Below are 64,219 nucleotides of genomic sequence, written 5' to 3' on the forward strand. Positions count from 1 at the left end.
CCAGTAAAGGGACAAGAGCCAACTCAATATGGATTTTACCACTAATTAAATTTATGCTTTCATGACTGATATAAATTGGATAGGTAAAGTTTTCCACGACTTCATAAATCATCTTAATTAGTCACAATGATAGAAGTTAGGAAAGGTGCTCAACCGCACGCCCTTGGTGCGATGGTCACTCTGCAAGTATAAGTGCTTGTGGTGCTTGTGGAGTGTGGGGGGCAAGGGTTAGGGTTCAAGTCTCTAGAAGAGAGTTTCACACACATATACACTTAGATTATGATAGAGTAGAATTCTATCTTACATAAAAAAAAAAAAAAAGGTTAGGAAAGGTGAAAGACATTAATAGGAATATTTGAAGCCACTAGTAGTAAAATTGTGTAAAATTTGGTGTCGTCAAGGGAATTTATAGAACCACAGTTATGACTTATGCTACTTTTTATCTCACATTATGCAAATAATATATTATTGAGCTAGATGGTACGTATGGGGAACATGGGGACCTGTTTTGAGTCCTGGGAAAGAGGAGGGCATTTGTGTGGTATTTATGACAAATTAAAAAAAAAAAATGTATTTATGTATGAGAGGATCTACATAATATATAGAATGTTGATAGTTACGTGTACGGGACATAGTTGAAAACAGTATTTCACAATTGTAACCGAAATTGTATTTTCAATTATTGTGTATAGTCAGTATCTGCAACAGTAATTAGCGTAAAAATTTTCCATTAACTAGAGCATGAGAGAGAATAGAATAAACAATGGTACAAGTAGTACAACCAAGGGGTGTGATTCAGTGAATAGGTCAGCAATGAATAGGTCAGCAAGTTGATCATGAGAGAGAACAGAATAAACGAAAGGGTAGGTTTGGAGTTTCATGTTTCTATTTTGATAATTTTAAAGTGGAGTTTCACATTCCATTCCATGGTCCCTTCCCTTCCATGTATCTTTTTTTAAGTGGCAGAACTTCTTGTTTCATGCCACTCTTCTGATCTCATATCTAAAAAAAAAAGCATCAGAGTTCAGAACTATACAGAAACTTTGAAACTGGCACATCTAGATTCTCTTTATAAAGGACTTGTTTTAGCGGATTATTAAGGCCTTTAATAATAATGAATAATTGTATTGTCATTGTTAATAAGTTATTTCATTTTATTTTTTAGTCATCTCATCTCTCTTTTTTTTTTTTTTTTTTGGAGAAACATATCATCTCATGTTGTGCTAGTAAGCAACAATACTAATACAAGCTAGTTAACTTAATAATAATAATAAATCTAAAGTCACAACTTTCTTTACAATTTTTAGAACTATTGAGTGGTGGGTCCCAATAAAAATCAATAACAACATGACTCTATAATTGTGAAATATATTGTGTTAATACAGTCTTACTCTACTAGATTAGGTGTGGTTTATGTTTGAATTTGTTCTAGTTTCAAAATATAAGAAAAGGTAGTGTAAAATGTAAGATTACATTGATAATATTCCAGGAATGATACATTATTCTTATGTTTGCACATTATTTGTGTTAATAGTACATCGTCTTTACCACTGACATTGAAAATAGAAAATAAATGTGACATATAATTTTTTAATGGGTAAAATATAGTTTTGAATCCATGAATTCACTTTTATCTTAGAATTTATTAGGGAACGAGATTCAACTTAATATTGACATTATTTGTAATATATATATATACACACACACTAGCCTCATCACACACACTTTGTGTGTACAATGAGCCTTTTTTATTTTTATTTATTTTTATATATTTTAAATTTTGGGTTCAATGAAATAATGTTTAAAAGTGAGATAGAGATAGTATCTTCATTTTTAGGATTTTCCTCTATGTGAGAGTTGATAAAAGTTTGGAAGCCTAAGACTTAGGAACTTTAAAAAAAATTATAAATTACTCTTTTAACCAATTTGTGTTTTTAAATTTAAAATTATCAAACTAAAAGATAGGAGTATTTTAGAGAGTTTAAGAATTTGTGTGAGGATATTTTAAGACGCAAAATGATGAAACCCAAACAAATAATTCTCTTATTTGTAGTGTGTGTGTATATATGTATATACTACGCTCCTGTTGAGCCATATCAGTTAGCATTTCAGTCCATTTGATTGACTTTGGTCCATCTACTCTAATTTGGTCCATTTGGTCTACTTCGGTTGACTTCGATCCATTTTGGTGCACTTAAGAATGGAAAAAGACATGTTTGAGTTGAGACTTGAGGGTATCTATTCTAAATCCAAATTTATTAAAAAACAAATATTTCTCTCAAACTTGTTGGTAGAAAAAGAAAGAAAGGTGAACATAGAATTATCAATTATACATAAATGTAAGAAATCGTGCTCTTAATTAATTTTGAAGGGGTTGATAGCTAGACAAAATGAATGATGAGGGCTAGAATATAATTCCCCATATTGTTTCCTGAAGATGTATTTTATATGCATTATGTCCAAACGAATTGAGATTAACATTAGATTCTGATTCTAGAACGTGATGAAAAAAGAGAACAAAATGCTAGCTAGCTGTGAAACAATAGCAAAAAGGGAAAGCAAGCCCTCCAGAGTGAAATTCCTTCACCCACTTGAATGCATATATATATTTTATACACTCCGAGTGTCAAGAAGAAACTCAGTTGTGTGGAAATACATCTTTGACAAGCTTTAGTATTGCTTTTGCTTTAAAATGGAGCAGCAGAAAGAGCAGCAAGATGCAAGTGACAAGCACCAACCAGAGTCATCAGGTCTTGTCCATCCTTGTCTCTCTCTCTCTCTCTCTCTCTCACAGACACACACACACACACCTTCACATTTTCATGTAGTACTAAGTTGAATATATTGTGTTCTAGACGTGATTTCCTGGTATTCTTGTACTAAATTATGCCCCCAAAATACACCCAACAGAAAGTAAAGTTACAGAAAATAAAGGGGAGCCGAAGCAGGGTGATAACCTTGTCCACGAACATGAGAGAACTTTAACTGAGAAATGGTAAGATTATTATTTATTGAACTATATCATCATCATCTCAATTTTATATTCACCAAAAAAGGTTACTCTTTTTTTTTTTACATCAACACAAAATTTTCTAATAAAACCAATAGTTCAAGACACTACAAACAAGTAAAATAAATAATGAAATAAATCAGTAATACAATTTTTTCTTCTTCTTAATTTGTCCACTTCACTATTACTTCAAAAAAATTTTTTTGTTTACTTTGCAGCCTCGAATTTTTATGCTGTTGCTGTTTCCGTAAAGAATCTTTCATTCCAAAATAAGAAGTCGCAAAAGATGGATCAATGCTGATTACTTCAGGGTTGCAAAAACTGGCTACTTTAGACTGAAAAGTTCACAAGGCATGGATGACCACAATATCTAGTGAGAATTTTTATGCTGTTGCTGTTTCCGTAAAGAATCTTTCATTCCAAAATAAGAAGTCGCAAAAGATGGATCAATGCTGATTACTTCAGGGTTGCAAAAACTGGCTACTTTAGACTGAAAAGTTCACAAGGCATGGATGACCACAATATCTAGTGTGCTATACTAGTATTTTATTGTTTCAGATTTTTTACTATGCAAGAGTGGATCTATAATTTAGTAAGTAATTTCGTGAGACATTTATCTGTTTCTCTGGATCTCAAAATTCTGTTCCTGATGCTCATCATTCATCAAGATTATAATCCTCAAGAAAATAACATAATGTAACAAAAATGTATATTTTCATATCTACGCTAAGGCTAGTGTTTTTACATTTTTATTGTTGCTAGAAAGTGTTGTAGTTGATGTCTCTAGCCATAATGGGTCCATTTTCAGAGACTGGATTTGTTGTGTACTTGTATGTCATTCCGATGAAATTCTGTTTTTTATTATGATTTTTTCTTTTTAAGAACAGGCATATTGACCTTCCCTGATAATAGTAAAAAGTTTGGTGTGTTACGTGTGTACATTGGGGTGAACGTATATACTTGAGAATATGAATGGAATTTGCCACTACGTTGATGCTTTCATTATCAAACCATTAATAGACAAGTGTCAACTAAATATGGAGTTTACCACCATATTCACGCTTTCATGACTGATGAAAATGGACAACTCAGGTTTTCCATGACCTTAGAGATGCCTTAAGTCGATTTCAAGAAATATAAAAGGTAAAAAGACATTAGTAGAAATCCCTCAAAATCGGTAACAAATCACATGAAAATTGGTATTCTCAAAAGAATCGGCGTAAGGATATTTAACATTCAAAGTCATGGTAATGACCTTTACCACGTTTCAACAAAAGTCCTTTGTTTAGGCCTCTATTTATTGAATTTACTATTTATAGTAATTTTTTTTCATATTATAACTTTTGATTTAAAAGTTAGAATAAACATCCCTACTCATTTTCGGGATGATTCCTAGAGTATGTAGGTAGTGTTTGGATTGCGTTTCTGGGTAGCGTTTTAGCGTTAGCGTTTTCCTTTTTTATTTTTTAATTTTTTAATTGAGAACAGTATTTTTACGTGGGATGTTGTCTGTTAGTGGGTCCCCTGCACTGTGCATGGGACCCACTACCTCTTTGACCAGCAAATTTTGTACTGAAATGTGTCTGTCAGTGGGTCCTGTGCACTGTTCATGGGACCCACAAACCTCTTTTTTCACACAAACTTTCATTAAAAATGGGTCCTATGGTACTATTCACACATTTAAAAATTATTTTACTACAATGTTTTCAGTTTTCAGTAAAATAAGCGATATCCAAACAGACTCGTAGAAGGCGTTTGGATTCAGCGTCTATGTCCTATGTTTCGCATTTTTGACCCTTTTTTTTTGAACCAGCGCCTATTGCACTGCAAATAGGCAAATGAACAGTGTTTTTGGCGTGAACAGTAATCCATAAAATATTTTTTTTATTGTTTTCAGTTTTCAGTTTTCAGCAAAATAAGTGGTATATAAACACACCCATAGTATCATTTTATATAATTTTTCCAATTTTTAAAAGCATATTTTCATACTTAACATGAAGTATACGTCAGGCTTTTTTGGTCATCTAAGATTTCTATTACAAGGAAAATATATTATGGGTGTGACCACCTTGGATTTGATGTAGGAGAGGGTGGCAGGTGTAAAGAAAGCAAATCAAGATCAGTTGCAGAGTGTCAAGATGCTACAAAGAAGAATAGAAAGGATAATCGACAGTGAGCAGAGTTTGTAGGTTTGTTTTGTTCTATACGACATGTAGCTTTGTACTATTGTATATAGTTTTAATACTTGGCATGTAATCAACACGTGACAGGTTGTTAGTTCTGTTAGTTAGTTTTGGAGGGTAATTAGTTAGTTCTTTTAGTTCCCTCTTTTCCCTTTACCCGTGTATATATATATATATATATAGAGCACTGTAACTATTATTTGATTCAATTCAATATACAGAAATTCATCAATTTCATATTCTTCTTTCTCTGTTTTCTAATAGCAGTTTCCGACTAGGTGAGGGACCTCTTGGTGGCACAATTTAGGTGACTAGTTTAATTAACTAAATTTCGTTTGGTATCACGAATAATTTGATACTTATTATATGTATGGTATGGGTCGGGTTTGTGTTGGTATATATGCCGAATGCCATAGATGAGACCAAGTTTTTACCCAGAAGGGCTTTCATTTGATGAGAGCAACAGCATCTTTTCAAACTCCAAGCCCAAATTACTCAGCTATGGCACTTGAATGGAAGGTGCCCAGAAGGAAACATTCCCATAAGAAGAACTAAAGAAGAAGATTTATTAAGGGCAATTTTTGCAGCAAATTATGGAAGGAAAAAACACCATACCACCCCTAATGATATTGTTCAAAGTATCAATGAGGTAAAAATTAACTTTTAACCAATATAATTAATAGATTTGAGCTCAATGGTATCTACTATAATGAAGAAATCGACATTCACAACCTTTATTTTTCTGGTTGAGTTTCTAGTATGCAATACTTAGTGAGGAAGGAGATAGGTATTATGGAATGAATGCAAAAATAAACGTGGGGAAACCCCAAACCCAGGCACCAAACAAGTCCAGCTTGCCTCAATTCTGGATCAGAGGTTTTAATAGTAATGGTGCAAACCTAGATAACATTGAAGCTGGCATGATGGTTTATGTAATTTCAACATCACCTCTTTTAGGTGCATGCAAAACATTGAATTACTAATAATTTCCATTTTTTAAAAAAAAAATATTTGTTTGCAGAAATAAGTCTACTATGGTCTTTATGGAAATTACGACACTAGGCCCTTCACGTTCTGGACTGTATGTGTTTCAGTGGCGGCTCTAGGAATTTTGTCCAAAGTATTCCTATTCCACTTTGAAAAAATTTCAGGTCATTTCGGTTTATTTTGAGTGTTTTGGGATGTTTCGGTAAATACCGGCCGAAATTCAAGATTTGGCCAGCATGAAGTTTGTGCTTAAAAAAAAAAAAAAAATTCTTAAAACCAAAACAAATTTGCATTTTGTACACCGAAAAACCTCAAAAGGAAAATAAATGAAAAGAAAAGAAATGAACAAAGGTACCTAAACTGCTAAACAATAAACTATAAGTTCATTTGAAATATTAATAAAATTATTAATTATTGTTGTTTAGTTGTTTCATAAATTTTTTTGTCTTTTATAAACTATAATTTGTTGTATTGTTGTTTCATTAATTATTAAATTATTAATTGTTGTTTAGCCTAACATAATTTAATTTGTTTGTCTTTTATAATGTATTAGTTAATTAAATTATTAATTATTGGTGTTTAGTTGTTTCATTAATTTTTTTTTACTAACTACTAGCAGTCTAAAAAAAAAATTCTATATAAATTAATATATCTAATTACATTTCAAAATTTTACCTCTTTTATTCAAATTATTTTAAGCTAATTTCACAACTCAATAAAAAAAAATTAAAAAGCATAATAAGCCTTCTACATAGGAGTGGTCAAAAAGAAAAAGAATAGAATACTGTAGGGTCGGTTTTCGTAGCCCAAGCCCAAAAGGTATGGGTTAAAGGCCCAACAAACCCAGGACAATGAATTTGTAGAGAGTGGGCGAAAGAGCTGGGCAGATTATGAATTAAACAATGGTTGGCTAAGGTACTTAAGATGGTGATAACATGAAATAATGCTTGAACAACTCCATGAGTGAATGTCCGAAGAGATGTTTTATTGAGTGAACAGTAATTACAACGTTCAGAGCTACAGTAAAGCTTTTCTTTCTTCTCTCTTGTCCCCCCTCTTTATCAGGGACCCTTCTTCTTTATATAGCACCCTTTCTCATCATCTCCACCGTCCACCTGTTCTTCATCAGTGTATCTACTTAAGCACATGTCACGTCATGTGTCTACTTTAGCTCTTTGTGAGTGGCGGTAGCTGAGGTTACACTGTTCAAGGGTCTTCTCCACATAAATGCAGCCAGAAAAGTTGTTGCAGTGCATTAAATACGGTGGTAGCAGCTTTGCCTTTAGATATTTCTTCGTTCTGATCATCTCCAGACCTACCCAGAACTTATCATTATCATTGGGATTGCTAGGAAGATCATTCGGACCTTCCATATGTCTGATTAATCAAGGCTATTTGTAATTGAGGAGTAAGACATCTTCGGACCAGTAGTGAGCTCTTCGAACGGTACTCCCCCTCTACTTTTGGGCTTCCTGCCTTCAGATGGACTGTCCCAACCAATTATTGCTCTTCGGAAATATAATACTCCTTAACATGGTGCCCAAGGACCATTAAGTAGCTCTGGGTTTTTACCCCCCACAATAGCCCCTAAAAATCTTAATTTTTCCCTCGCATCTGAAGAGAAAAAAAAATGAGATTTTGACTTGTCATGGAGTAAAAGCTTGAAAACAGACAAAAATTCGACCTGGCACGTGCGTAGGTATAGATGCGCGTGTTCCATCATTGCTGCCGTTGTTTTCCGTATTCCCAAAGCGTTATATTAATTATTCCAGGTGGCGTCTTGTCCTTTGCATCCAACGGTGGGCTATTGATCCAATGGACGGGGTTCTTCCTCGGGATTTAGGTGAAGTAACTTCTGCCCCTTCGTTTGACCTCGTATAAAATCTTAGAGGTAGACATTTCTTCCTTACTTTGCAACTCTTAGACCATCCCACAAGAACAAGCACACAAACGCTTCGAGCTCTTCCAATCGCTGATTTCAATCCTTCCCAGAGTTTTGAAGAATCCTTCTGCGAGTTTAGAGATCGGTCTCTAGTTCAGTTCCTGTAAGTTTTCATCATCTCAATCCTTCAGTTTTCTCTTCGGCTGTCCTTTTTTCCCTTTGAGTGACCACTTCCTCACTGCTACATCGTACTTCTATTTTTCCGTTAAAGAGTGATGGGTAAACTCCAGTATTTGGTAGACAGTCCTCCCCAGTTAGAGAAGTTTAGGGCTACATATCGCATACCTCCAAACGTGAGTGTGAGGTATTGGCCTCAAAAGAAAATATTAACTGATCGAAAAATGGGAGAAGTCGTGATTCTTGTCATCGCCTTCCTAGAAAGGGGAATGACAATTCCTATGAGCCCTATCACCACTAGCTACCTTCGAAACCATAAGATTACCCCTTGGCAGTGCGCGCCTAATATGTTTAGGATCTTAGGAGCAATTGAGGACCTTAACTGTCATCTAGGATTGAGACTCACTTGGCTTGACGTGGTGCACATGTACGAGTTCCACAGCCAGCAAGGGGCGGGATATTATTTAAAATCCCAGTCCGACATTGTTAAGCTCATTTCCTGCCTCCCCAAATCCAATAAAGGGATGAAGGACGACTATGTGATCGTCTCGGGCGCGTGGTATGACGGCCCTCACTGTCCGACCAAGCCAGGTGAGCCAAGTGGGACACATTAGACTTAGGCACACTAACCATAGGCTCAGGATCTTCGTCTTTTAACAGTTTTTGATTCTTCTTGTGTTGCTGTTTTCGAGTTTCTAACAAAGCTCTGCTGTGACTTGTAACAAATAAAAGCCACATTTCTCCTCGACTCAGCCTCACCAACGTCGCTGCGCTTAACTTTTTATTACGGTCAGAGATCTTTGTAAGCGAGGACGGACAACTCCGATCGGCTCCCCTCATCCTAGGGTACACAGTGAAGCCAAAAGACTTCCAACCGGTCGGCAACACGATAACTCAGGGAGATCGCCGCCTCAACCGTATTGATGTCGCGTGGAAGGGTTTTTTGGCACCGTACGAGCTTCCACCCGTACCACACCCAAAACCCCCAGGGTATACCCCTTCTTGTCCAGCCACTCCAGCAAGTTCCTCTCGGACCAGAGGTTGAGGGTGAAAAGGTTGGTTCTTCCACCTCCTCGCTAGAGGAGCAAATAGACAAGTTCCACTTCGGGGGGGAAGTTTCAGGGGCAAATCAAGTAGTAGAGGTCTCGGACGCTGAGGAAGAGATCGACAGGCATTCAAGCATTCATCCTGTTCTGATCGTTGTTAATCCTGAAGATTCCTCGGACGAAGACATGGACTTGAAAAGTCTAATGAGGAATAGGGGCCAAAAGGCCGAGTAGAAAGGCACTGGGGCTTCTCAACTAGTAGTGACCCTGCCTCCAGTGCCTCCCCAGGTTCCTGACCTCGGCTTGAAGCCCGTGCCAAACCTACAGAAGAAGAGACCCCTCGAGCCTGAAGAGAGGGAGGAGGTGGTGCGACTAAAAACAAATAAGCAATAGAAGATGGTGAGAGACCATCGAGGCAAAAGGGCCTCTTCCACTGAAAGCCGTGACGAGGTCGTCGGGGCTGAGGTCCGCCGAGGAGGAGGCATCTGGTCCCCAAGGCTGGAGCTGGATAGCGCTTCCATTCCTTGGGATACATCCCTCAGGAATTATGATGGGGGAAGGGCAGGATATGTTGCCGAGGCCCTGCAGCAGCCACTTCTTCTCCCGCATGATATGGAATCCTACAGGCGCTTTAACCAGCAGGAGCTCTTCTTATCCCTTAAGAGGGATATAGCCATGGTAAATGAACTCACTCTCTTAATTCAGGTTCTATTTTTAATTTGCTTTGCTTCCTTTCTTCACCCTATGTTGAAAATGTTGTCATGCAGATTACTCAGCAAATCTACGTGGCCGAGGAATGGAATAAGAAGTCCTACTTTGAGGCCCAAGTAGCAGCCTAATCTCAATCCGAGGCGGAGAAAGCTCTAGGCCAGCTAAAGGAGGAGTATGCTCGCACGTCAGAGCAACTTAAAGACATGACCAACCAGAGGAACAGCCTCAAAGCCGGCCTTAAAATCGCCGAGACTCAGGCTGAGGAGCAGCGCAAACAGCTGCATATGTCAGAGATCAACCTGGCGACTGAAAGGGAGCTAGTGAAGGGTCTCAAGGCTGAACTCTAAAAGGCCAGAGAGAGTGCCCGAGCAGCCGAGCAGAAGGCTCAACTGGCCAAGGAGTCAGTTGAAGCCGAGAGAAAGGCGGCATATCAGCTGGGAGTGGATGAGACCGAGAACCGGCTTACGGAGCAATTTGCTTCGGTTAGTCGTGAATACTGCGACATAACCTGGCAAAAGGCACTGGACACTGCTTGGGTCCCCTCGGACTCTTACCTGAGGTTACCTGGGAGCACATACTATGATCTAGACATCCAAGAGCTCCCAGGGACTGACCCCCCTCTTGCTCCACAACTTCCAGAGGCTTCGAAGCAAAACTTAGTCAGTCAAGCTCCCCCATCCACCCTTGATGCACCCAAAGAGGCTGGTCAGCCAGGTGATAAGGGTAAGCCAGTTGAACCAGCCAAAGACAAAGGCCAAGGGTTGGACAAAGAGAAGACTCCTGCTGAGCCCAAGGGTCAAGCCCCAGAAGCTGCTGCTCAGATAGGCCAGGCTGTTAACCCTGTGGTCCCTCCAGCTCAAGAATAGACACATAGGGCCTTTTCTCATCCTCATTTTTTTTTTTTTTTTGGTAAGAGATTGTAAGCTACTCTTTTTAATCAATGAAGTAGTTTCTCCTTCGCATTTATTTCCTTTGTTATGTGTGATACCACTTACTATTGTTATTAAGTCCTGTACTTTAACTTTATGGGAATGTGGGTGATCGTGATCCTAATATCATGTTAACAACGCGCATGACTAAGATTGGTATTAATAAGGGGTAGAATGTATGAGAACTATTACTAAACAACAAAAACTACAGGGGTTATAGTAAAAAGCTTCAAAAGCCTTTCCAAATGTGCACAAAAGAATAAGAGGCAACATAGTTTAGGGTTAATTTAAACACATTCAGGAATTTCAATCATAGCTCATCAGAGAGTGATACTTCAATAATAACCATTACATTGGATTTAGATTCAAACATTCAGAGAGCTGTGATAGATTGTTAACTAACTCAAGTCATCTGGTTCGAGGACTACGGGCATGAATGGATTTAAGTTTAAACACTTAAAGAAATCGTAACAGAGTGCTAACTAACCCATATCATCTGGTCCGAGGACTACAGGCATGAATAGATTTAAGTTTAAACACTTTAAGAAATCGTAACAGAGTGCTAACTAACCCATATCATCTGGTCCGAGGACTATAGACATGAATGGATTTAAGTTTAAACATTTAAAGAAATCGTAATAGGTTGATATGCTGATTAAAAGAAAAATTTGATTAATAATAATACCTTTTGAGGTTATTTACATTCCATGGGCGTGGTATCACATGACTATCTAGGTCTTCAAGGAAATACGCCCCAATGCTAGCTCCTGAAGTAATACGATATGGCCCTTCCTAATTAGGCCCTAATTTTCCCCAAGCTGGGTTCTTTGCAGTGCCAACCACCTTTCTTAATACCAAATCACCAGGTTCTAGAGGTCTGAGCCTTACATTGGCGTCATAGCCCTGTCTAAGCTTTTTTTGGTAATGTGCTAATCGGACCATTGCATTTTCCCTCCTTTCATCAATTAGGTCCAAACTCTTCTCTAGCTGCTCATTGTTACCTGTCGGACTAAACGAACTAGTTCTCAACGTCAGGAATCCAGTTTCCAAAGGTATGACAGCTTCAGCCCCGTAGGTTATTGAGAAGGGGGTCTCTCCAGTAGACCTGCGTGGAGTAGTTCTGTAAGCCCAAAGCACATGTGGCAATTCTTCTACCCATTTGCCCTTCGCATCATCTAATCTCTTTTTCAGTCCATTCACAATGACCTTGTTGACAGTTTCTACTTGGCCATTACCCTGGGGATAAGTTGGGGTGGAGTATCTATTCATGATCCATAGTTCGCTACAATAACTCTTAAATGCTTTGCTATCAAACTACAGGCCATTGTTCGAGATGAGAATACATGGGACTCCAAATTGAGTAACTATACTCTTCCACACAAACCTTTGCATATCTACGTCTCGGATGTTGGCAAGAGGTTCTGCTTCGACCCACTTGGTGAAGTAGTCAGTGTCGACCAACAGATATTTCTTGTTTCCTGCAGCCTTAGGGAATGGTCCCACAATATCCAAGCCCCATTGGGCAAAAGGCCATGGGTTGGATAGTGGGTTGAGAGTCCCCCCTGGTTGATGAATGTGTGGGGCAAATCGCTGACACTGATCACATTTTTTAACATAATCCAGGGCTTCTTTTTGCATGTTTGGCCACCAATAACCTTGAGTGATGGCTCAGTGAGTCAAGGATCTACCTCCAGTGTGGCTTCCACAGATTCCTTCATGCAGTTCCTCTAATAACAGCTTAGCCTTTTCAGGATGCATGCACAACAAATACGGTCCTGAATAGGAACGTTTGTATAGTTTCTGATCTTCAGATAACCAGAACCTGGCTGCTTTCCTCCGAATTTTATCGGCTTCTCCCTTCTCTTCAGGCAAGATATCTTCCTTTAGAAACTTAACTAAAGGGTCCATCCAACGGAGTCCAGCCCTGACTTGATGTACTTGAACTACTTCTTTTCTTGCTTCGGTAGGCTGATGCAAGTCCTCGATAAGGATAACTCTCAGGAAATCTTGTGCCGAAGAGGTGGCTAGAGTGGCCAAGGAGTCAGCGTGTGTGTTATCATTCCTAGGAATATGCAGCAAGCTGAAAGATTCGAACCCTGACTGCAGATGTTTAAATTGGCTCAAGTATCCGTGCATTCTTTCATCCTTTGCCTCAAACTCCCCCTGTACTTGACCCACAATCAACCTTGAATCCGAGAATAACTTTACTGCCTTTCCCCCCATCTTTTGGACCATACTCATCCCCATCAATGGGCTTCGTAGTCCGCCTCATTATTTGTTGCCGAGAAGCCCAGCCTTAATGCTTTTTCAATGATGATTCCCTCGGGGGATATCAGCACTAGCCCCACTCCAGAGCCTTTCTGGTTTGCAGCACCATCCATGTACGCCTTCCAATGGGAAGTGCCTTGTTGAGAAATCATACCAACCGATTTTTCATCCATGTCCGATGTCGGCTTTAACCTCTTCTAATTGGGGCTCCATGAACTTGGCTACCAAATCAACAAGCACCTCGCCCTTGACCGAGGTGCGTGGCATGTGCTTGATATCAAAAGCCCCTAGGATCGTCCCCCATTTTGCAATTCTTCCAGTGTAGTCTGCACTTCGGAGTATAGCCCTGAGTGGAAGCTGGGTGAGAACAATGACTGTATGGGCTTGGAAATAATGTGGGAGTTTTCGTGTACCAAGCACCACTGCTAGAATAGCCTTTTCCAATGGTAAATAACGGATCTCGGCTTCATGCAGCGACTTGCTTACACAATAAACGGGTCTCTGCACACCGCCATCTGCTCAGATCAGTACCAAGCTTACAGCATGGGGAGTTACAGCGATATACGCAAACAAGACCTCGTCGGGCTCAGGGCTGGACATGATTAGTGGTCAAGCTAGATAATCTTTTAATTGTTGGAAGGCCACAGCACACTCTTCTGTCCACTCGAACCCTTTTCACTTGTTAATCAAGGAAAAGAAATGCTGACACCTATCCGCTGATCGAGAGATAAATTGATTTAGGGCTGCCGTCATCCCCGTTAGTTTCTGAACCTCCTTGGGATTTCGAGGAGCTTGTAACTCATTGATGGCCTTTATCTGATCAGGGTTGACCTCAATTCCTCTGTGAGTCACCATATATCCTAGAAACTTGCCTGATCCCACACCAAACGAGCACTTAGAAGCGTTCAAGCGCAGCTTGTATTTCCTGAGAACTTCAAAGGTACTTTCTAGGTCCTTCACATGCTCGGCCACCATTTTACTCTTCACCACCATGTCATCTATGTAAATCTCAATATTTCTGCCCAGCTGTGGTTCAAATATCCTCGTCATCATCCTTTGGTAAGTAGAACCCGCATTTTTCAAGCCGAATGGCATCACCTTATAGTGGTAGTTACTCATGAGAGTTACAAAAGCAGTCTTCTCCTGGTCATCCAGGGCTAAGGGTATCTGATGATAGCCTTGGAATGCGTCCAAGAAACTCATTCGAGGGTGTCCGACAGTGGCATCTACTAGCTAATCGATTTTTGGCATAAGAAATGGATCTTTAGGGCATGCCTTATTTAAGTCAGTGAAGTCCACACATACTCGTCATTTCCTGCTCTTCTTCTTCACCACCACAGTATTTGCCAACCACTCTGGGTAGAAAACTTCTTTAATAGCTCCAGCTTGTTTGAGCTTTGCTACTTCTTCTCTGACTGCTTCAGCGTGTTCCCTAGATGGACCCCGAGGAGGCTGCTTCTTAGGGGTGATCATGGGGTTTACTTTCAAATGGTGGCATATAAATTCCGGATCCACCCCAGGGGTTTCATAAGCGTTCCAGGTGAATATGTCGAGGTTTTCCTTAAGAAGTTGCACTAACTCCTCTTTTTCCTGCAAAGGTAACTGGGATTCGACTTGAAAGAACTTTTCGGAATTATCCCCAATGATGACTTTTGTCAAATCTTCGCACCCTGCGCCCTTGTCCGGATCTTCAGTGGGCGATAACCGATGCTTTGGCTGCTATAAGCCCCTTTCAGCTTTGGTTGATGACTCGGCTTCTGGCTCATGTTGAATGGCAGCCACCAAACATTGTCTAGCTACGGATTGATCCCCCCGAATTTCGCAAACCTGGCCTTCGGATAGGTATTTGATTTTCTGATGTAAGGTGGAAGAAACCGCCCCCAGCACATGAAGCCAAGGTCTGGCTACAATTGCCGTATAGGGTGAAAAAACGTCCACAACTATGAAATCCACCTCCACCACCTCTGAGCTAGTCTGCACAGGTAGTCATTTTTTGCCCTTCGGGGTAACAATTCTTCCTTCGAAACTGATCAGCGAAGAACTATATGGTGCTAAGTCACTAAGTTTGAGGTTCAGCCCTCTGTAGAGATCAGGGTACATTATTTCTGCAGCACTACCTTGGTCAACCATCACCCGTTTCACATCATACCCCCCAATTCTGAGGGTGACGACCAACGCATCATCATGAGGTTGGACAGTGCCCACCTTGTCCGCGTCCGAGAAACCTAAAACTAATTGATCATCTAGTTTACACCTCTTCGGACCCTGGCCAGATTCCCTTGCAGATAACCGATCTACCGACATGACCTTGGATGGCCAAGATCCTGTTCTCCCTGGGGCTGCAAAGATAACATTGATAGTTTCCAGAGGGGGTTTTGAAGGATCATCCCTCCGGGACTCTGCACTCGTCGGACCTCATCGGCCACTGGTATGATGTAAGAGATGTCGCAATTTCCCTTCACCGACTAGTTGGTCCAAATAATCCCACAAACTCTTACAATCCTCAGTCGTGTGTCCATGATCCTGGTGGTATTGGCAGTAGAGATTGTGATTACGTCTATCAGGATTCCCTACCATCTTATTCGGCCGCTTGAAGAACGGCTCGTTCCTGACCTTTTCTAAAACTTGATGGACTGGATCTCTGAATACGGTGTTAACAGTCTAGGGATTGGCTGCTCTTGACTGCGCAGGAAAATCTCTCCTCGGTTTGTTGTTGGTGTATCGATCCGACCTGAAATCCCTCATCTCCTGGGGAATAACCTTCTCCTTGCCTTTTCCTTGTTGTTGGTCTTCTTCAACTCTCTTATACTTCTCAATGCGGTCCATTAGCTGACGCATGCTAGTAACGGGTTTACCAGACAAGGATGTCCTTAAACCATGATCAGTAGGGAGACTGAGCTTAAACGTTTCTAGGGCCATTACATTAAAATTGCCCTTCATGTCATTAAACATCTCCCAATATCTATCCGAATACACCTTCAGGGTTTCTCCTTCCTGCATGCTCAAAGATAGCAGAGAAGACAAAGGTCGGGCCACTCTTCGGCAGGTGACAAAACGTGAACCAAAAACTTGGGTGAGCTCTTTGAAAGAGCTAATGGAATTTGGGTTCAGTCCATCGAACCACCTCATGGCAACTGGCCCAAGACTGGAAGGGAAACCCTTACACATCAGAGGTTCATCCCTGGAGTAAACAGCCATCCTCTGGTTAAAATAACTCACGTGTTCCACGGGGTCTGTTTTACCGTTGTAGATGGTGAACGTTGGTTGGTTAAAGCGCCGAGGAAGCCTCGCCTCTTCGATCCTGTGCGTGAAGGGTGACCTAGAAATCTGATTTAGAGCCCTGCTCATGGCGTTGTTTCCCACGTCTCCACGTGATGGACTTCTACGTTGCCCCTTGCGATGAGATTCCTCTTCATAGGTATAGGACTCGCTGGTTGGTGTCCTGGATTTATGTTGATAAGTGATGTCTGGCTCGTCATCAGGGTCCTCATCAGAATATGAGGAAGCCCGTTTCCTCTTTGCATGGCGCAACTCCCTTTTTAGCTTTTCAACCTCCCGCTGCAAATCTTGGTTCTTCTCTGTATGGGACATGCGACTCCCGCCATGTGATTGGTTCTAACCAGGGGGCACGGTGTGTACGCTACCCTCACGGTCTTGTCTTCGCTCTAGGTTAAGAAAAGGGTCCACATGCTGAGATGCCCTAGACTCCGCTTCTTGTTGACCGTGTCTAGCCATCACCTACTGTTTTCTTCGCCCCTGCACAAGCTCTTCCCACAGACGGCGCCAATTGTAGGGTCAATTTTCGTAGCCCAAGCCCAAAAGGTATGGGTTAAAGGCCCAACGAACCCAGGACAATGAATTTGTAGAGAGTGGGCGAAAGAGTTGGGCAGGTTATGAATTAAACAATGGTTGGCTAAGATATTTAAGATGGTGATAATATGAAATAATGCTTGAACAACTCCATGAGTGAATGTCCGAAGAGATGTTTTATTGAGTGAACAGTAATTACAACTTTCAGAGCTACAGTAAAGCTTTTCTTTCTTCTCTCTTGTCCCCCCTCTTTATCAGGGACCCTTCTTCTTTATATAGCACCCTTTCCCATCGTCTCCATCGTCCACCTGTTCTTCATCTGTGTATCTACTTAAGCACATGTCACGTCATGTGTCTACTTTAACTCTTTGTGAGTGGCGGTAGCTGAGGTTACACTGTTCAGGGGTCTTCTCCACATAAATGCGGCCAGAAAAGCTGTTGCAGTGCATTAAATACGGTGGTAGCAGCTTTTCCTTTAGATATTTCTTCGTTCTGATCATCTCCAGACCTACCCAGAACTTATCATTATCATTGGGATTGCTAGGAAGATCATTCAGACCTTCCATACGTCTGATTAATCAAGGCTATTTGTAACCGAGGAGTAAGACATCTTCGGACCAGTAGTGACCTCTTCGGACGGTACTCCCCCTCTACTTCTGGGCTTCCTGCCTTCAGATGGACTGTCCCAACCAATTATTTCTCTTCGGAAATATAATACTCCTCAACATAGTGCCCCAAGCCCATTAAGTAGCTCTGGGTTTTTACCCCCCACAAATACTATAAACGATTTTCTAAGAAATTAAAAAAAAAAAAAAAGTAAAAGAGGGGCGGGCAGATAAACCACGTTGGTTTGTCTGCCCATTAGTAACTTTTGTATATAAAAAAAAAAGCATTTAATAAGAAGTAGAAAGTGGGTAGGTGTGAAACATAGGAAGTCATTTGAGTCTTGACCTCTTGTCCCTTGAGTTTCTCTGCTAACATTTTGTTTAGAAACCCAGACCAGAAATGCCAAAAGAGAGTGACAATGAGGAAGAGAAGAAAACTGAAGAAGCTACTATGGGATGGCAGCGAGCTCATCTGATGAGGCTCATCAACGACAACACCTTACGTGTATTCGTATTGAATTTTGGTTGGTTGGTTGGTTTTTTTTTTTTTTTTGGCTTGCTCTATTACAATTTTTTTTTTTTTTTTTAAGAATTTGGTTGGTTGGTTGGTTTTTTTTTTTTTTTTGGCTTGCTCTGTTATAATTTTTTTTTTTTTTTTTAAGATTTTAGTTCAAAATTTGTTTGGTGTAAAAATTTTGAAAGTGTCCCTGAAATTGCTTGGGAGTGTTCCTTTTTCTTTTAGGGTAAACAAATAAAATTTTTTTAATTATTATATATAATTTTTTTTTTCAAGCCTGGGTGTTTCCGGGAACACATTGGGCTTTGAGTAGCGTTGCTACTGATGTGTTTAAATATTTGACTTCCTTGCCAGCACTATCAATGTTTATATTTTTTTCTTTTTTACAAAGTCTTTTTTTTAATCATGACTGCGGAGTGATTCATATCAAAACACAGGCTGTAACAATCTGTTGTGTTCTTTTCAAAATCTTGTTTCATTTTTGAAAATGAGTCTTTTTATATATATATATATATATATATTATCACGGCTGCAGAGTGATGCATACGTAAGCACCAGTTACTACAATCTAATGTGTCCTGGCTTTGTTCAAGTCGACAACCGGCTTGCGATGTGTGCAAGCGACTTTCCCTATTCCGAATATGTGGTGAACAACATTCAATCAACTTCTTTGTTTGGAAAGTAGTGCAATATTTCAATTTAATTACTTTATCAAATACTTCTAATTTTTGGAAACACATATATGATCAATCATATGAAATTTTTTTTTTTCTCAAGAAAAAAATTCATAGTAACAAATGTTACAGATATGTTTGAAATTCTTTTGGTTTTAGTTGTAACAGTGTACGTTTGAAATTCGTTTTTCTTGGTTTATGTGTTTTTATAAACCAAGATGGTGAATTTAAGACAGTGAATTCTTTTACCTAACTTATTTTTTAAGATGGTGAATTTAAGTGTCTATGTTGTTCTGCAGTTCATTTTTTTTTTCCTCTTTCATTAGTCATTATACATTTATTTATCATTCAAAATATTACAGACTGATTTGCTTGGCATGAACAATGAAGTAGGACAATGTTGGGGGAAACTGGTGGTTGCAACTTGTGAATCATTTTCTTTTGGGATATTGGCCATCCCCCGTATTTTCGGTCCTGTCTAATAGCGCTTCAAGGGTTCAATGGGGAGGAGAGGTGGTAAACGGACAGATAGGTGGGCAGCACACCACAACACAAATAAGTAGTGGACATTTCGTTGAAGAAGGTCCCAACATGGCAAGTTTCTTTAGAAATCTTAAAGTTATTAATGGTCAACAAGTTCTTCGGGATCCTGGGACGATCATAGAGTTGTTATGAAACCCAATTGCTATAATCTCTTAAATAGGGAAGACTTCTTTTATTTTGGTGGTGCTGGTAGAAGCCTCAATTTTCCTTGATCATTTAGATTATTATTTCAAAATTAAGGAGAAAGAGGGAAAAATAAGAAGAGGAAAATTATTTTCTTCTTCTCTTCATGTCATACCAAATGTACCCACAAGCCATATGTGATTTGAAACTCTCTGATTCATTAATGAAAATAATGAGTTATTCTATGGAGTAGTAAAATTTTGACATGAGTTATGCTATAATTTTGACATGAGTTATTCTACAAGCCATATGAGTTATGCTATAATCTCTTATATAGGGAAGACTTCTTTATTTTGGTGGTCCTAGTAGAAGCCTCTATTGTCTATGATTATTTAGATTATCATTTAAAATTAAGGAGAAGAGGGAAAAATAAGAAGAGGAGAATTTTTTACTTCTTCTCTTCATGTCACACCAAATGTACCCACAAGCCATATGTGATTTGAAACTCTTTGATTCATTAATGAAAATAAAGAGTTATTCTATGGAGTAGTAAACTTTTGAAATGATGCAATTTAATATAGTGGAAGTTAAGGGTATGTTTGATAACTGTTTTTTCCCTTTATTTTCTGTTTCCAAAAATAATTTTCTATTTTTGAGACTAATAAAAATTGTTTGGCAACCCAAAATGGACAGAAAACAAAAAAATGTTTTCAAAACTCAATTTGTGAAGGAAATTGAAAACATGCAAAATGCTGTTTTTAATTTCTAATTTTCAAAAGTCAATGAAAACACGCATTTTAATTTAATGAATATGTCTCATTTAATAAGTTAGCATTAGAGTTCAAATCTTAGGAATAACATATTTTAGTATTTTCTAATTACTTCTTCAAAAACCTATCTTTTTAATTCAACTAACCAAACATGTTTTTGATTTCAAAAATACAAGAAAATTGTTTTTCTTTATATTCCCATAAACAAGTTTTTGAAAATAGAAAACAAAAACTGTTACCAAACATAACCTAAGATTGCCTGGTATAGTATATATAATCATGCTTTCCACCATTCCAAACCAAGAAGTCTCATCCTCTTTTCCATTTGTTCAATCTTCATTGGTGTGCTTTGAGAGTGTATGTCTCTTCCATAATATGTGGTGTATCGGTGCTTGGGAATGTGATTATGTAAAGGCCCACCAACTTCAAAAACATGATATTAGAGCTAGTAGATTCATGGTGAGAGTGACATTTTCCAACTAGATGGTGTCCTCTAATTTTCAAGGGTTACCAATTTTTTTTTTAATATTCTTAATGAAGGTGTTACTCAAATCCCAACATGTATGGTAGATATTGGTAAGATGACCAAAAGAATGTTAAAGAGCATGAGAATGTTCAAAGAGTTTAGGATGAACTTGCTCATGTAGTCTATGTTGATGACTCTTTTTTTGGCTCACATGGCATTACTTCATTGGCAACCCATGCCACATCAACATATTATTGATTTTTTTGGTAAATCTCTTTAAATCCCAAAATAAGCTCATATCTCATTCAACTACATGGATTGGGCTCACATGGCCCGCGAGATCCTTACTTCAAGAGGCGGATTCATGGTCCACATTTCCTCTTCATCAATTGGGATCATAAACCCCTGACATCATCAACATCAACATATGGATTGGGCTTAACTAATGAATCAAAGCTCACGGCCCATATTACCTCTCTTACACTTATGGCAAACGGCTTTTTCAACAAGAGCCTATATTTACACAAAATGACAACAAAACCTGAGGTATGTCATCTCATCTTCGGCTTATGATCCAAGCTCATAAGTCACTTTAGGAAAATTTTGGGAGTTATAGTTTAGAGGGCCAAGAGGTATGTTCAGTAAAGCTCTAGCAGTTTAAAGTTGATAAAAGAGCCATGTTGCTTGGCGTGTCTTCTCCAACTCCCTGAACTTTGATGAGAGTCCATGTGTAGCGGGTAACATATGGTAAGCATCTCTTATCACATAGCACTTTAGATAATAAAATTCTCCATTGCATTTTTCCTAAAACTTAATATTCATCATGTGAAAAATACTCAATATCCCTAGCCATCTGACTACTAAGAAAATAACTGTTCATTCAATTCTCAGCTATTGCTATACAAATTTAGAAACTTCATTATATTATTCTACATAAACTACATTACTATATTCAGCTAAAATCCAACTCAAACACATGACCTAATTTAATTGACTATCTTTAATCTCCAATTATATACAAAATATTCATGATATCTCTAATACCCAGCTGCTATCTGCCATAATCAGACCATATATTTCTCTACTAGCTACCAGAGCAGAGCATTAAATACTCTTTTTGCTCACCAAGATTATGTCACAACACAATGAGACCTTAACTAGATCTCTAAACTTCATTAACTTTCAACCAATCCTTCTATTACTTACTAGAAATGTGTTGTAATGGAACCTTCTACCAAAAATAGCAGAACCCTAGCAGTGTATTCATCACTTGACACCTAGCTGAAAGTAATATCACCAGCTATTTAATACTGAAATCCCAACAGTAGTTGTTATACCCAAAATAACAAGATACCCTTGAAAGGGATCTTATCATTTTTAACCAAATCCATGAAATAAATGCTAAATGTCCTCTCTAGCAGTCTGAAATCATCCATTTGACTTGATCTGCTTCTGCCCAAAGTAATAGCTGTCTTATGACAGCTGTGACAGCTGTCTCACAATAGCTGTCACAGCTTTTCTTGACAGCTAGGACAGCCTTTTCAGAATAGCTATAACAGTTGACCCAGCAGCTTGAACATTACTGATTTTTCCTCATTTGGCTAAAACCAAAACCAACTAAAGAAACTATTTTTCTCTTGCTAAAATACTTTCCTTTTCTGTCACTCTTTCCCCAGCAGCTCTCATCCAAAATAGCAAGAACACCTTAAAGCTAAATATACCATGTTTGGCCAAATCTTAGGATGATTTTTTGAAGATTCATTGCTAGTTGGGACATCTTTTGACTGAGATTATTTGCTAAATACCCCCTTAAACTCAGCTCTAAAGAGAACCCTTCATCAACACCTCAAGGGGGACACCAATGGAGAAGAATAACTCTCTCATAAATTTCTCTCTCCCTCTAATGATCTTCTTAAGCTCTTAATGAAGTACTGAGCTTCTAGATTTTTGGTTCCCAAATGAGAAACTAAACTCTCCAGCTCTTAACCCATAAATGCCCTTCATAAGCCCTCATCCATCGTCCAGCAGAAAATCCCAGCAACATTGCTAAACACACTATAACACTATTACCTCTCTTATACTCATTATCTCACTCTTCATAATCTGAAAAATACATATATCTTGCTACCTATATCTCTAAACATCTCTTTCTTCACTTCTCTTACACAATCTCATACACACTTACTACATAATTACATATAACACACCACGACTCTTCTAAGCTCCAGTATCATTCCCTCTCACTCTAAAATTATACTATTTTGGTACCCATAAACACATCTCAATACTCTTCTCCATCTATCTTATAAAAGCCCTTCTCATGGAAGGCATGAATTTCTAATATTAAAGCCTTTCTCCTAGAAGGCACCAAGATCTTATATCAAAGCCCTTCTCATAGAAGGCACAAATCTATTTTATATAAAGCCATTCTCTTAGAAGACACAAATACTTCATATCAAAGCCCTTCTCATGGAAGGCAACACTATTCATAAGTCCACAACAACTAAAAGAGCATTGTCAAGGGAGAAACTCATTTAAGTGCATGATAAGAAGGACAAGCTTAACCAACCCTTACACACAGCTGGACATACTCTCTCTCCTTCCAGTTGCACCCATTTCCCCCCTCCTCAATCTTGAAGTTATCATGGCAAACTGCATCTCTACCGTTGGGGTCACTCTGCTAGGATATTATCAACTCATAGAAGCTGTACAACTGGGGCTACAAACCATACAAAGATAAGTGACTTTCCTTCCATATCTTTAAATATACATCATTGACTACATGATTACTTCACATTTAAATACATATTACTTTATTCCAACTATTATTACAAGTATGAACCAAGGCTTAAACTCATTTAAATGCATGATAAGAAGGGCAAGCTTAACTAGCCTTTATCGCTGGTATTCTGCTGGAATCCTATCAGCTCACTGATGCTACATAGTTGGAGCTATAAACCATACAAAGATAAGTGACTTTGCTTCCATATCCTTAAATTTACATCATTGGCTACATGGTTACTTCACCTTTAAATACAAAATACTTTATTTCAACTACTATTAAAACTACTAATCAAAGCTATTATATCAAACACATATTGTATATTTATTCGACCATTATCATAATTCTTAGACTTTGGCTTTAATAGTTTTATAGGCTTAAAAATACGCCAGTAGCCATTGGATCATGTGGCCCAATGTTGAGTTTTGGATGCAACTCCCTAAACAGAACCTGGGCCTAGTAAGGTCATCCCTCCAACGGACCACACGTGGCTAGGCAACCGAAAAAGGCCCTCGAACAGTCTATTTGTCCAATTGTTGTCTCACATTAGGATTGTACGAGGAAGAACCCGACATAGCAAGCTTGGAGCTAAAAGAATCAGACAATTTCTCACCTATATTTGTTTGGGAGCATTGCATATGTACATGTACCAGATCAAGAAAGGTCTAAGTTAAATAATGATAGTGAGAAGTATGTGTTTATTGGTATGATCCAAGCTCTAAAGGCTATAAGCTGTGAAATTCAAGCACTAGAAATCAGTTAGGATGTGGAATTTGATGAAGAATGCATATGGAATTGGTGCACCCAAAAAGAAAGAAAAAAAATCATTATTTCCCACTAGTTGATGAGGACGAGCAAATGAATGAACTTCTAGAAGAGCTTCAACTCCACCTTCATCACTAGCATCTCTTATTCATGAAAGTTCATCCTCAACAGTCTTTCTAATTTTCAAGGATATCTATAAGTCAATGGACAATATAGATGATCTCTCTCTCTCTCTCTCTCTAATAAGTTGTACAAGATTTGAAATGGAAAAGTGCTAAAAAAAATTATAAAAGGTTACTTGACATTTATTTTAACCTTCACTTTAGTCTTTCTAGTTTCAAAATTCATTGTTACAATAATATGTTGGAATTTTCATGTGTGAGTAGTGTTGTTAGTTGCTTAGTGAAATCCCACATTGGATATTGATAAGAAGGGCTGCTTAACATAGTATAAATTAGATTATGCAAAATTTAAGGATATTTTGAATTCTACCTTCAATTTAGGAGGGAAAATTCTCAAGCCTAAGATTGTAAGGAAAATACTTCGATCTCTTCCGGAAAGGTTTCATACCAAAACTATTGCTATAGAAGAGTCTAAGGATATTAACAAGATCCTATTGACTGAATTGGTTGGGAAACTTCAAATTTATGAGTCAGGTCTAGCCAAAATTGGGAAAGGTGGGAAAAGCAAGAATATGACTTTGAAGATCAAAGGTAATGAAGATGAAGAATTTTCTAAGGCTGAACGGACTAAGTTTAAGCCATTCATCATGAGGCAGTTCAAGATATACATTAAGAATTCCAATTTGAAGATGAATGAAAAAGATAGTAGAAAATTTGGATTCACTTCTTTAAAGATGTAATTTACAACTATTTTATATTGGCTTTAATTCCGTGCCAAATTTAATTGTAATTATGTTCAATCTTTGTACCCTGTATTATTTATGGGATTTCATTGTAAAGGTTTTGTGAGAGAGAGAGAGAGAGTGTGAAGACTCAAGGCAATTGAAGACTAAAGCTGTTTTTGTGGGTAGTTCGCGAGTAAGCTTCCCGCAAAGTGATGCATGTGCCCTGCACATGATTGGAATGCAAAGAGTTAGGATAGGATAGAGACAGTTGGTTTTCGTAAATGTCTCGCGGGTAAGGCCTTCCTGCGATTTACCTGCAAAACATTCTGTTTTGCTGAACTGTCATTTCTGATACACACTATCTGTACCCACACTATATATACACGCATTACCCACAAATGTTAAGGAGTGCTTCTGAGAGAAAACCCTAGCCATAAACTTTGAAAGTTAGAGATTGTTTACCCACAATTCTCTACACAATTCATTGTGGATTTTTCTCAACTCCTACCTCTCCATTTCTATACACTTGAGAGGTTGATAGCCCAAACACTTACCACACCATTTCAGAGTGTCAAGTGAGGTTTCGATGCTGCTGGGAAGTATTGAAAGAAGCCAGGCTTTGGCGGATGCAATCAAGCGTATTACGGGATCCAGAGAGCTAGACAAGGCACGGTTCCGAGAAGCCTTGTTGGAGTAGGAGCTTGGAGGGCTTAGGTGCATTAGGTAGATTAGGCTTGGAGGGTCTCTTGCTACTGGTGTGTCCTAATTGATTGTCTAGTGGATTGATTACCGCTTGGAGGGCAGCGGAGAGGTTTTACGCAGAGTACTTCAGTTTCCTCTTTCATAACACATCGACGTGTTATCTTGTGTTTGCATTCTTCTTCCCTACTCTTTTACCTTTCAGTTTACTACTGTGTTATATTGATTATGGGTTAGAGTAGTTTATTTGTTTATCCGTTCGCATTTACTTTATTTCGCACTTAGTGTAAGTTAGAGTAAAATCTATCGAGCCGTAATATTTAATTTGGAGGTCTAAACAACTCTTGTATTTTTAACACATTTTCAAGCTTTCAATTGGTATCAGAGCGGGTACACTCGCTGTGGTTTAATTACTTGAGTGTGATCCTTGACCCTTTTGTGATGGACCGATCACAATCACTCAATGCCCCTCCATTCTTTGATGGGAGCAACTATGCGTTTTGGAAGGTCCGTATGAGGGCTTTTTTACGTGTTATAGATGAGTCGGTATGGGACTCCATCGAGAATGGGTATGTTAAACCCACGATAGCCAAGTCGGAATGGGACAAGGCAACTCTTGCTTTGGCTAATGTAAATAGTAAGGCTATTAACGCTATATTCTGTGGTGTGTTTATTGATGAATTTCATAGGATATTGCATATGGAGACAACCAAGGAAGCTTGGAAGATTATTAAGACTACCTATGAGGGTACTAAGAAAGTCAAGGACATGAAACTCCAAATGCTTACCACCAGATTTGAAGAGCTCAATATGGGAGACGATGAGTCCTTTGATTCATTCTATGGGAAGCTCAATGAAATCGTAATTGCTAAGCTCAATCTCGGAGAGAAGATTAAGGATGTTAAGGGGGTGAGAAAGATTTTGAGGTCCTTACCGGAGAGCTTTCGTGCGAAGGTCACAGCTATAGAAGAAAGTAAAGATTTGGATGAGATTAAATTCCAAGAACTCATTGGATCTCTCCAAACATAAAGTTGGAACTACCTTCTCACAAGACAAGCAAATCCCTTGCTCTCAAAACCATCACCGAGAGAATGGATGACTCCTCAGAAGAAGATGATATAGAGAAGAAGGTAGCATTCATTGCAAAGAACTTTCAAAAATTTCTGAAGATGAAGAATAGTGGAAAACTGTTCAGCAAAGGGAAGTTTTCATTCTCCAAAGGTGACAGGAAGGAATTCAAGAAGAGAGATGGGAAGGACTCTCAATCCTTTCAAGGTATTGTGTGCTATGAATGCAACGGTCATGGACATCTTAAGAAAGAGTGTCCCAACTATTTGAGAGGGAAGGATAAAGTGTTTACCACTACTTTTAGTAATTCTGACAGCTCAAATTCAGGCACTGAAGGAGAATGTGATAGTGAAGGAAATTATAAGGCCTTTATGGCTATTGCCTCCATTGATTCAAAGGATGATTTGAGTAATTTGGTTGATGAACTTGGTAATATTTCTGAAGATGAGGAAATTGAAGAATTGGAAGATGAAGACGTGTGCCAAAATGAAGGGGAGAACAACCTTCAAGAAGCATATGATTCTCTGCTGGAAGATTGTGGCAAATATGCCAAAGTTGCTAACCTTGCTGTGAAAAAGATGAAAAAGGTTGAAGAAGAGCATAGGTATATACTTGTGCAACTCAAGGAATCAAAGTGTGAAGAAGAAAGACTCAAGGGAGAGTTGGTTGAAGCTTACTCTAAGCTTACTCTATGTTCACATGAAGCTAGAGTGTCCAACATATCTCAAGTCAATAGGGAAGAGCAAAGCCCTAGCTACAACCTTGAGTGATACCAGACCAGAGAGTGATTTAGATGAAAGTGACCAAGAAGAAAAGTTCATGCTTTTCACAGTCATTGTTGAACTTGCATATGACATTGAAGAGGCAGTAAGTAAGGATGAAGAATTAGATGAATCTACTTTTGAGAGGTTGGATGAAAATGATGACATCCAAATAGCCAATTCTAAGTTTTACAAAAATTCAGAAAATATGAAAAGTTTTATAGATTGGTTATAAAGAAGTTAAGCAAGGTAGAGATAGAAAGAGAGAATCTTTCAACCAAATTTGATGAAGGGAATTGAACCATTTAAGCCCTAAGGTTTGAGAATAGCTTTCTAGCTGAGAAGACCAAGAAGTTAGACGCTGAACTCTACCAATTGAAAGCACAATTGGAACATAAATCAAGTGCAAATCTGGATGAGAGGTTGAGCATTCAAAAGTCTTCATATGTTAAGACTGGACTAGGGTATGTCACTTCTTTCTCTACTTGTGCAAATTCTAATTCTGCTTGCCATGTTATCATTTTTGTATCTCCTTGTGATGATACTAAAATTGAAAACAATGCTTCTAAAATGGAATTAGAAAGTGAGGTTAAAAATGATAAGAAGAAATCCATCTTAGGTGCACCCTTAAAACTGTTAAAAAAGAAGGAAAGCAGAATTCTCAATCTCTCATTATTCCACCAACAAGAAGAATCAATCAAAGAAGATACACTTTTGTCATCACTATGGAGTTGCTAGACACACTAGCCTTAATTGTTACAAATGGCTTGCTAGCCAACAAAACAATGGTGTGTCATCTTATGGAAAGTAGAACTAGCTTCAAAACTCTTTGGCTCCTCTTGGAGAACTTCTCGAAGTTGTTTTACTTCTATCTAATTTTCAAGGGTCTACTCCTTTCTCACCATCTTCCAAACGTCTCCCTAGAAGAAGAAACTCCTCCTCGTTCCAAACCACCTTTGTGGAAGGAAAAAGATCCCTCCTAGTGATTCTTCATTAATCTTTTCTTGCCTATGTCTGTTTTTTTTTTTTTTTTTTGGTATAGTGAGTTAGTCTAGCTGTTTATTGCATTAGGTTGTTTCGTTTGTTTATTGCTTTTATGATTTTTTTTTTAATTTAAAAAAAAAAAACAGTGTGTGCTTGTGACTAATATATACCTTGAATGGCCATTGAAACAAGGTTTCATAACTTTGTATCATTTGTAGCTTGGATGAGCATATTCATGCACAACTAAGCATTGTGAGCTTTGTGGTTCGTTGTGTGATTTGTATCTATGGGTTATCATTCTTACTCATATCTATATCACTCATTTTGATGGGAAGGACTAAAAAAATCCTAAGATAAAGGCATAAATAACCATCTTACCACTAAACTCATCAATTAACAACACCAATGTACGATTCATAAAACTTATGGTGTATCACTTGCACAAAAAGAAAAGGGTGTTTGAATTAAAAAAAAAAAATGGTATATTCATTTCTCTATCTCATATACCCATGCATGATATTCTTCATTGTGCTTAAAAGAGAAATAAGCAAAGAGAAAAAGCAAAAAGAATTAAAATGCTTTAAAATATGACTGCAAGCGTGTTTCTAGGAGATGTAAGAGTTATACGATGTACTTTAAAGGAAATAGTCTCCATCAAATGGTTATGATTGTGTGTGAGTTTTTATGATTCTCTTATATCATTATTATTATTTTTTTTTCATTTTGAGACACTTATGCTTACTTGTAAAAGTTTCACACACAACATGCAATTCTTTGCTACCCTTGATACAACTGTACAGGTACAATGTGATTTGGCTTTCATAAGAAATACATGTGTTAGTAGAAGCTTGTTAAATTGTCTTAACTTGTTTTGAAAATAAAATATGTTAGATTGTTAGTGTTTTGGGATTTAGATTGCTTTGCATCTCGAGTTTGATGTCTTTGAGTGATTACCATGCTTTTTTAAGCTTTGATGTATGGTTGGTATTGTTTTTGTCTTATTTTCATACTCTTCATGTCTTTTCCCTCTTGAAAAATCATATTTTTATGCTTGTCGATACCTACTTGATAGAAGTTTCTATACCTCTCGTCACTTGTCGATAACTTCCACTTCTATCAAAAATTTTCTGGGTTTTTCTCAATTCCTCTCACCACTACCTAGATCCATCGAGCCAATTTTCTCAACTTTGTTTCTGCTTGATACCTCCTTAATACATTGAAGAAGTTTTTGCCGTCGACACCTCCTCAAAACATCGAGTTTTAATTTTCGACACCTTTTCGATATCATCTTGATCTATCAAGAACACGGGTTCTGTATATATTCGAGGGTCAACTTGGTTCATTTCTCACTCAAACATCTCGATATATCATTTGATCTCTTTTCTCGCAAATTTTTTCAAGAGTTTAGGTATTAGAGTAGGCTAACTGTTTTGTGTAAATCATGAGTAGAATGTATTCTAGGATATCATTGTACTCTTGTGGTTTTGTTACAGATTGCCAAAGGGGAGATTGTTAGGGTCATATTTTTCATTTGTTATCATATCCTTTGACAAAACGCACTTTACTTATATTTGGGTAGTTCTAAGTGGTTTCTAGAATCTCATTAATTATATCTTAGGACTTTATCAAGTGGTTTTATTGAATACATGAAGACTACATCAAGTAACAAATGAAAAAAAGCTGAAAAAGTGAACCTCAACACTAGCTCGACACTAGCTTGATACAAGCTATAAATCGAGCATTAATGAAGTGTTTCGATACAAGCTCAACACCTCTCGACCAATCAAGCTTCGCAAATCTAAAATTTTCAGATCTGTTTTTCGTCCTATAATGACTTGGATTTCTAGGGTTTCTTTCACTAAACTTCTAGGAGATATAAAAGCTTTATTTTAAAGTCATCACAAGACACAAAGACTCAATTAGAGAATCTATAAACTTATTGTGAAGCTATTGTGTTCTTATTTGCTTCAGAGTTTTGTGACCGAGTGCTTCATTCTCCACAAGTTTATTGAAGAACTTTGAATCCAATAATGAGCTTCAAGTTGTCAAGAGTTAGTTACGTACTGGGATCTGTGCAAAGGGAAGAAGTCTTTAGAAAATCAAGACTAATGGGGATTGGCGTAAGGATTCAACTGTAAGTTAGTATTTTAAGATGGACTAAATTAGAGTAAGATTCTTTGTACTTGTAATATTTTGATTTTGATTAGTGATTTTTGAGAGTGATGACTTGAAAATTACCCAGTGGGGTTTTTGTCTTGGGAGAGGTTTTTTCCATTAATCAACAAATTATTGTGTCAATATACTTTCCATTGCATTTTAGATTATCTGGTGATTCATTCGTACTTCCACAATTTTGCATAATTTGACCTAATTAATTAATTTAGGTAATTGAATCAATTAATTGGGGTCAATCTATAACCCAACACACACACACACACACATATATATATATATATATATATATATGTTTGTGTGTGTGAGAGAAACAATATAAAATTTTGGAGAAAAACGCATGCCTCTCACCGGTGAGAAACAAGTTCCATGCAAGAAATAGGGTGGTAAGTTCAAGAAAACTAAGGAGGAGGCGTCTCTTGATGACCTCAAACTTTATGTTGCCTTGTGGGAGAAAGATTGCAGCGTATCACAATTTAATGTTTGTTTGTTTCTGTGCAGTTTCAAACCGCCAACTTTTAAATCTTTTGATATTCGCTTACCGGTCAAAGTTGGACAATTCACAATATATAGAGCTTGATTTTTAATTGGTCATCCACAATATGAAATATGTAGAACTTGATTCTTAAAGTGGTCATCCACATTATTTTCATTTGATGATATATATCTCTCGCTACTTCTAATAACCGAGTTCAGAATACATGTTGCAACTATATATTGAGCCTTTACAAATGGGATCAGATAATTCTAGCTAATATAGCCTTCAAAGTTGCTGTGAATGGGAGAACTTCATCTTTTAAGACTAAGCCTTTGTGTGGATTAGAAAGATAACTTATACCTGCATATTTAACCAACTGTGGATTTAATCAATTTGGATAAAATAATCATATGTCAATTATCCTACATAAATAACCTAATACATGCACTTGATCTCATTCCAATGTCTAAGAGTGAGTGCATTAAAAGAGATAGACAGCAATGTAGAAATCTAAAAATAAAAAAGAAGAGAGAAATCAATGGGTCAAAAAGGGGGTAAAGCTTTAGAACTTATACTGGATTTGTTAACAATGCTAATCTATTTAGGAAGCCTTATTTTATCACTTATCTAAATTCAAATAATTTATCTAGCACCCAAGTCATAACATAAGTCATCATTTAACAATCCTTATTAATTTCTCTCCAAAAAAAAAAAAAAATCCTTAATATTTTTCCTCTGACACTTTCATCAAGAAGAGCCTCTTTGTTCTGAAACAATACAACTACGAAGTGATGTGGTAATAATTTGATGGTTGATTTATCAAAAAATAATTTCTTAATTACTTTTTTATTTTTACACTAAAATTTGTAGTATTCTTATTTCTTAGTACTATTAAAAACGGAAAAAATGTTATATATTTGAAAGGTTTTGGATCAAGTTATAATGTGAGATCTGTGTGTCCATGTTTGGTGTTCCATGAAGTTCCCCAATGGGGTTAACTGTTTAAGCTAGACATGGTTTGTAAATTAAGCATTAGCAATTTACACATGGTATATCCTGCATGGTTCATCTAACTCAAAAATGAGTTGTGGCTATTGTAAGGAAATATGAATGTTGAAAACTTGAAATTTTTATTTGGCCAAATAGATAACTATAGCAATTGTTCGTTGACATATGTGTGTGTGTGTGTGTTTTTTTTTTCAATAAAAGAAATAAGTATGTGTACTGCTGTAATTTTTTGTTTCTTACTCTTTTTTTTTTCTTGAAAGGGAAAGGGGATTTGTTAAAATGTGTGCTATATTTTTGTTTATTAGAAAGCTATGAACACCTTGGAAAAATGGAACGCACACTCTCTTGAATTCCCCTGTTGAGGGAGAGAAAAATTTTCTCCTGGACATCCCTATTTAATATTTATTATAACAAGATTATTTTATTTATTATTTTTTAAATGGGACATTTGACCGGAAAGTGTACACCCCTTACAAGAAATGTATAAATTAAATCGTATTGCATGTTATATTGAGGTAGATTTTACAAGGATTTGATGGAGAAACTGGTTTGCTAAAACATGCACTAGTATTTTGGACGTACTTCTTAGTAGTAAAACACAATTTAAGGCATCCTTTCAGAAAAGTGTTAGAACTTATTAATTTCTCTCAAAAAAAAAAAAAAACAATCCTTAATATTTTTCCTCTGACACTTTCATCAAGAAGAGCCTCTTTGTTCTGAAACAATACAACTACGAAGTGATGTGGTAATAAATTTGATGGTTGATTTATCAAAAAATAATTTCTTAATTACTTTTTTTTATTTTTACACTAAAATTTGTAGTATTCTTATTTCTTAGTACTATTAAAAACGGAAAAAAATGTTATATATTTGAAAGGTTTTGGATCAAGTTATAATGTGAGATCTGTGTGTCCATGTTTGGTGTTCCATGAAGTTCCCCAATGGGATTAACTGTTTAAGCTAGACATGGTTTGTAAATTAAGCATTAGCAATTTACACATGGTATATCCTGCATGGTTCATCTAACTCAAAAATGAGTTGTGGCTATTGTAAGGAAATATGAATGTTGAAAACTTGAAATTTTTATTTGGCCAAATAGATAACTATAGCAATTGTTCGTTGACATATGTGTGTGTGTGTGTGTTTTTTTTTTCAATAAAAGAAATAAGTATGTGTACTGCTGTAATTTTTTGTTTCTTACTCTTTTTTTTTTCTTGAAAGGGAAAGGGGATTTGTTAAAATGTGTGCTATATTTTTGTTTATTAGAAAGCTATGAACACCTTGGAAAAATGGAACGCACACTCTCTTGAATTCCCCTGTTGAGGGAGAGAAAAATTTTCTCCTGGACATCCCTATTTAATATTTATTATAACAAGATTATTTTATTTATTATTTTTTAAATGGGACATTTGACCGGAAAGTGTACACCCCTTACAAGAAATGTATAAATTAAATCGTATTGCATGTTATATTGAGGTAGATTTTACAAGGATTTGATGGAGAAACTGGTTTGCTAAAACATGCACTAGTATTTTGGACGTACTTCTTAGTAGTAAAACACAATTTAAGGCATCCTTTCAGAAAAGTGTTAGAGATACTGCCTGAACTATACAATCATCATGATATTCAAATTAATCTTAAATTAAATAATTAGATTGATCTAGGGTTCAAATCTTTTGAGATTTTGTCCCTCACACCCTTGAAAGTTTTTCACAAGCAAATATCCACTGAACATATTTGCAATGAAGAACAAATTTTGGGCTTAATTTGTTCTTTTACATGTCCAAGTCACCTAAAACTTGTTAGTGCAATTTTGACGATTACTTTTGAAATTCTCTTGCATTTGCTAGTTAACACAAACTCGCTGAAAGTTACTTCTACTGGCCGACACAGATGAATCATAAATCAACCCCATTTTACCAAAATTAACAATTAAGGTAAAATGCCACTATTTTTAAGGAATCCAAAATTTATGATAACCCTAGGTTTACTAAAAGATGAACTGACTATATATAGTCAGACTAGTTGATTAGGACAATAGTAGGGTACGTAATATGAGTCAGCATTCCCCATGTTAAGGTATTTTATCATCTCATGGATTGAATGTAAGACCATCTGACTTAATATCAGATAAACTTCGATTAGTGTCACACTGGTGTCACCCGATTGTCTTATCCTTTGTATGCCAGAATGATCTAGTTTGTCCTAGTCCTAGTTGACAGCAAAATCATTAATACGCCATTGCAAAAAAATTTACTACCAAAACCTTAGAAATTAACGTGACAATGAATAGTATTGCACTCACATCAACGTCATATTAAACAAATTATTATCATTATTATTGTTCTTTGTGTTATTTATTTATTTATTTTTGTTTAGAAACATTCATATTGTGTTTAAATGTTAACACGTTGGTTTTCAAATCCAATATATTAAAATTCATAATATTCCTAAGGCTACATATTATATGTGTCAAACTACCATGATATCGACTCTTAAAAAATCTAGTCACTGAGTATGACACATGATGTAGGGTATACCAAAAATAAGCAACTAGGAGTACGATTTTACACATAATAATTTTTCACAATAATTAATAATTTTTTTTTGTAAGTTTTGATATGAGTTCACTAGTGTGTGTCTATATATATATATATATATATATCTTATTATCTATCATTAACTACTTACTAATTTGTTATAAAATTTTTGTATGATAATTGTTATGAGTTTTATTGAAGCAACTGAAACCTAACCATGTGGTTTGACTTGAAGTCTGATTGTCCGAGGGCTTTGTCAACAGCAAAGTCAAGTGTGTAGCCCTAGTTTTCTCTTATAGCTTCTCAAGGATTACAACAAGACTAACTTAAAGAAAGCTAGGGCCATATTGGAAAAATGAAGCACACCGGTCTATTTTCAGGAAGAGAAAATTTTCATGGACATCCCATTGGGACCCAAGTATAATTATAGGAGGAGAAAGGATCCATGTCTCTTGTGTATGCTACATGTTCTATGTGACGGCTAATTGTTTCTAACAACTATCTATGTGGCTGATTGTGATAGATTGTCAGTCACTTTTACATAGATTTATCACATTTTGCTAGAAATTAATTGTTTTCAATTTTTTTTTTAAATTTTAAAATAAGTCTTTTTCAATCTTGATAAAATATGAACGGTTTTAGACCCCTTAACACACAACCAGATTGAGTAGCCTAGTTAATTAGCCAAGTTGTTACTTAGTCAAATTAAAGAATTCTAGGTTAAAACAATCAAACAATCATATCAAGAATATATAGCAGCGGAATAATAAATAACACAAGATATGATCACCCAGGAAAACCAAACCAGTAAAAAACCTGGAGAGGATTTTACCCACCGATCCTCAAGGCAAAATTGAATTCACTATGAAAGAATCGAAGTTCATACAAAAGGACTTACAAGCTCCCTGCTCGACTTCTTAATGCTACCTACCAGTAGAATTTACTGACACGACCCCGTGCAAGCTCCGAATCCACGAACTCATTCTTTCTTGAATTCATCAATCAGCTACAAGCACCCACGCTTGATATTCTTTAAGTTTCAATGGTAGCAACCGAGTTGATCATCAAGATGTTGAAGTAATCTCTATCTTGAAAACCCTAAGCTTTGTGTAAAGGAAAGCTTCTCTAGATCTCACAAGATATTTACATAAAACAGCAATGTATGAGCAACAATACAACTGGAGCAGCTCTAAAAACGTGGTTAGGGTTTTGCCTTATATACCTAGGGCAAAAACATAAAATCTTAAACGTTTTAATGAGTTAGGGCTGAGTTGGAAAAACTGCAGAAAACGCAATCTGGTCGACTTTCGATCGATCGAGTCTATTCTTCGATCGATCGAGCCAGACTAAAATGCCCCAATGCATCTACAGTCTTTCGATTCCAACTTTACAATAATTAATCAACTTTGAGCAAGCTTAAACAAGACTAAACATATTGTTTTGATCATGGTTTGCCAATATTACAAATTAGAGTTCTAAATACATAAATTCCTAAACCTTTAGAACCTAACAAAATAGATTTTTCATTCTGCAATGACTTATATTTTCATGGTATATGGCAATATGTCCACCCATCTCTTGGATATAAATTTTATATCATTTTGTTATTTATTTATGTGAGTAGTGTAATTTTTAGAGATTATGTAAATGTGTGTTTGAGACAAGTTGAAAATTTCATCTTATTTGTAATTTCAGTTTATTTTTGCTACTATTCATAAGTCCTACTGCACTTTTTGTTACTCTTCATGAGTCCCACTGACCACTGTACTATTCAACTAAACTTTTGTCTATAATACTTTCAGTAAAAAGTTTTCAACTTTAACTAAATAAATTTGAAGAAATTGGATGGCGCATATTTTTTTGGTTTTGGAACCATAGGTGCTAACCCAAAATTTTGGGATGAATACTTTGTTATCAGAAGTACAAGTACTCCTTATATAAAAACTCTACATAATATTTAAAACTACTCCTAAAATAAGTCTAAAGACATATAAGGAAATTTCATTTAGGCTTTATTTTTTAAAAAATTAATAAAATTCTTTTACAAAATTTAAACCTAATCTATTCTCACTTCCCACTAAATTGTTTTCTCTCCTTCAAATTGAAAAAAAGGAAAAGAAAAGAGATTCTCTTATAGTTTCTGCCTCAAAATTAGCCCATAAGTCTCACACCACCAAAATTTTTGTGACACTACTAAAAAATTGAATCATTACCAAATTCCTCTTTTATCTCATATCCTAAAATTTTAAGTTTTTTTAAAAAGCAAAATTAAAATAACAAACTTCCCAAACTTTTAGCTTGTGGAACAGTTCAAAGAGGACAAATTATTTCACTTGAATTTTGACCAATGACGATAGTCAATAGGAAATTTAATAGGAAGTTTGTACTTATAAGCTTACAAAATTAAAGTAAAACAGATAAATCAAAGTCACTTTTAGACATGGCCAAAAATAGGGTGATAGTTAGTACATTGATAAATAGCATGTGGAATAGTATAAAGAGGATGAACAAATGTATGTTTAAGTATTGCAAAGGGAACAACCAAAGCTAGATATTACTGCCACTTGATTCGAGTATTAGCTAGTTACTCATGGCACCGCCTTGTGGAAGTGGGAGGACGTGGTCGAGGGCAGTAAAGATGACCTTGTGCTTGTTCTTTCTTGCACCAATGTCATCAGTTGGAATTAGGAACACTAACACCGTCTTTAGTAAGAAACAAAAACTGGAGGTTCAGAAGCAATTGAAGCGCGTTAATAAGCCCGCTCTTAAAACCATCAAGGTTATTAATCACTTCATATAACATGTTTGTGTTCTATATAGTATTTTCAGCTTTGGTCTTAAAAGAATCATTCACTTTTTTGTGGGTGCGGTGTCTCCATGACCCCAATGTTCAATAACAGTGTAATTTTATTACAACACTGAGAATTTAGACTGATATCTATGTGTGTGTGATGAGAAAATGTATTTGATACAGAGCCCGGATGGAGATATAATTGATTGTGTAGATATCTACAAACAGCCAGCTTTTGATCATCCTTTGTTAAAAAATCACACAATTAAGGTGACTAGTTTAATTAACTATATAAATTTCATTTGGTATCACAAATAATTTGATACTTATTGTATTGTGGTATGGGCTGGGTTTGTGTTGGTATCTATGCCAAATGAGATAGATGAGACCCAGTTCTTATCCAGAAGGGTTTTCATTCGATGAGAGCAACAACGTCTCTTCAAACTCCAAGCGTGAAATTACTCAGCCATGGCACTTGAATGGGAGGTGCCCAGAAGGAACCATTCCCATAAGAAGAACTAAAGAAAATGATTTATTAAGGGCATATTATGGTAGGAAAAAACTCAGTACCATCAATGATAATACCGATACAAGTATCCATGAGGTATAACTTAATTTTTAACCAATATTATTAATAGGTTGGAGCTCATGGTATTTACTATAATGAAACACTCAAATTGACATTCACAACCTTTGTTTTTTTGGTTGAGTTTCTAGTATAGTCAGATTTCGGTGGATGATGAGAGGTATTGGGGAATGAGTGCAGAAATCAACGTGTGGAACCCCCAAACCATGGCACACGACGAGTTCAGCTTGGCTCAATCCTGGGTCGCAGGTCTTGATGATAATAGAAGAGCTGTTGATACAATTGAAGCTGGCATAATGGTATATATAATTTCATCCATCACTTTTCTTTTAGGCACACGCAAAACATTGAATTACTAATAATTTCTTTTTTTTTTTTAACAAAATTATTTGTGGAGAAACAGGTCTACTATGATCTATTTCAAGATTCGAGACTCATCTCTTCACGTTTTGGACTGTACGTGCTTTAATATTTGACTTCCTTGCTAGAACTAGCCATGTTTATATATATATATATATATATATTTTTGCGAAGTCTCTCTCTCTCTCTTTTTTTTTTAATCATGGTTGCAAAGTGATTCATATCAAAACACATGTTGCTATAATATGTTGTTCTCTGACTTCGTTCAAAATATTGTTTCTTTTTTGAAAAGTGTCTATTCTTTTTATATTTATTTTTATCACTGCTGCAGAGTGATGGATATGTAAGCACCGGTTGCTACAATCTAGACTGCCCTGGCTTTGTTCAAGTCGACTCCCGGATTGCGATGGGGGCAAGAGTTAATCCTTATTCCGTGTATGGTGGAGAACAACATTCAATGAACTTCCATATCTGGAAGGTAGTACAATATTTCGATTTAATGACATTATCAAATACTTCTCATTTTTGGATATACATATATGATCATATCATATGTAATTTTTTTTATCAAGAAAAATTCAAAGTAACAAATGTTACAGATATGTTTGAAAATTCTTTTGGTTTTAATTGTAACATTGTATGTTTGAAATTCTTTTGGTTTTAGTTGTAACAGTGTATGTTTGAAATTCTTTTTTCTTGGTTTATTTATTTTTATATACAACTTTTTAAATTTAAAGTTTCAAAATTTTTTTTTTCTATACACAATTTATTTTTACCTGACTTTTTTTTAAAAGATTCATTTTTTTTTCTCTTACTTTAGTCTTTATATCTTCATTTATCATTCAAAATATTACAAACTGATTTGTATGCCATGTACACTGAGGTAGGACGATCTTGGGGGGGGACACTGGTGGTTGTACCTTTCGCATACGTATCTATTGGGATATTGGCCAGCCTCCCTTTTCTCGATCCTGGCTATTAGCGCTAACAGTGTTACATGGGGAGGAGAAGTGGCAAACGAACAGAGAGGTGGGGAGCACACCACAACACAAATGGGCAGTGGCCATTTCGCTCAAGAAGGGGCCGGTAGGGCTAGTTTCTTCCAAAATCTCAGAATTATGGATCCTCTACATGTTTTTCGGGTTCCCAGTAACGTTCACAGATTCAATACGGTACCCAATTGCTATAATCTCTTACATAGGGATGACTTCTTTTATTTTGGTGGTCCTGGTAGAAGCCTCAATTGTCCTTAATCATTTAGATTATTATTTCAAAATTAAGGAGAAAGGGAAAAAAATAAGATGAGGAAAATTATTTTCTTCTTTTCTTCATGTCACACCAAATGTACCAACAAGCCATATGTGATTTGAAACTCACTGATTCATTAATGAAAATAATGAGTTTCTATGGAGTAGCAAAATTTTGAAATTATGTAATTTAATATAGTGGAAGTTAAGATTACATTTGAAACCAAGAAATCTCATCCTCTTCTCCATTCATTCTATCTTTGTTGGTTTGCTTTGAGAGTGTGTGTCTTTTCCATTAAATGTGGTGTATTAGTGTTTGGGAATGTGATTATGTAAAGGCCCAATGTTAGGTTTTTGGATTCCTGTAAACTAGATTGTTTAACCTAATTAATTAACCAAGTGAATACTTAGGTTTATTATTCAGATCTAGGTTAAAACAAAATAATCATATCATGCAAAACAGCAGAAAAGTAAATAACACAATGATATGATGACCTAGAAAAATCGATTTGGTAAAAAAACTTGAGGAGGATTTAACCTAGCTATTCTCAAGGGAAAAAGCAAATCCACTAGAAAGAATTGAGATTTACAATAAGACTTAGACCACTAACATCCTATTGCTACTACATGTAGAACTTAGTACCATGATCCCATGATAGCTCCGAGTCCACGAATTACTTCTTTTCTTGGCCTTTGTAACACAAGCTCCCACACTTGTGACTTTGAAATCCCACTCAAAGATTTAGCAACACAAACTCTCCTATTTGTAACTCCAAGACCACCCTTGAAGGTTTAGATCATCAGCACCTTTGATGACTGGAGAAGGCAACAACATCTACAATGCCGAGTCTTGAGATTCTTCAAGGAATAACATAGGTAGAAGACATGAGAGAGCTTTTTGGGTACAAAACACTATATACAAAAGAGGCACACTCTTCTCTCTCTGAAAAACCTTATTAAAAACGTGCTTAGGGTTTCCTTTATATACTAGAAGAAGTAGATCTGAAACCCTAATCCTTAATAGGCTTGAACTACTATTTGGGCTGACTTAAAATTCTGTAGACCCGTGTTTTGATTGGTCGAGCCTGTCTTTCGATCGATCTAACTAGACAGATTTCGAATTCTTCTTTCTGCAACTTGTATGTTCTTAAATCTTGACTTGTATCACCTTGAGCAATGTCTAATAGTACCTATAGACTCTAGGATCTATATCTAGACAAGTTTGTGTTTACAATTTGCCCATTTTTCTAAACTTTTAGAACCTAACAATTTTTTCCTTTGGCAATTCGTGACAAAACTTACATACAATATGAAATGCTCAATTACAAGAACAACCCAATATAATAAAAATGTCCAAATACAACAAAAATTCTAATTTAAGACTTCTAACCTAGAAGTTGCAATAAGAGGTAGAAGGTATTGATCACAATGTACTTGTCTTTCCTAAAAACACTACAAAAAACACATCACCGCATGTGTGGAAAGAAAGACATATAAACAATAAATAATCAAACTAAAGCAAATAACAAATATGCAAACTAAACAAAACAGACAGAATTCCCACATTTCATCTATTTCTCCCCCTTTTTATCATGTATTGACAAAGACAACTCAAACAAATAGTAAATAGAAAACATACGCAAAAAAAAGTTAAGAGAAAATAGAGAATCAAAGAAACAAATAAATCCAGCTCTATAGAGAATTGAGGGAACTTCTCCTATGAAGAGCAACAACTCTCTCTAAGAACAACAAAGGTTAAAAAAAACTTTTCTCCCCTTATAAAAATAGGAAAAACAAAACATGTTTTAGAGAAAATTTAGGAGGTGAGGAAAAACTAAAAGAAACATAAGTTGAGGATACACTTAAAAAAAAATATTCTCTCTTTCAATAAATTCAAACTTGACACTATGTGATCCATAAATATATGCATGCAATGTGTCCAAGAGAAAATATTTGCACATTGATTATACATCATATCTCTTAAGAAAAATATTTTTTGCAGTTCACACATAAAAATAGCATATACTAAAAAGTACATAACTCAAAAACTAATTAATCAATTTTTAAATCAAGTTGAGTACCAAATTTAGTAAAGTGTATGCATGTTATTTGTGAAAACAATGAGAGATATGACTGCAAAATTCTAAGATGGATACAGAAAATAATGTAATGCCTATGAATCCTAAACACAAATGATGCATGTGTTAGGAAATTTAGACTCCGGTTGTTAGAATTAACAAGTTTTAAATTCAAGTTGTTAATTAGATTTATTATGAATAAAACCTGTTAAAAAAAATAAACATCAATATCATGTGCAGTGGAAAAGTAAATAAGACAAAATATAATGACCTAGGAAAATCAATAAAACAAACTAGTTTCACAGTAAAAAGCCTGGGAGGAAACCTTCCCGAAAAGCAATCCACTATAGTAAAGAGAAGTTTCAGATCTAGTACGAAACTTTTGTCCCTAGACTCTACAATCTCCGTAGATGAACTTACAGCAGAAACCTTCTACCGCTTATCACCTCTAAACTCTTCAATATATGAACGCCACTCTTTTTGATGCACGGATCCCAGTATATGACTAACCAAAGATGCACGGCTCATAGTACGTGACTAACACACCAACTTGAAGAAGATGTTGGCTGCAAAGTTTTTCATTTCATCAACAATGAAGATCAAGAAGCACTTGATTACAAAACCCTAAGGCACAAAGACGCAGTAGCTTCTTTCAGAGAGAGTAAGGTATCGGTCACCTTTTGCATATATTTTCCTTGTATTCTCTTATGTGACGGCCTTTAAAATAAGCCTTATATATGTCTAGGGTTGTGAGAAAAGAAACCCTACACATATATGTCAGCATGAGCCAAACATTAGATCTGAAAATCTAAATTTCGTAATTCTCAGTAATTCTTGATCGATCGAGGAGGTGTCAAAGAGGTGTTGAGCCTACTTGTTGCGAGCTATCGAGGGGACAGAAAATTGCTCGATCGATCGATCTAACTATCAGAGGTGTTGAGATTGCGATAACAATCAATTAAAGTGCTCGATAGATAGCCTGGCTGTAGAGAGGTGTCGAGCAGTTATCGAGCTTTAAAAAATCAATACTTCTTCACTTGTTTCTTGGACAGATTTGTATAGCTTCAATACTAGACTTGAACTCTTACTTCTTGAAGTATTAAATACATCTTAGATATACCAAAATACAAGTAAAGTGCGTTTTGTCAAAAGATTAGCCAATTACATAAAATAGTGACATATGTTCCTAATAAGTGAATCACATATATCCTAACAATCTCCCATTTTGGCAATCCGTGAGATAACCACAACAAACAAATGAAAATATGAGAGAAGTCATAAATCTCTCAACTCATACTCACTTGTTACGTACAATAAAACCTATCCTAACACAAACTCTTGAAAAATTTTGCAAGAAGAAAGTTTATGACAAGTAGACTTTGACAACCTGTATTTCTAAAACACTTTAAATAAAACTCATCAAGGAATCTTTATGTGAAACAGAAATAATGAATTGCATACACGTTATAAGAAACATGTGTATGGAGATAGAAAAGAAATAACACATGTAAAGGTAGGTGAAGAAAACATATATCATATATATATATATATATATATCAAAGATAAGCACAATGTATGTAAACATGGTCACAAGATTGGTGTACAAGAAAAAGGAATTAAGCACTTCCCTTAACAAGATGAAACACATCTTCCCCTTACAAAGGCATGTATTTCTCCCCCTAACATGTAGAATCTTAAAAAGAAATCACATATTCTTCACACATTTTCTCCTCTTTTTTGTCATGATTGACAAATAGTACAAGAAATTAGAAAGCTTCACCTGAGAAACTTAAAGATGATCAAGGATGATCTAAGGGGTACAAGAAATCCATATAAATGCATGAATGTAATGAAACAAGATGCAAAAACATGTGAAAAACAAATCTCTTAACAAAAAAAATGTCATGCTCATAGATTCAAAACACATACACACACACACACACTAAACAAGTCTAACTAATTTTATATTTAAAAAAATAAGTTAAGACAGTTTAGTGAGCATACATTAACACATGTAAAACTTTGTGATGGCCAAATCATACTGTACCTGCACATGTATCAAGAGTAGCAAAGAATATTGCGTGTTGTGTGTGAAAAACATTGCAAGATTGCATAAGTGCATATATGTTATGACGATTTGAGATGTGAGAAAATCACTTTAACTCACACACAATCATAACTGTTTGATGGTGACTATCACCTTCGAAGTATAGCTTATAACTCCTATATCTCCTAGAATACATACTTACAATCATATTTAGAAGCATTTTTATCTTTTTGCTTTTGATTTTTCTTTACATATTTTTCTTTTAAGCAAACTATGCATGGACATATAAGAGATAGAAAAGAAATACCCAATTATATAAAGCATTTGACATTCCAATTTTGCTATACCGAAGCACACAAATGCCATTCATGATTGGGCAATAATAGTGAGATGGTTATTTATGCCTTTCTCTTAAGATTTTCTAGTCTTTCCCGTAAAAAAGAGTGATACGAGTATTAAGTATAAGAGATTGCTTAATCTTATTCATCACAAACACGAGCCACAAAGCTCACTTACTTAGTTGTGCATAGAGATGTTTATCTAAGCTACAAAAGATACAAAATTTAGAAAATTTTGTTTCAATGGCCATCCAAGGTACACAAGTACCAATGTACACAAAACACACACAATTTTTTTTTTTTTCAATTTTTTTTTTATTTTGAAAATAAAATAAAATAAAAACTAAACAACCAAACAAAAACAGACAAACACATGAAAGTAGAAAGAAAGATGCCTATGCATGAAGGCATGATAGAAAGGTACAGATGCGTGAAAGCATGATTCCAAAAACAGATAAGAAATCAAGTAAAAAAAGTCATACTTTAGAGAAAGAATTAAAGTAGAGGACAAACAGAAAAGAAAATTAAGTCTTAGGCTCCTTTCTCACTCATATAGCATGAGTCTTTGGCCGTGAAGATGAAAAGGCACGTGTCCTTATATGTCTACTAAAGGACATAGAAGAATTAGAATTCTCCTGAAATTGAGTTAAAAAGCCCAAAACTTTTAATAACTCTTCAAACAAAGGTGTAGGTCCTTGAGAGGAAACTTGTGACCGTTTAGACAATTGCTTATGAGGATACAACTTAAAGCAATTAGGATGGATGTGTCCAAAAACACCACAATGATGACAAACATGAGGTCTAACAAAGGATTTAGAATTAGACAAATCAGTTTTAGATTTCATACCTTTATCACCTTTCTCAGAATGGGGCACAAAGATAGTCTTTAATCCAGAAGCCATGGAAGAGGATGGGCCAGAGGAAACATCATATCCTAAGCCAGTCTTATCATAACTAGGCTTTTGAGCACTCAATACCTCATCAAGTTTTGCACTAAACATTCTCTCTAATTAAGTCCTAGCTTGACTAAGCTCAACCTCAAGATTCTTGACATTCTCTTCTAATGAAGTGTTCTCCACAACAAGAGTTTCAACTAACCTTGTAGTCTCATCTAGTTTGACTAACAGATCAGCTTTTTCAGTTTTTACCCCATTAAGCTCTTTTCTACAAAGATGAGAAGTCTTTTCAGATTTTATAAATCCAGTGCATAGCTTATCATAGGCTTCTTGAAGGGTCAACTTCTTGGGTACTTCATCATCAGAAGAATCCTCACTGTCACTAACACTCTCCAAAATCACCTTATCGGTTGTGGTAGCAAAGGCCATAATGTGACTACATTCACCCGCATACTCATCAGAAGAGTCATTTTTAGTGTCACTCCAAGTAGCAACAAACCCTTTATTTTTTGACTCCTTGGTCTTTTCCTTTATGAAGTAGTTTGGACACTCTATCCTCATATGACCAAAACCTTTGCACTTATAGCATTGAATAAAGGGTTTCTCATTCTTGCCCTTCCTAGAGGATTTAAATTTCCTAAGAGGTTTGCCCTTATCCTTTTTCCTAAATTGAAGAAGCTTGATAATCTCATCAGTTATGAAAGTTAGATCCTCATCCTCATCTTCATCTTCACTTTCATCTTCATCTTCAGAGTCCTCAATCTGTTCCTCTATACCCTTAAGAGCTAAGTTTTTACTCTTTTCACATTTTTTCATTGAGCCTAATCTCATCTCATAGGTTTGAAAGTTTCCTACAAGCTCAGTCAAAGGAATTTAATTAATGTTCTTTAATTCTTCAATGACAGTGATCTTGGCATGGAATCTTTTAGGTAAGGACCTAAGGATTTTCCTCATAATTTTGGATTCTGCTATAGATTTTCTAAGGTTGAAGACAGAACTTACAATATCCTTGAGTTTAGCATAGAACTCATCAAAGGTTTCATCCTCCTCCATCCTTATTTCTTCAAAACTACTAGTAAGTCTTCGAAGTTTCACAGTCTTTATTGCCTTGGTACCTTCATAGGTGGTTTCAAGAATGGTCCATGTTTCCTTGGCAACTTTTGTGGATGATATTTTCTTGAATTCCTCATTGGTCATCCCACAAAACAAAGCATTCAAGGCTTTACTGTTGAAATTTGTTGCTATAATTGTTACATCATCCCAATCCACCGACGTTTCCTTTGAATTAATTCAGCCAACTTTAATAGCTTGCCATGCCTGTTTACCTGGAGCCTCCAAAAAAACTTTAATTCGAACTTTCTAGTATGCATAATTAGTTCCATCAAATAAAGGAGGAATCAAAAGAGATTGTCCACGATCCATGACAACATGGGTCAAGGATCACACTTAGGAAATTAATCCAATCAGAGTATACTCGCTCTGATACCACTTGTTGGAAAATTTAGACCTCGGTTGATAGAATTAACAAGTTTTAAACCCAAGTCGTTAATTAGATTTATTATGAATAAAATTTGTTAAAACAAACAAACATCAATATCATGTCAAAATCATGTGCAGTGGAAAAGTAAATAAGACAAGATATAATGGCCCAAGAAAACCAATAAAACAAATTAGTTTCACAGTAAAAAACCTGGGGGGAAACCTTCCAGAAAATCAATCCACTATAGTAAATAGAAGTTTCAGATCTAGTATAAAAACTTTGTCCTTGGACTCTACAATCCCCGTAGATGAACTTACAACAGAAACCTTCTGCCACTTCAGAACCTCTAAACTCTTCAATATATGAACGCCACCATTTTTTATGCACGGATCCCAATACGTGACTAACCAAAGATACACGGCTCACAGTACGTGACTAACACACCAACTTGAAGAAGATGTTGATTGCAAAGTTCTTCACTTCATTAACAATGAATATCAAGAATCACTTGGTTACAAAATCCTAAGGCGCAAAGATGCAGTAGCTTCTTTCAGAAAGAATAAGGTATTGGTCACCTTTTGCATACGATCTCCTTGTATTCTCTTATGTGACGGCCTCTAAAATAAGTCTTATATATGTCTAGGGTTGTAAGGAAAGAAACACTACACATACATGTCAGCATGGGCCAAAAATTAGATTTGAAAATCTGAATTTCGTAATTCTCAGTAATTCTCGATCGATCAAGGAGGTGTCGAGCCTATTTGTTGCGAGCTATCGAGGGGACAGAAAATTGCCCGATTGATTGACCTAACTATCGAGAGGTGTCGAGATTGTGATAACAATCAATTGAAGAGCTCGATAGATAGCCTAGCTGTTGAGAGGTGTCGAGCAGCTATTGAGCTTTAAAAAATCAGCAGTTCTTCACTTGTTTTTTGGACAAATTTGCATGGCTTCAATACTAGACTTGAGCTCTTGTTTCTTAAAGTATTAAATACATCCTAGATCTACTCAAATACAAGTAAAGTACGCTTTGTCAAAAGATTAGCCAATTACATAAAATAGTGACATATGTTTCTAACAAGTGAATCACATATGTCCTAGCAGCATGAAAAAACATTTTGGTAAAAAACTTAGAATCTGAAAATTTTTCAATTTCGATTGGTTGAGCATCGATCGAATACCATTCGAGTCAAGCAAAAGTAAGCTTCAAAAATCTCAAAATTTTCAATTGATCAAAAAATAGATTCAATCAATCCAAAACTTAAAAAAAAAAAAAAAGATTCCGAGTAACTGNTTCAACTCAGAACTTCAAAAAAAAGGTTTTTAATCATCAAAAACACAATTTTTGCCAACCGTTAACCATATTTTGCATCAAACACTATAGAAAACATAATCTTGGATGGCCACACTACTTTACACACAATCTCATGTACAAAGCTTTAGCAAAGATTTATTTGTGGTGTGTGCAACTAGTAAGAGCATGAGATACATATAAGATGATATGTAGATAGTAATCAATCAAAATTTCTACATTATTCATCACATAAATTTGAAAGTGACTATCACATAAAGAGTTACATCATATAAGTCTCACATCTTCTAGAAAACAAGCTTGCAATCATGTTTTTTATTAATATTTTATTTATCCTTATTTTATTATTTTTCTTTTCTTTTTTCTTTTTCTTTTAAGGCTGCACCTTATTTTTCTTGTTGTGCATGTGCTACACTTTCTCAAGCACTAAATCTTAAGATATGCACAAAAGTGTTCATGATTGACTAGTAAACAATGGTGAGATGGTTATTTATGCTTTTCTCTTATGATTTTTTAGTTCTTACAATTAAAAGAATGTGACTTTAAAATTAAGATCATTTTAACAACCACTATAAACACTCACACAAATAGGCATTACATAGTTCGTATATTCAGGCTGCTTTGATATTTATGTGTGCCATTTATAAGCACATATAAAACCACAGTAAGCCCAATCTCCTTTTGCTTATAGCTTGTCTTTCTCTTCGCTTCGCAGGCGAATGAGCATATAACATGTAAACACTGCCATTCTTAAAATTGTAGTCATTCATCTTAAAGGCACAAATATAACCGACTCAAATGACTTTCTCAATCTTACCCTTTGAAACATGATAAGTATCTTTCCTTGCTAGTCTTTGTTTTCAGGGGCGAAGGAATGATTAGATTTTTTTTTTTTTAATTTTTAATTAATTTATTTTTTTTATAAATTTAAAAATAATAGTTTTTTATTTTTTAATTAATGATAAAAAAAACCCAAAACAGCGTTGTTTTAGTTAGCAAATGGCAATAGTTAACCTAACAGAGGATTGAATTGATAAAATCTAAAATTTGGTGGACTGACATGACAAAATTGAAACTTAGAGAACTAAAATGACAAAAGTTAAAACTTAAAGGTTCAGTTTAGTATTTTATCCAAAAATATAAAAGGTTACTTGACGTTTATTTGAACCTTCACTTTAGTCTTTCTAGTTCCAAAATTCACTATTATAATAAGTTCTGTTGGAATTTTCATGTGTGAGTAGTGTTGTAAGTTGAGTAGTGAAATCCCACATTGGATACTAATGAGAAGGGATGCTTAATATAGTATAACTGGACCAAAATTTATTGGCTTAAAATTCTTGGTTTAGTGGTGACCATATATGTTATATTTTCCAAGGTGTTCTCCCTAAAAACCAGTATCCAAAGTCGATAGTTTGAGGACAATTTTTTTTGGTTGATCCCACCAAGTAGAATGAGAAAGACTCCTATATTAGCTCCACCCATGTTTGAGTAAAGGTTCTACTAAGTGTGTGTTGGTGACTCCTATAGTTGTGCAAGAAAAAAATCTCATGATTGCTCCACCCATGGTTGAATAAGGGGTACTCTATTGGTGATAGTTATTTATACCATATTTTTTCCGCCCTCAATTAATGTGCCAAAATGTCGATTTAGGCACTAAAAAGTGAAAATTATGCTTTTAAAATGTAAGAAAATGAGGTATTACATGGGATTTTTTTTTTCCAATCAGGTCTTGGGTGAATCATTCTAATGATTCAAGAACTCAAAATCCCAAACTTTCTATTTTTGCTAAGTTTGACCAATGTTGACAACCCTAGCTAGGAGTCAAAAGGTTAAACTTTTAATCAGGCCTTAGGATTACAAAAATTTATTACCATCTTAAAGATCATGAATTTACCTTCAAAACAATAGTTCACGGGCCAAAATCAAAGTTAAAATGGATAAAATATCAAGAAAACAACAAAACCATAATTAAAAGTATTATTTTTCATGAAGGCATGATTTTCGGACCCGGACTGGAATCGTACGGTTCGAACCAGTTAACCGAGAACCTCTCACAAATACGTTTTTTTTAACCCTAAGAACCATTCTATTCTAAAAAAGTAGGAAACCGTTTGAACCATGGTTGAACCACCAGGGTATGAAAAAAAAAAGTATCTACAAGCTCATAAAACTTTTCATTTAGCAATACCAAGGGAGTCAATTTCGTACCGTATCAGCCAGTATGGCTGGTACTTTTCTTATTGGAACCTAAATTGGGATAGAAACTCATTTGTTTCATGTTGGTTCAAATACAGTCATATCAGGTTATTTCGGCCCTATCGAAGCAAATATCATATTTTGGCCAAAAAACTTATATCGGTTCGGAACAAAAAAATCAAGACTTTCAGATTTGAATAAAAGAAAAAAAAATTTCGCTTACAGATTTAATATTAGTAACATTTTGATTTATCTTCCCTCACATTGCCGCTGCAAGTACGTTGCTGAAGTTGATCCCATTTCTCCGAGCTCCCTTCTTCTTCTTCCCTATACTGCCATACCAAATGCCTCTTTCTTTTGTTTTATTTCGTTTGCCTTTTCAAATTCTTTTTACTTGTCTTTTCTCATTTTATGTGTTGAGTCTATTGACACAAGGTTAATTAAACAATTTTATTTTATTTTTTACTTTTATTGTTTTGTGTGTTTGAGTCAGTGACCCATGTGAACATCAAATCAAACTTAAGTCACTTTTTCTTTTTTCCATTTTCATGTCTTTTCCGTAAGTTCAATTATGAATTGTACACACTAAAGGGGAGTTTGGTTCATTTTTTGATATTGTGCTTTTTGAAAAACTAGAGGTTTTAAAAAGTGCAATATGAAACTGGGCTTTTTGAAAAAGTTGAGTGTTTGGTAAAAACTTGATGGAACATATAGATCCTGGTTGATAGAATTAACAAGTTTTAAATCCAAGTTGGTAATTAGATTCTTATGAATAAAACTTGTTAAAATGAACAAACATCAATATCATGTCAAAATTATACAGCGAAAAAATAAATAAGACAAGATATGATGACTCAGGAAAACCAATGAAACAAACTAGTTTCATAGTAAAGAAACCTGGGGGGAAACCTTCCCAACAAGCAATCCACTATAGTAAAGAGAAGTTTCAGATTTAGTACAAAACCTTTGTCTCTAAACTCTACAATTCCCGTAGATGAACTTACAGCAGAAACCTTCTACTGCTTTAGAACCTTTAAACTCTTCAATATATGAACGCCACCCTTTTTTATGCGCAAATCCCAGTATGTGACTAACCAATAGATGCACGGTTCCTAGTACGTGACTAACACCTTTGCACGAATCCTAATACGTGACTCACTCACCAACTTGAGGAAGAAGAATGTTGGCTACAAAGTTCTTCACTTTATCAACAATGAAGATCAAGAAGCACTTTGTTACAAAACCCTAAGGCACAAAGACGCAGTAGCTTCTTTCAGAGAGAATAAGGCATCGGTCACCTTTTGCATATGTTCTCCTTGTATTCTCTTATGTGACAGCCTCTAAAATAAACCTTATATAGGTCTAGGATTGTGAGAAAAGAAACCCTACACATACATGTCAGCATGGGCCGAAAATCAGATCTGAAAATCTAAATTCTTGTAACCTCGATCGATCGAGAGGTGTCGAGCTTTAAACTTCGATAGATACCGCTATCGAGAAGCTATCGAGGAGCTGTCGAGGAGACAGAAGCTTTCTTGATTGATTCACTAGCTGTCGAGAAGCTATCGAGATTGCGATAAGAAGTTGAAAATCTCGATAGATAGCCTAGGTGTCGAGAGGTGTTGAGCAACTATCAAGCTTTAAAAAATCAGCACTTCTTCACTTGTTCCTTGGACAGATTTGCATGGCTTCAATACTAGACTTGAACTCTTGTTCCTTAAAGTATTAAATACATTCTAGATCTACCCAAATACAAGTAAAGTGCGTTTTGTCAAAGGATTAGCCAATTACATAACATATGTTCTTAACAAAACTGTTAAAAAGCATTTTTTGAAAAAACTGAGTGTTTGGCTAGCACTTATAAAAGTGGTGGTTTGAGTGGTAAATTACTAAAAAGGACAATGTATATATAAAAGAGTTAATTTGAATGTACTATTAAAATTATTTTTTTCTCACCAATATTAGCTAATAATAACCTACCATTTAAGATTTATTGTGAAAATATTGTGATAGCATTTCTCAATTTTAATTTCTTATTCTTTATTTTATTTTTCCCTTATTTTTTTTAAAACCATATTTCCTTTTCTTTTTCCCCCTCTTTTTTTATCCTCCACACACGTACCCTTACTCTTTTCTTTTTTTTTCTTTTTTCCACTTTTTTCCCTACCACTTCCTCCACACTCCAGAATATTCCACAAAGCTATCTTTCTTCCTCTTGCTTTTTTATTTTTATTTTTTATTTTTTTTTAATTTTCTTTCTTCCTTTCTCCCTTTTCTCTTGCCACTTCATCTACAAGTTTCTTTCCCTTTACCCCATCAAAACGCACAAACTTAAACGTCACACACAACCACACCCTTTGATTCTCATCAAACAAAGACAGAAAGGTGGGTCTGCTGATTGGTCGTCTCCGTCATCTGTGTCTTTCGCCTCCATCGTCTTTGCCTTTTGCCTTCGTTGTCTGCTAATTTGCTTTGCCTTCACCGTCGCCTGTCTTCCTCCCTACCGTTGCTTGATCTTTTCTCCACTGCCAACGATATGCTATATAAATGGGTTAAATCAGTATTTTTTTTTTTTGGGTTTTGATTTCATTATTGGGTTCCTTTATAAAATTGTGTTATAAACAAAGGGATAAAATTGGGTTTTTAAGAAAAACTAGTGGGTAATTTGGGAAATTTGTGCGACTTCCAACGGTAATATTGAAATGTGCTTCAGCGCTTTTTTACAATGGAGCAAGGTGTTGCTTTCGCGATTTGGGCTTTTCCTTCACAAATGAAAACGTTGCTTTTTAGAAAATGCAGCTTTTTAAAAACTTACCAAACACACATTTTATTTTTTTGTTTCAAAAAGCGCGTTTCAGCTTGTAAAAGCGTAAACAAATGTACAGTAATTGTTATTATCGCACAATCTTGAAAATGAGAAAGAAAAGAAAAGAAAAAAAAAATTTATATATATATATAAAATCAGATATGGGTTTATAATTTGAAATATTTTCATTAAATTGTGTGAAGTTTGACTTGTTAATATATAAATAAATAATTGTATATATAAATATATACAATTAGCGGTAATTTCAAAACGGTACACTGGTATTAATCGGTATCAAAATATTTCATTTTTCTTACTCCAATATTAGCAGTGATCCCATTTCGCCATTTTGGTTTGCCTTTGATACAATACTCTCAACATCAGCAACAAGGTTTTGCAGAGTCCAATCTCAACTTCTTTGTAAAATCAGATAGAGAGAAGCACGAATAACATAAACTAATGTTGTGTAACCTAGTCCTTATGACATTTTCTTGCAGCCTAACTATGAAATTATGGGCCTGCTATGAATTGAAATTACTTGAAAAATGCTTAGCAACATGCCTAAGGAGCTTAAATTTTGGGTTTACCAATCTTGTATTTTTGATAAAGGTGGATGCTTACAAATGTTTAATTTCAACAACCTATGTAAACAGATTTTTTTTGGTAAGGATTTCCCATCGATTAATCATAAAAATAAACTAATCAAGAAATTCAAAAACCTAAAATCAAAACTCTAAGTAGGAGTGGGAAAATTAAGAAGCAATTGGAATCTATATATCTACCAAAACTAAAAACCCAAATAGTGAGAGAGAAAAACCTGAACAGCCAGTGTTCCAAAGAGAGAAAGAGAAAAGAAGGTAACTATTGTTAGGACAGATGTGAATCATGTTAGGAACATATGTCAATATAAAATTGGCTAATCTTTTGACAAAACCCATTTTACTTGTAATTGGTAGATCTAGGATGTGTATAATGCTTCAAGGAACAAGGTTTCAACTTCAAGTGTTAAAGCCATGCAAGTCTGTCTAAGAATCAAGTGAAGATGTACTGGATTTTAAACCTCGACAGCTAGCTCGACAGATAGCATCTATCAAGGTTTAAAAGGCTATTTAAGCTCAATGCTCGACAGTTGCTCAATAGATAGGGTATCTATCGAGATTTAAGAAAATCAAATTTTCAGTTCTGATTTTCATCCAATCCATGTATAGATGTTTGTGCTTTCTTTTCTCACAACCCTAAACATATATAAGGATTATTTTAAGGGCTATCACAGCTGATGCACATCAATACAAAAGTTTTTCACAAGCATATTGTGAACCAAAGACATATGCCCTAGTTCATCTTTCTCTTGAAGAAGCTGTTGCATTTGTTCACCGTATGATTTTGTAACCAAGGAGCTTCGTGATCTTCATCATGTTGATGAACTGAAGAACTTAGCAGCCAACATCCTTCTCAAGTTGGTATGTAAATCGCGTACTGGGATTCGCGCATCAAATTGGTTAGTCACATACTGGGAGCTGTGCATTGAAAGGAGAGATTATCACTACAGAACAAGTCCAGTTGGGTATTAGGATAAGGTTTCAATTGTAAGTAGGTATAAAGTACTAGGATTCCTTTACTTGTAACTGCTTATTATGATAATAGTGGATTCTCGGAAGTGGTGACCTTAAAATCACCCAATGGGGTTTTTGCCGTGTAGATTTTCCCTATTCGTAAACAAATCACCGTGTCAATTTATTTTTCCCTGCATATTAACTTAGTTGGTGATTTATTTGTGCTACCACACTTATTGCATGCTAATTGAATTAATTAATTAACTTAGCTAATTAATTGGTTAATTCATCACAAGGGGTCAATACATTATTGACCTATCAAGTGGTATCAAAGCAAACACACTTTGATTAGGATTAATCTTTACCGTGTGATCCATTGACCCCAATTTGTCATGGATAGAGAACAGTCTCTTATTATACCCCCTTTATTTGATGGAACTAACTATGCATACTAGAAAGTACGCATGAGAGCTTTCTTGCTGTCATTAAATAAGAAAGTGTGGCAAGCTACAGAAATAGGCTGGACCAACCCAAAGGAATCACCGGCCAATTGGGATGATGCTAAGATTAAAGCGGCAAATTTCAATAGCAGGGCATTGAATGCTTTATTCAATGCGATCACGAAAGAGCAATTCAAGAAGATATCATCTACTGAAACTGCTAAGGAAGCATGCACCATCCTCCAGACAACCTATGAAGGAACTAAGGCTATCAAGGATTCGAAGCTTCAAAGGCTTACTACAAGCTTTGAAGAGATTAAGATGGAAGAGGATGAGCCATTCGATGAGTTCTATGCCAAGCTCAAGGACATAGTGAACTCAGCCTTTAATTTTGGGAAAACCATTCCTAAACCCAAGATTGTTAGAAAGGTGCTCAGATCTCTGCCCATGCCAAGATCACTGCAATTGAGGAATCAAAAGATATTGACAAAATTCATTTGATAGAGCTGGTTAGCAATCTACAGACCTATAAGTTGGGTTTAACAAGGATCGGGAAATCAAGCAAGAGCAAGAGCATGGCACTGAAGGTTAAAAGCAGTGATACTGATAAGTCTTCTGATGATGAAGATTCTAAAATGAAATCCTATATCACAAGGCAGTTCAAAAAATTCATGAAGAATGCCAATACAAAAGGATTTGATAAAGGCCGCAAGCAGTCCAGTTTGTCTCAATTCAAGAACCAAGACAAAGGAAAGAAAGATGCTAAGGATAGTGGTCAGTACACTATTCCTTCAGGACCAAAGTACTTTGGGTGTTAAGGCTTCAGTCACATGAAACAAGAGTGCTCTACATATCTCAAGACCATTGGGAAGAGCAAGGCACTTGCAGCTACTTTGAGCAACATCGAGCCTAAAGATGATTCTAATTATGAGAATGATGGAATCCTAAATGCCTTCACTACCACTGGAAATCCTACTAAGGGGATTGTTGAAGATGTGGATGAAGAAGAGGACTTGGTGGAGTCTAAATTTGAAAAGATGGATGAACAAGATGACATCCACACAGCTTATGCAAAATTATACAAGGTCTCAGAAAAACATGAGAAATTGTATATGCTGGCCACCAAGAAGCTCAATGAAGTGAAGCTTGAACGAGAAGAAATTTTCACGAAGTTTGATGAAGCTAATCAGACCATTGGAGCACTGAGATTTGAGAATAATTTCTTGGCTGAGAAAACCAAGAAGCTTGAGGCAAAATTGTTTCAAGTCAGAGATCAACTGAAGAGGCCTTCAAGTGCAAAGCTTGACAAGATGCTTAGTCTTCAGAAATCTGCTTCCAATCGAACCGGTTTAGGGTATGACTTCTCTTCTTCTAATATTGCTTCTACTAGTACTACTATTTTTGTTTCACCTGCTAATAATGTTGAATCTAAAAACAATGATGTCAAAACAGTTTTAGCCAGTGAGAACATAGACAATGGTAAATCCATCTTAGGAGCACCCCCAAAATTGATAAGAAAGAGATTAAAAACCCTAGGGCTAAAAGTTGTCGTAAAATACTTGGTTTGTCATCAACAATACATTATCAATGCGACCATTGAAAACTATTTACCACATCACTAATACATTATTTGCAACAAAATAACTCTGTCAATAATAAAAGAGAGATCATTTCTAATATTTTAATTGCAAGGAAACATAAATCTCCCAAAACTTTCTCCGTTCAAATAACAAGCACAAATCCATAATTGTCTAAAACTAATAAGTGCATAATTCAATAAAAACAAAAATATTAAGAGGTCTACAAACTAGCATAAGATGTTCATTAATACATGAAAGCTATAATATCCTTCACCAAACTTGAAAACATAAATATTGAAAGATCAATCATCATCTAAGTCATTATCCTCCTTCTGAGAGTCATTTTCCACCTCAAAGTCATCTTCTGTATTTTTGTCCACATTTTGATATCCTCCTCCAGCATTGGTTTGCAAATTATAATTACAATACACAATAAAGATATAACTAAAACACACTAATTTAACTACATCAACAACAATCCCCACGATGAATGATGATAGTATTATCAACATTGAAGAATACAAAATCCTTACCATTGACAATAGTATCATCAATAAACCAAAAAGGGAAAATTACAACTTGCCTACCTGTGGTTTGGTTGAAATTTAAGTTGCCTACCTATGGTTTGAAATTTGACACTTTACCCACCTACGGTTTGATTGAAATTTAAGTTACCTACTTATAGTTTGGAATCCCATGATGTAAGTGTTCTATTGGATTCGATTTGATCTTGTATTTTTATGTTTTTTGGGTTTTTGGAGGAGAGAGATATAAAAGTGGAGCAAAATTACATATTTAGCTCTACTTTCAACAGGGATGGGTTACAAAACTAAGTGAGCTAACCTTAGGTGGGTAAAATGTTAAGTTTCAAATCATTGGTAGGCAACTTCAATTTTGGCCAAACCACAGGTGAGTAAGTTTTTATTTGCTAAAAAAAAAAGAAAAATTGTTACTACTAACAAGAACCTTGTAGTTCTCCTGTGAATGAGAACTCCAAAGAATACATTTGCCTCCAATAATCACATTAATTAGTAACATTAATAACATTTTCATAACAAACACTACAAATCATGTACTTTAAATGGATAGGTAAAGAGATACTAATTTCAATAACCTATTTTTAATCTAAATTTAGTGATCCAAATAATTGAAATCTATAATGAGCAACTTTACAAGTTATTTCAACAACCTGAAGAAAATAGCAAAAAGATTTAATTTTGATTGTACTGAATAAATATATACACACCCACCTATGTGGTAGGTTCTGGCTTAGAATTAAGGCCCATCAATTTCAAAACATTTTCTATAATAAGTGGCATTTCCTCTTTCAATTGACTGATTGTTCCCTCCAATTCCATTTTCTCAATAGACCTTTTATCCTCTATTTGTTTAAAACGAAGTTCAAAATCCTCCTTTTCTTTTAAACGATCCCCTTGACATCGCTTACTGCACTGGCTAGATGAACTTGGGCCATACACATCTCTAGGCTTGACACCGGCACCCATGCCAAACACACAAAAAATTGTTACTACTAACAAGAACCTTGTAGTTCTCCTGTGAATGAGAACTCCAAAGAATACATTTGCCTCCAATAATCACATTAATTAGTAACATTAATAACATTTTCATAACAAACACTACAAATCATGTACTTTAAATGGATAGGTAAAGAGATACTAATTTCAATAACCTATTTTTAATCTAAATTTAGTGATCCAAATAATTGAAATCTATAATGAGCAACTTTACAAGTTATTTCAACAACCTCAAGAAAATAGCAAAAAGATTTAATTTTGATTGTACTGAATAAATATATACACACCCACCTATGTGGTAGGTTCTGGCTTAGAATTAAGGCCCATCAATTTCAAAACATTTTCTATAATAAGTGGCATTTCCTCTTTCAATTGACTGATTGTTCCCTCCAATTCCATTTTCTCAATAGACCTTTTATCCTCTATTTGTTTAAAACGAAGTTCAAAATCCTCCTTTTCTTTTAAACGATCCCCTTGACATCGCTTACTGCACTGGCTAGATGAACTTGGGCCATACACATCTCTAGGCTTGACACCGGCACCCATGCCAAACACACAACCACGAGTAGGAGGCCCAGTCACTTCGAAGAATATTTGACTATCATTAACAATCTCACCTTGAGATGTAGTCTCCAATTTTCTTGCATCTATTTTTTCCTATAACAACATTAATACCTTATTAGATATACACATACTTTAAATTCAATAAGATTTTTATTTTTTTGGAAAAAAAACAACATACAAATAAATTTTGTGCTTTTTACTGGCAAAAGTAACACCATCCTTTTTCATATGCATCAACCTGAAACATTCGATTGAACCTGGTTCGCAACCATTCTTCTCCTCCTATTACCATTTTAAAAGGAAAATAATAATATAAACAATTCAATATATGAACTAATGTTATAGAAATTTAACATCACAATTTTATCATACCAATTCTTTTTTGCACTTAGTTATTGGTACATAACCTATAGTCGCAATGATGGCTTGATTTTCTAAGCAAATTTTTTTTTTTTAAGAAAGATTTCAGGGAAAAAAAATTATTAATAAAGTTCAATTTATAATCACCTTCCACTTGTCATTATTCCATTTGTTGCACATCTCTTTCCAAATAGTTGGAGTTACATTATTTGGCGGATGCTTGTACCAATCACTTGGGGGAATTTTATTTTCTACACATTTCTTGGACATGCCTATTTAATATTTATTAAAAAAATATTATTTTATTTATTATATTTTAAATGGGAAATTAGATTTGGGCACAATGATCGGAAAGTGTACACCCTTGACAAGAAATGCATTAATTAAATCGTATTGCATATTATATGGATGTAGAATGCTTTCCTTTCTGAGCTTGTTGAAATTGATGAGGGGCTGTCCAAATTAAAGGCTGGGCAAAACACAATAAGTAAGTCATTGAATGAGAAAAAATCAACCAATGTGCACGTGACTAGAGAGGGAGTAAAGGAGGCGGCTAGGGTTTCTCAAGGCCTAGAGGGTGTCTACCATGACAAATCACGTGCAGCAACTAATGAAACACAAAATATTCCACATCCTCGGCAGCAAGGATCATGGAAAAGGTTGAACAAGGCAGATTTACCCAACAGCCCAGTCGAAAATCCATGCACTTTTGAATCTGTGCTATCAACAAAAAGAGTTTTTGAGGAACTCTCCAATCCCAATGGTTTACCAAGCAAAAAACGTGCGGTTTCTATTGAGATTAATTCTTCAAAGTTGGCGGAGGCTGATGTTCAGCCCCGCTCTACACAATGAGTCTCTTAGTTTGGAACTGTCGTGGGCTTGGGAACCCATGTACAGTGAGAGAGCTTGGAGATTACATCCGGGCAAAAGATCCTGCTGTCGTGTTTTTGGCCGAGACATGGACAGACGATGCAAGGCTAGATGAAGTGTTACGCAACTTTGATTTTAGAAATAAATGGTCAGTACCCAGTGGCCATAGAGGTGGTGGTTTGATTTTGTTGTGGAAGGAAGACATCCGAATTTCAGTGGAAGATTCATCAAAGTATTGTATTGATGCTTTTGTTGAGAAAGACACACCTCAAGAATGGCGCTTCACTGGTTTCTATGGTGAACCAGTGACACATAGAAGGCATGAGGCGTGGGAAAAGCTTCGTACCCTAAATGATAAGCCGCACATTCCTTGGTTGTGTGCAGGAGACTTCAATGAGATTACAAGACAGGAAGAAAAGAAAGGAGGGGTACGACGGGAGGACAGTCAAATGCAAGCCTTTCGGGATGTTATAGATGAGTGTGGTTTTATGGATTTGGGTTTTATTGGCCCAAATTTCACTTGGACAAAACATTATAATGATGGCCATTCGATTTGGGAGAGACTAGACCGTGGATTAGCAACCAATCCATGGTTTCTAAGGTTTCCAGGTACCCGTGTTCACCATTTACCTTGTCTTTCCTCGGATCATTGCCCATTGTTAATAAACCCTTCAGGTATTGAAATTCCATCCTCAAAAAAACCCTTCAGGTTTGAGGAGATGTGGTTATCCGATAGTGGGTGTGGGGAGGTGGTGGAAGCAGCATGGAGATCATGTGTATCAAGAGATCCAGATAAGAAAGTCCTTGGAAAAATAGAAAAATGTGGCAGAGATTTATCATGGTGGAATTACAATGTATTTGGAAATGTGAGAAGGGAGCTAAAAAAGAAAAGGGAGATGCTAGTTGAAGAGGAAGTGGTGGCATTGAGAACCGGAAGCAATGTACGGATTAGAGAACTGCAAAGAGAGATAAATGAGTTGATGGACCGAGAAACAAGGATGTGGAATCAACGCTCTCGAATTCTTTGGCTAAAAAATGGAGATGGAAACACAAAATTTTTCCATAGCCGTGCATCCCGCCGGTTTAGGAAAAATGTGATTTTGGGACTAAATGATAGCCATGGAGTTTGGAGGGAAGGGCCAAATGAAGTAGCAGAGATCCTCATTCAGTACTATAGTGAATTGTTCACTACATCTTTTCCGGCCAATCACCATAAAGCTCTTAATCACATTCCTCAAGTGATTACTGATGATATGAACCATGAACTGACAAGCAGTTTTGAGGATTGGGAGGTAATACAAGCTCTGAAACAAATGGCACCAATGAAGGCACCAGGACCAGATGGAATGCCCCCCCTGTTTTTTCAGCATTTTTGGCCTATGATTGAAGGTGATGTTACTCACTCAGTGCTATCCTGGTTAAATTCAGGTACTATTCCACACCCTCTGAATCACACCTTTATTACTCTAATCCCAAAAAAGAAAAACCCAAGCTTAATGTCTGATTATCGCCCTATAAGTTTGTGCAATGTACTTTACAAAATTTTTGCTAAAGTCCTAGCCAATAGACTAAAAAAATTCCTCAATTTAGTTACAAATGAAAACCAATCAGCTTTTGTAAAAGGCCGCCTCATATCTGATAATATCCTTATTGCCTTCGAAACTTTACATTGCATGAAAAATTATAATTCAAGTACATCGGGTTTTATGGCTTTGAAGCTTGATATGAGTAAAGCCTATGATAGGGTTGAATGGGTGTTTCTTGAAAATGTGATGAGGAAGATGGGTTTTTCTGAAAGGTGGATTGGGCTTATTATGGTGTGTGTGCGATCAGTCACCTACTCTGTACTAGTAAATGGTGAGCCAATGGGTATGATTCACCCCTCAAGAGGGCTTAGACAAGGAGATCCTCTCTCTCCTTTTCTCTTCCTTCTATGCACTGAGGGCCTTCATGGTCTAATAAATAAGGCTGCAAATAATGGGGACATCCACGGATTCAGTTTGTGCAAAAGAGGACCCAAGCTAACACACTTATTTTTTGCAGATGATAGCCTTCTCTTTTGTAGGGCCAATTCTGCAGAATGCTGTAAAGTCTTGGAGCTGCTATCTTTGTATGAAGAAGTATCTGGCCAAAAATTAAATAGGGAGAAGACAGCCTTATTCTTCAGCAAAGCAGTTACTGAAGCAAACCGCCAAATTATTAAAGGCATTTTGGGGGTCCGTGAAATCCATCACTATGAAAAATATTTGGGGTTGCCATCCTTGATTGGAAGGGGAAAAAAAGCAAGTTTCAATTATATAAAGGAGAGAGTGTGGAGGAAGTTGCAAGGATGGGAAGGGAAACTCCTTTCCCAAGCAGGAAGGGAGGTGCTAATTAAGGCGGTCATCTAAGCCATACCTACGTATGCAATGGGTTGCTTCAAACTACCTTTGGGGTTGTGTAATGAAATTGAGGTGATGGTTAGAAAATTTTGGTGGGGACAACGAGGGATGAAGCGAAAGGTTCATTGGATAAAATGGGAGGAAATGACAAAAGCCAAAAGGGAAGGGGGGATGGGCTTTCATGATCTAGCTTTACACAATGATTCCCTCTTGGCCAAACTAGCTTGGAGGTTGTTAGAGGATACAAATTCCCTATTCTACAAGGTTTTCAAACCTCGTTTCTTTCCTAATTGTACAATTATGGAGGCGGCGGAGTCTAGTAGAGGTTCTTATGCTTGGAAAAGTATACTCCAAGGAAGAGATGTGATCAAACGGGGTGCATGTTGGAGAATAGGTGATGGGCAGAAAGTTAAGGTGTGGCATCATGCTTGGCTACCATCAAAACCACCGAATAGAATTTTATCTCCCATTCTTGAAGGTTGGGAGGAAGCTACGGTTGACAAACTCATCAAGGAAGACTCAAGAACGTGGGATGATGAAGTTATTGATGGCCTTTTTGCACCAGTGGAAGCTGACATCATTAAATCAATTCCTCTCTCAAGGTTCCCTACTGAAGATAGACTGTTTTGGCCGTGGACTCAAACAGGGAAGTATAATTGCAAATCTGGTTACAGGTTTTTGAAGAGTGAGGCTGAAGTTTCAGGGGTGGTGGAAGCTCAAACGGAGGACAGAAATTTCTGGCGTAGCATTTGGGACTTGAGAGTTCATAACAAGATTAAAAACTTTGTGTGGAGAGCATGCCGTGAAGCAATTCCCACGAAAGATAATCTAAAACGACGCCACATCACGGAGAACGGCAGGTGCGAACGTTGTTTACTGGAAGAGGAAACCACATTACATGCACTGTGGTCTTGCAGCAAGATCAGGTCAGCCTGGGCATCTTCGGAGTGGTTTGGCTGCCAAAACGTAAGTCCCTTAAACTTTAAGGAGCTCTTATCATGGATACTCAAAAATCATGGTAATCCGGAGCTCTTTGTGATGGTGACGTGGGGCTTGTGGCATCAACGGAATCAGGTGCGGCTCAACAAGGCTTGCTGCCCGTCAGACATGATTGAATCCCAGGCGAAGGAAAAATTGGAGGAGTTCACTGCTACAATCCCAGCCAAACCGGCAACCATTCCACGTCAGAGAACGAAATGGAAACCACCTGATGCGAGAAGCTTCAAAATAAACTTTGACGGTGCGATTTTCAAGCAGGAAAATAGGAGTGGGATTGGGGTGGTTATCCGTGATCACACAGGAGCTGTTATTGCCTCTCTTGCTCAAAGCATTGCACCAGCTCTTCTTCCTATAGAGATTGAAGCAATAGCAGCTGCTCGGGCCCTGGAATATGGAGAAGAGATAGGCATAAAAGAGGCTGTTCTTGAAGGTGATTCAGAATTGATTATAAACTCACTTAAAGGTGGTGGACATTCTATAGCATTAGTGGAGCTTTTGCTTCATGATGCCAAGGTTTTTTCCAGTTGTTATGAAAAATTGTCATACTCTCATTGTAGAAGAGATGGCAATAGATTAGCACATAGTCTAGCAAGATATTCTATTAATGTCTCAAACTATGTAGTTTGGATGGAGGGAGTCCCCAATCCATTATTTACAGTTGTTCAACAAGATGTAGCTAATTTAGCAATCTCATTTTAATAAAGTATCAAGCTGGTTTCTCAAAAAGAATTTACAAGGACTTGATGGAGAAACTGGTTTGTTAAAACATGCACTAGTATTCTTAAAAGGAAAATATGATAGTAATACACAATAAGGTCTCCTTTTAGAAAAGTGTTAGAGATACTGCCTGAATTATACAATCATCATGATATTCAAATTAATCTTAAATTAAACAATAAGATTGATCTAGGGTTCAAATCTTTCGAGATTCTGCCACTCACACCCCTGAAAGTTTTTCACAAGCAAATATCCCCTGAACATATTCGCAATGAAGA

General features: G+C 36.0%; 2 protein-coding genes and 1 long non-coding RNA gene across 3 annotated transcripts; 2 read left to right on the forward strand and 1 right to left on the reverse strand.

Moving 5' to 3' along the window:
- Positions 1 to 2,498: 2,498 nt before the first annotated feature.
- On the forward strand, positions 2,499 to 3,316 carry LOC112029282 (uncharacterized). The gene is made up of 3 exons (XR_002884714.2): positions 2,499 to 2,750; positions 2,911 to 2,995; positions 3,229 to 3,316. It is a non-coding gene; the product is annotated as an uncharacterized LOC112029282 (long non-coding RNA).
- Positions 3,317 to 15,854: 12,538 nt separating this feature from the next.
- On the reverse strand, positions 15,855 to 16,784 carry LOC136066211 (uncharacterized). Its single transcript, XM_065770171.1, has one exon. It carries the CDS (start codon positions 16,782 to 16,784, stop codon positions 15,855 to 15,857), a length of 930 nt encoding a protein of 309 aa, XP_065626243.1.
- A 20,564-nt stretch (positions 16,785 to 37,348) lies between these two features.
- Positions 37,349 to 39,892, forward strand: LOC136066146 (protein neprosin-like). Its single transcript, XM_065770006.1, has 7 exons — positions 37,349 to 37,584; positions 37,780 to 37,866; positions 37,979 to 38,200; positions 38,314 to 38,481; positions 38,586 to 38,638; positions 38,874 to 39,020; positions 39,430 to 39,892. The coding sequence occupies exons 1-6, from the start codon at positions 37,396 to 37,398 to the stop codon at positions 38,887 to 38,889; spliced, it is 735 nt and encodes a 244-aa protein (XP_065626078.1). The 5' UTR covers positions 37,349 to 37,395; the 3' UTR covers positions 38,890 to 39,020; positions 39,430 to 39,892.
- Positions 39,893 to 64,219: the final 24,327 nt, after the last annotated feature.

Source organism: Quercus suber, unplaced genomic scaffold, assembly GCF_002906115.3.
Source record: "Quercus suber isolate HL8 unplaced genomic scaffold, Cork oak 2.0 scaffold_28, whole genome shotgun sequence".
Classification (NCBI taxonomy): Eukaryota; Viridiplantae; Streptophyta; class Magnoliopsida; order Fagales; family Fagaceae; genus Quercus; species Quercus suber.

Excerpts from the sequence above, each read along its gene's own strand:
- LOC136066211 (XM_065770171.1), bottom strand. The coding sequence starts at position 16,784 with ATGTCCCATACAGAGAAGAACCAAGATTTGCAGCGGGAGGTTGAAAAG.
- LOC136066146 (XM_065770006.1), top strand. The coding sequence starts at position 37,396 with ATGGCACCGCCTTGTGGAAGTGGGAGGACGTGGTCGAGGGCAGTAAAG. Across the intron at positions 37,585-37,779 it reads CCGCTCTTAAAACCATCAAG|AGCCCGGATGGAGATATAAT; the intron begins GTTATTAATCAC and ends TATTTGATACAG. Across the intron at positions 37,867-37,978 it reads TAAAAAATCACACAATTAAG|ATGAGACCCAGTTCTTATCC; the intron begins GTGACTAGTTTA and ends CAAATGAGATAG.